General features: G+C 31.9%; 3 protein-coding genes and 2 long non-coding RNA genes across 5 annotated transcripts; 2 read left to right on the top strand and 3 right to left on the bottom strand.

Annotated features, from left to right (window-relative positions):
• Positions 1–5,833: 5,833 nt before the first annotated feature.
• Positions 5,834–11,265, bottom strand: LOC105346339 (uncharacterized). The gene is made up of 5 exons (XM_066083330.1): positions 10,729–11,265; positions 10,348–10,540; positions 9,572–9,891; positions 7,899–8,156; positions 5,834–7,779 (listed from the first exon to the last, which is right to left on the bottom strand). The coding sequence occupies exons 1-5, from the start codon at positions 10,913–10,915 to the stop codon at positions 5,834–5,836; spliced, it is 2,904 nt and encodes a 967-aa protein (XP_065939402.1). The 5' UTR covers positions 10,916–11,265.
• Positions 11,266–14,251: 2,986 nt separating this feature from the next.
• LOC136274272 (uncharacterized) lies at positions 14,252–18,921 on the bottom strand. Its single transcript, XR_010712544.1, has 3 exons — positions 17,292–18,921; positions 15,657–15,887; positions 14,252–14,927 (listed from the first exon to the last, which is right to left on the bottom strand). It is a non-coding gene; the product is annotated as an uncharacterized lncRNA (long non-coding RNA).
• A 3,617-nt stretch (positions 18,922–22,538) lies between these two features.
• On the bottom strand, positions 22,539–29,318 carry LOC136274721 (uncharacterized). The gene is made up of 6 exons (XM_066082258.1): positions 28,814–29,318; positions 28,433–28,625; positions 27,617–27,936; positions 25,826–26,083; positions 23,803–25,728; positions 22,539–22,660 (listed from the first exon to the last, which is right to left on the bottom strand). The coding sequence occupies exons 1-6, from the start codon at positions 29,244–29,246 to the stop codon at positions 22,617–22,619; spliced, it is 3,174 nt and encodes a 1,057-aa protein (XP_065938330.1). The 5' UTR covers positions 29,247–29,318; the 3' UTR covers positions 22,539–22,616.
• A 13,722-nt stretch (positions 29,319–43,040) lies between these two features.
• Positions 43,041–49,190, top strand: LOC105346342 (retinoid-inducible serine carboxypeptidase). Its single transcript, XM_034449969.2, has 12 exons — positions 43,041–43,196; positions 43,317–43,456; positions 43,569–43,658; positions 43,864–44,025; positions 44,786–44,860; positions 45,758–45,868; positions 46,357–46,570; positions 46,798–46,899; positions 47,054–47,116; positions 47,795–47,872; positions 48,273–48,430; positions 48,932–49,190. The coding sequence occupies exons 1-12, from the start codon at positions 43,136–43,138 to the stop codon at positions 49,004–49,006; spliced, it is 1,329 nt and encodes a 442-aa protein (XP_034305860.2). The 5' UTR covers positions 43,041–43,135; the 3' UTR covers positions 49,007–49,190.
• Positions 49,191–51,470: 2,280 nt separating this feature from the next.
• On the top strand, positions 51,471–53,847 carry LOC105328382 (uncharacterized). The gene is made up of 2 exons (XR_010713151.1): positions 51,471–51,848; positions 52,900–53,847. It is a non-coding gene; the product is annotated as an uncharacterized lncRNA (long non-coding RNA).
• Positions 53,848–54,160: the final 313 nt, after the last annotated feature.

The raw sequence follows: 54,160 nt of genomic DNA, 5'->3' as shown, positions 1-54,160 counted from the left end.
ACTGTTGAAAACATGCTCAAATTCAATAATTTAAAGCAATCATTTTCAAACTTGAGAAATCAGAAGGTATGGATAGCTGTACAAAAAAAAAAAAAAAAAAAAAAAAGGCAGACCGAAGGTGCATAACAGATATTCGACGTGCGTTAGTTCTGTATGAATTAATGATAACTCTGTAAAATTGGAGAGAATAAATGCAAAGATGAAGAGATTTAATACAAGACTATTTCTTTTCAACCAGGTTTATGAAATTAATAATGCATGAAAGGAAACAATATTTTATAGTAGACCGATGTGCTAAAGCGATAAAGAAGCGAGATGGCCGTGGTTCCATTACTTTAGTAAATCTGCAGATAGAAGAACTGTATAACCTTAATCAATACTAAATAATGATGAAGAAATAATTCTTTTAAAAATATTAACAGAATACTTTATTCTGCGATGATGACATCTAAGTTTTAGGAAAGTACATATCATAATTAATTTATAGCCTTAAGATACAGTACAGGTGACTGGTTCAGCAATCTAGCCTTCTTTAATTACAGAAAAAAATATGGGTATAACATAAAATAGATAAAGAAGTTGTTAGATTATGAACGTTCGACCATATCAGAGTTAAAGAAAACTGTCAAGTACACGTTACCAGTTCTAGTCATGATATACTAGTAATCCAACATACAAAGAAAGAATAAGTAATTAGAATAAAGGGACCCATAGTACACATGCGGTTTTTTACGTTGGCGTTCTGCATAGGGTACTTTCGTGAAGCTAAGCTGTCAAGTAGAGGATGTTTTATACTATTATAAGGTTTGGTAACGGTTAATTTATATCGTTAAGCGTTATGAACGAGTTCAAACCTTGCCTTGGACATTGCTACGTCTCAGAAACGTTTCGTTCATAGATGGGGAAACATCAAAACCCTATCATAGATATTTATTGTATTTACATTTTGAACTAAGCGTCATCGCAAATTGCATTTTGATATCATTACAGTGCTTTGTTGAGATATGATTAAAACTTTTACACGATTTCAAATCCAATAACTGTACTCTAAAGTTGTTCTTTCCTGAGACTTCCCGGGTCATAGGGTTTCCACCATCCATGTTATGCTATAATGAGCGCCAAAATATACAATAATATGATGCATTCTGGCAGATTGGCTCTAAATATTCAGTACTCATCTATTTGTGCATACTTTCAGCGAACATAATAGAAGCGCCAACAGCAGGGTTCCGAACTCTCGACCCTTAAATCATTACGATAATGTATTTAAAACGTAGATTCATAAAATTGACATCAAGCTAATAAAAATTATAATCTTTTTGAACGCCTCGTTATTGATGGGGATTTTAAAATTAACGTATCTAAAGTCTTTTGAACAAAAATGGATTAATTTTCTTTTTTATAAATTGTATATGAAAGTCAAGAAAACACTTTTTAATGACGCTTGATTAAAATGTACCATAAAAAATTCAATGAGATTTCGTCTGCTAAAAATTCAAAGTTTTTTCGGTAAGGTTAACCGTGTCTCGTTTCTTGGAAAGAACATAAACCTTTGTTGATTTTGTGTGATTGTACGACAACTTGTTAAAACAACAATCAATCAAATCAATTGATTAATTTGAAAGAGCAATTGCTTGCTTTTTCGATGATTACTTTTAGGGACCAGACAACACTTTAACGTCACAGCTCCTTACAGCAAGGCACATCAGTATACAACAGTCAGCATAACAATAACAATTCCTACAATGTAGTCAGAGTTTGATATATAGTGCACTCGGCCCTGGCTCGTTCACTATGTATCGGACCTGGACTACTATTAATAATTAAGGCATATAACATGCGCAACTCAACACAATTGTAATATCGAGCGCAGCGAGGCGGCGCGAAGATCCGCTCGCATAGCAAGCTCCATAGAGAACGTGTACGAACGGAGAAAATTTGAGTTGAAATCTGCACATTGTTCAAAGAAATTTTTATGAGGCCACGTGAAAAAAGTTCTACATATCCCAATACTTTGGAATCATTAGATTTCGTGGTGGCTCAATTTTCGTGGAATTCGTGAGTACCTCTTATCCACGAATTAACATCATCCACGAATTAATCAATTAATGAAATAAATTCATATTTCCTTTAGTAGGTATACGAGAATACACGAAATAACGTCCCCACGAACCTGTAAAATTTAAGCAATCCACGAAAATTGGCCCCCACGAATTTAAATGATTCCACAGTAATCCTTTGCATAGCAACATGGCGGAACAGGAAGCATTTCTGAGGAAAATTCTTATCTCTTAATCGTATACATCTATTTCATTTAGAACAACAAAAATCCTTTTAAAACACTTAGTAAACAACACATATGCTAACGTAAAAAAAAACTGTACCTATCTGAACGTTTGCTGACATATGACGTCATTTCCTTTCCCGAATTACCCGACAATTTAAGAGAACTGTCGAGCGCAAAAGAAAGTTAAGTATGACGTCACAGTGACTTCGCACAAGAGGCGGATCAAGCATATGTACTGGGTGTAACGTGTAGAAAGTACTTAGTATCAGTATTAATGGTTACTCTTCGGCTGATTAGTTTTGTTTTGATCATTATTTTTTGTTAAGTAAATACACATGCAAGTTCTATACTTAATTTACGGTCATATTGATCCAACTGTAATTTGCATGCGTGAGGTAGGTGACAAAAAATTATTTAAAAATGTCTACAACGCATATATAGCATACAAAAATTAACAAAATTATAAACGAAATGGTGATACCGAGGAAAATAACAACAAGGAACAAAATGGAAAATAACACACTCAGACAAGCAGTTCATTGTTTACTGATTTTAATGATCATTATTAAAAAGGAAAGGAATGATAAAACATGATTGTCTTTTTATAAAATAAAAATCAAATGGCTTTGATTCAACATACATGTATTTTAATAAGTCTGTTTTATATTTATGCTCAGTGGCAGTTTGTTCAAGTGTATTAGCCTAAAATGGACAATTGGAATAAATGTTTGAAAACTTTGGGTTCCTTTCGGTTATAAAAGTTTTCGAGACAAAGCCAGAGTTTTTAGCCTGGGGCAAGTCCACGGATTAACGTTGCATTTGACAATGATGAGAGATGTTTGGCTCCTTCTGCGCTCGCCCCAACGGTCACACCGCAAAACATATTACAAATTAGTAATGAAAAAGCAATTGCGTCTTACTGTCCCGTCCACATGAAAGTTAGACATGACTTTCAAGAAAACATTACCAGTTTGATCCGTGCATGTTTCTGTGACTTTCTCACAATACAAAAAAAGGCGGTGGCTCTTGTTTGACAGATGCACAATTATTTACGGTTACCTAAACTTTCCACTACATTCCATCCTCCACGCCCGGGATAATCAAAGAAGTCAAACTAGCTGATTAAAATATACTTACAATGAAATTATAAAAGATGGGAACGCAAGTTTTGTTGCATAAAATGGCAGTCCTTTAAGTTTTAAAGTTTTTAAAGGTAGCGAGCATTGCAGTTAAATGAATAAACTTCTGGTGTCAGTGGGTTACATTATACAGTATATTGTTTGCGCAAATGTTCTGCTTTTATATACATAATATAATCATAATAATTGCTTTTTTAATAACCCGTTCTAAACACACAAGAAAGCATTTTACTTTTCATATCAACATATTTATTTTTTCTTCACTCTTTCATCTTAAGTGAGAATAAGTACAAAATATTGTTTGATATTTACATAGAATCTAAATGTCAAGGAATTAGATAATAAACATGAATCTTGTTACAAAAATAAAGTTCAGTTTCATTAAAATAATGATTGTATTAAATTGTTTTTTCCTTGTTTAAATTATGCATTCAATTAGATCACTGAGTCGATATTAAAACAAATTTGATGTACATGTAATAACTATAACATGAGAGATACATCATAATGTGACGTACATGTCCTTTCGGTCGAAATCAAGAATGAACTGAAAATTTGAAAGGATCGAATACTAATCTATCACGATTAACAACTCACTGGGGCTTCAACATTTCTTTTTTCTTTTCTGAGAAAGTATTATAATACAGCATTATTGTAAATAATAGCATTTAAGTAATTTGTTATATGTTTTGTCCAAACGATATTTTAGGTATTGTGAATTTTTAGAAAATTTCAACCATACCGGGTTTTTAGCTTTAACTTTTGTTAGTTATATGTATCAACCAATCACAGAGCGGGCTAATATGTCACGTAATGGATATATTTAGCACCACTTCAAAAAACTTTTTGTAAACAGGGGATCGTTTATTTTAAATCTATCCACCCTCCTTCCCCTTCATCGCCTACAGCGTAGCAGGAATAATAGCTGCTAAATTTGTGTTTTAGATTTTTTTTGTTTTAACCAATATTTGGTTGTATGTAAATGTTGTATATAAATTTTATTACATACTTAGTTATAAATACAGGTTTTTGGCATATGTGATACAGATGACATCACACAACTCATATCGGCCTCCGGGGCTGATACAGGTTATCAGCCCTAGGGCTGATACGGATCCGTAACACACCCCTTGCGGAACACCTCTGCGTTTTTCCGTTTCGGCATTTGTGCATGTTTACAGACGAAAAGTGAAACATTTCTTGCAGTCAACATTTTTAAATGCAGTTAAAAACTTTACTTTTGAAGCATTTAATTTTAAAACACGAGGAAATTCCGGTTCTGTAGCGATATGTTGGAAAAACAATAAGATTTCCAATTTTAATTAATACATGTACAGACTACTTTCAAATAATATTTAAAATCAATTTGTTCAAGTTGATGCCTTTTTACATAATTTATTACTAAGTATGTAATACATATAATAATAAATACCCTTTTCCCAGATCACAGCCTGTATCAGCCCTCGACCAATATCATCCCTCGGGCCTTCGGTCCTCTGGCTGATATTTGAGTCTTGGGCTGAAACAGGCTGTGATATGGAAGGGTATGTATTATTCTCTTTATACATTTTAGTTGTGTGCAGCGGAGGTCACATTACGTACTTTATTTGATCTCACATCAAATGTCGGATAATCTACCACCCCTCTAGTCTCTTTTTCTTAATTGTCAAATAAATTGACAATGTTCACTCAAACATTGTAATATTCTTAATAGTCCCAGCTAGATCACCAATATTACATAAATGTTTTAATGGTCGACACATTTTAAGGTTTGAAAATTCTGTAACCCTTACGATGAATATATTTTGATGTATTTCACATTAATATCTAAAGTTTTCCATAATACACCTTAATGTTGTTATATTTTTTAAACAGGTAAAAATTCACAAGCGTTAATACATTATCGTTTTGATTAGAAAGGCTCACGGCTATGTACATTGACATAAGAAACACATTTTAAAAATGCTATTGTGCGCAAACTATGAAGAGGCTATCTTTAAATGCAGTCGAATGCAACAATGCAGGTCTATTGATATATACACAGTGAACCCCGTCATCTTGCTGCGTTCCTAAGTTCAAAGCTACGTCTCCATGTTGATAATCGTTATATCTGTAAAAGAAAATCATGCTCTTAAAGTTCACCAATATTTTAAAATTTCTTTAACGACCGCGGTGTTCAATTTACATACATATTAGTATGCTATGTTAATTTTTATCCAACAATTTAATTTTTTTTAATTAATGATAAATGTGATATTTATTAGGTTAATTATAATTCTTGTTATCTGGTACAGAAAGCCAATCAGACATTGAAATTTTTATGGTTACCATATGGACTATAACTATTCTATATAGACAAAAAATAGATTTTTGCATACTTATTTCATGCACAAATGAACAGGAGAAGTTAGTACACGTAATTGTGCTTGCCTGTTCCATACAGATGATAAAACTTTTGAGAATACTCCTGAAGTTTTGCTTCTTGTCCCAAAAGCAAAAACATGGAACAGACCGCCCCAGTCATTGCCGGAAATTCTCTGCAAAGTTTTTCAATTTCGTCCATGTGCTCGATTAAGGGATGCTTTAAATGATCCAACGCTGAAATTCGATACACATGCATGTAAAACGAGATAAGTTTTCTCTTTAACATTTGTTTTCGTGCTTTAACATCTGTTCCCAAACCAATAGTTTTAGTCTTTTCCCCTTCAACAATATCTTCTTTCAGTACGTCTTGGATACACTTGATTGCCGTTGTGACGGAAAGCTCGGCAAGCACGGAATTTTGTCTCCCATATTCCCTTTTACTAAACTCATATAGGAAAGTTGCTATTGTTGAAAGGTCTGAGTTGCTTTCATTTGAAACTTCGATCCAACTTATTCTATTGTCGATTATCCATGGCAAGTAGGTTTGAAGCGATCCCCTTTCTTTTTCCAAAACCATTTCTGATAAATTTGATCCCATCTTCATATCAAATGTTTGTGCTAAAATGACTCGAGATGCCTTTTGTTTCATTTCCATCAGGGCCGATATAAAAAGATCGAAGAAGCTTAGAGATGTTTGTCTCAACCCTGTCTGTGGAATCAACAGACTTTGCTCAAACAGTTCCTCTAGAATATCAAACGAAATGTCGTAAAGACCCATTTTGGCCATTATCTTTGCAGTAGCAATTGTGAGAGGTCCAAACATTTCATTAAATGCTCTTTGCATATGTCTGTCGGTGAAATAGTGTATCTTTGACAAAACATTTTTGATCAGATTTGGTCCAAATGTGTATCCATGTTTCTCGGCTACAAATTGAATGACACTAGCGGGGAAAAGACGAATGTATTCAACAACAACACATAGTGTGTTAATGTCTTCATCTCTGTGGCAGTCAATAAGATTGTTTTCTGGTATAAAATAGTTTGGCAGAAAGTTAGCCTTTAAGCAAGAAAGCAATGAGTCCAGCACATAAAGTACACATCCGCTGATGTTTGTCTCCCATGCTCCTGAAGGCAGTTTTTCACATGCCATAAGAAACACTGACTTCAAATGCTTAGTTTTGAACGGCACATGGTGTACCATATTGTCTAATAATACCTTTAGAACAAAAAATCCGTGCTTTTGGGCAACTGTAAGACTCTTAAATAATAAGTGTTCTCCCATTGAGAAATTGAATTGCCATTCAATATCCTGACATATGCTCTTTGGATGGGCTTTAGGAATCAATGTGCAGCCTTCTCTAACTATCAAGGTTATAACTTCCCTCGAAGGGAAATGATCTTTCTTACTTTCTTCCCAACGTTGAGAAAATGGAAATGTGTAACAAAGCACTCCAATACATTCAACTTTTCCTATGTGTACCGCTTCTATTTGTGTGCGTATTCTGTCAGAAATTCTAAAAGCCTTGAGATATCTGTTTCCACCAGTTTGAGAAACGTTAACCTCAGTATCACCTGAAAACGATGGCGGTAACCTAAGTTTGCAGTATCCAGGGTGGGAATCGGTTGAATCAATAATAACATGGGCATTGTCTGGACATTCTCTGATTGAATCATTGCCATATATCGCCCTTGTGTCTCGTTTAATCACAACAACCCTGTTCCTGATTTTAGATCTCTTCCTAATTAATTGTAATTTAAACATCTTTTTAGTTCGACTTATGTCTCGCAGAGTGAAAGAATTTTGGTCCGCACAAGAACCAAGACAGTGAAAAATTACTTCTCCACTTTCTATCAGGTGGTGTCTCCAATATTGGCCTTCAAAATGCTTGAATGGAAAAATAAGTTTTATGACAAAACTCAAGTACGGTAAGGGTATCCCTGACAAGGGGTCAAACTGTGAATGATTGCTAACCAATCTATTTCGAATTTCTGTAATATAAGAACAATGGTTTAAAAAACAATTAAAGCGCTGTAGCGCTTTAATTGTTTTTTAAACCATAAAGAATAATAAAATCAGCTCAATTTCATTAGGCTGTCAGAATACTTACCGATTGATTCATTAAGCTCCAAATCACTTCCACTGTATGACTTGAATATCAATTCAAAATGAAATTTCTCAAAAGGCTGCCCTTGTTTCCTTTTATCTTCAAGAGAAATACAATGCAAGACAAACTGAACATGCTCTGCTAATTGGGATTCAGGAATATGTCCTTGAGATAATAGCGCCAACTTTCTGTCTACAATGTTTCTTCTTTCATCGAGATTTCTGTCCGTACATGTCACCAACAATCGAAAGATTTGAGCTTCTGAAAGAAAAAAAAATAGTTTTGTACAAATTAATTTATATAGATTTTAACTTTTTGCAAATTTTTGCGTCCTTCTTTATTTCAAGTCTGATTAATTAAATTCAGTTTCCCATTTCCTATAAAGTCGACTGGATTCTGAAAAGCACCAACTACGGATTACTCTTTAATTGGCTGTTCATTTATAAAATATCGACTAATCAGCAATAAATCTGCCGATTCTTGAAAGTTTTTAAAAGTAGACAAAACAGTCTTCTAGTAAACAGTGCACTAGTAAATCGCCGATACAAATGCGATTCAAAATAATATCCTTAATTGACACGGAATTTATAGAAACATGGTCTGTTAGTAACGTTGAAAAAATAAGCCTTTGTTTAAAAAGGGGAGACTTTGATTTACATGTGAAAATCGTTTTTATTCATATTGTGATTTTTTCGAGTTTTTAATCGTAGGGAGGGAGATAATTTTAGCAGCCAATGAAAGAGAGAGAAAGGGACTGGGAGAGTTGATCATAATGTTTATACCACACTTATCATTGAATTGTTTTTTTTGCCCACCAAACACCCCTGACATATATTCCACCTCTGCATAAATTTTATATTTTTGTGTTTTGTATGTAATTTATAGATCTATTTATCTATAAATAAATTTAGATAAATATCTATAGATAAGATATATAGATAGATCTATATTGTGAATAATAATTTATTTTTTCAATGATAAAAAAGTTCATATTCTGGCTGCTTTTGTCCGCCACCATTTTGGCACATTGTTATCATATTGATACTGAGTTGTTTAATTTGAAAATTAAAGTAATTTGATGCACTGGGGAGATCAATGTATTATGGCTTTCTCGATGATGTTTTGTGTAAATGTGATCGCCGCCTCTTTACTGATTTGAATTTTATTTTTATTAATTCCTGTCGCCATTTGTAATAAATGACAATTTTATCCATCTATCCTGGTGTTTGTTTGATTTTTTGATAAAGGAAAGAAGATTAGGAAATAGATTAACCCCAAATTGTGCAACAAACTACGGTCGGTAAACTTCCCAATTTCATTGGAGAACATAGATATATACATTTTTAAATTCCTAACGTTTCTCTTGACGTAAATGTGAACTAAAACTGTATTTGCACCCCCTATTCAAAAGGGTTGAGATGTGAAATCATGATTTAAACAAAGGACAATCCAGACTACGTGATATAATACTCCCTTAAAATATAAATCTTAAATTCACATTTTATATCCCGATCAATTTATTTCAACTGATAAATAAGAATACATGGACTTAAAAGTATCTATCTTTCTATCAGATTAAGTCTATTTCTTTATAAACAAGAGACAACGGACATATCTTAATGAGAAAAGATGTTCGATTTTCTATTAACGAAAAATAAACAAGAAAACACATTTACTGTAAGGCAATTCTGCCATCCACTGCAAAGGACGCAAGCTAAACGTATGGAAGTCCCCAACGTGTCCAAGGAAAATATGGAATAGTTTTGGTACAACTTTCTCAGTTGACTTTACAGTAATGTTGGAAGGTGTAATATTGCTGTGAACAAAGTTGAAAATACTGATCTGCAGAAGGAAAACATCCGCCAGTGCCTGTAAAATCGTATTAACGCCCCATTGTTTGGTTCGATCCATTTTTTGGATATATTCCTCCCATGACTTTCCATATAAAAAAGGTGAGTCATTTAATCCATATTTTGAAGGATCTAATCTCATGCGGCTGAAAAAGATATAAATATTTAAAGTGATGGACATATTGCATGTATTAGGCATATCGCTAACTTAAATCATAACTTAGGCGAAGTCAATATTTTGTATAAAAAATTGTATCAAGGTCAATGTGATTTAATGATTCAAAAGAAAAGACACAATGAAAAACAAATTCGGGGGAGGGGGGGTCAAAGACATCATTATTGCTTTTTACACAGATTCCACGGAGCAGCCCTTATTAACTCATCTTCATTACTGGCCCAGGGTCTTCTTTGTTTATTTTCATTAGGAAATTAACGAATCGTATTTTTGACGCGCAAAAATGTAATTAACTTAGAACTAGGCTAACCAGATGTAAACAAATTTAATATTTTGTAATATAAAATCTAAAACTAACAGAAACTCAAAATTCAAGAAATTTAAGCGCGAACTCCTGACCCTTTTTGCCTGTTTTTAACTGACTTACTCGATAGCTGTATCGCGTAACGACACCTCTGTGTGTCCGGGACATCCATTGATCATGAACTGGTCTGCCACTGCACGAAAAAGACAGTTTTCATCCCCATACACGTCGTGAATTTCAAAATTGTTTTCCTTCGCAAACTTTTGAACAGGTGGTGTAAATGCTGGAGACCTATCAAACGCTTCCTGGTTATGACCTAAACATAAAAAAATGATTGTCCAAAGTACACATTTTCTACAATTTAAATCATTTTTTTTATATTGTTTAGATAATCAGTACAGAAAAACTTTAAAAATAATTACTATTGTGTTGTAATATTATGCTAGAGAATTTTTGAAAAGCAACAAATATAATGTTATGACAATCCAATGGAATAAGACTTACATGAATTAAAGACGAAATCCTTGACGCTGTGTGGTAGATGATAGAAGCGACAACGTGGACATAAGTCTTCTTTAATGTCTTTGTTTCTGAAACTATCCCAGTATTCGTCCTCGCTGTCAAAATAATCTGTCGCGTCCGAATCGTCACGAGAGATGTTCTCACTGACAATATTGTCCAGGTCTTTCATCAAATTATCATCATGTTTGAATGCTTTATCTAATTTAGTACTCTCGTTCCACTTATCGCTGACTTGGTCACTAGAAGAGATACTTAATACATTTTCAGTTAAACAATTGTCAAAAACAAGAGAATCGTCGAACTTGTCCTTATTTGTTTTTCACGTGCACACCTCCAGAAGTCCTGTGGAGCGACTGTTTGCCTCTCTTTTTCAATCATCTGTGTGACTTTAATAAACGCAATCTTTAACAAATCGCTTGTGCGAATGGTTTTGATCAGTATTATATGATGTTTATTCCTGAGTATTTAAAACTAAACAGGCATAACTGAACACAATTCCGGTTCAATCAGACAAATAATGTGATGCCTTGTAAAAAAGGGAGAAAAGTTTCTATTTTTGAAAATGAACATAATTCCGGTTCAAAGAGACAAATATAATGATGCTATGTAATAAAGGAAGGAAAAGTCATATCAATTTTTATTAAAATAAGTTATTATTATTTTTTTTCATGGAAAAGCTAAAAATTTCAAATAATCCGTGTCTATTGTCTAATGAAGTATTTCGTTTAATGCTAATATACATGATCAAGCAAATATCAAAGTTTCCTTTGTTATTATGGACTTTTATGTATTAATTTGGAACGCCAAAGCAAAGGAATATCTCGAGAAAGTTAAAATTTCTTCATTTGATAAGTGAATATAATTGTTGTTTTAATATTTAATAATAAATGCAAAATCAATACTACATAACTGTGAGGGTGATTCAAAAATCGCGAATCCAAAGACTGTAACAAAACACATATTTCCTACATATAAACGCATTACATTCTATTAACTGAGCATTCTACATGTATTTTCGCTTTTTGTGGGGGGGGGGCACTAATTCAAATATAATTTTAATAAAACATCATGCATATCTATGTATTTACTCTGTGCGTTCAGGAAAACGTTCATTCAAATCCAAGCTAACTTGTTAAAATGTCAATTTCCGCAAAGTATCAATGTACACTATAAACATAAAACGTTAATGGTACCTATCAGTCCGATACACAAACTCTCAACATACGGACGTTAACGTTTCTACTGCATGCCAATGGCTGACTTGGAGAATTTGAGTTTAACTTTAAGGCATTCATTTTAAAATTGACGAGATCAGACTGATGCATGTAAAGTTGAAATTATCTGAAATGCTTTTAACGTTTTAACGTTATGTATCAGTGATCGAAATATTCCAACTAATATATGGGTCCAAGCAATAATGAAATCTACTCTCGTTCAACGAGATGCTCGACTCTCTCCGTTAATATCCGACTCCCTGGCAATGTGTACACCAGGTCACGTTATAGCTTGATGACGCGACCTCTAAATATAGAATGTCCAAACACTGTTTTAGTTTCGGTTTGCCAGAGTAACTGCATAGGAGAGTTGATTAAATTGATTAAAATCAACTCCCAAAAACCAGCTCAAAATGTTTTGATAAATAGTAAATCTTACGAGCGATATATGTTGGTTGTTTTTAATTTTCCCTTTAAGAAATATTTATAAGTTCATTTTGTTAAAACTGCATTATATACCCACATGTATGAATATATTTCACGGCTTTGCAACCCCGTTTTTTATGCATCAGTTGATTTGGTCACCTAGCAATCACTATAGAATTCCTTATTTTTTTTTTTTTTTGGGGGGGGGGGATATCTCGTTTACTTTTCATAGCGGTAAAGTTTTCTTATTAAAACAAACGTATTTCTGGTGTATCTTTTTTAAGGACAACTTTGATCGCATTATAATTATGAATCTTATTTGCCGATAAAGAGTACATGCAAAATAAATACAAGGTAAATAATAATAATGTCTTTTATTTAAAGATTGAGGTCGTTAACTGACAGTATTCATTTACTTTCGGAACTAAACAGACAAGTAGCATCGGGGGGGGGGGGGCACCTTTTTTGGGAGCATGTAAAAAATTGATATGAAAATAAGAAATAATGATTGAATTTGAAGTTATATACTACGCCCCCCCCCCCTTTGTGTCAAATTTTAGCTTCAAATATTTCCATAAATACATGACATGACACAGACAGGAATTAAGCATTTTTGAAACAATGACCTTGAACATCCTTAATTGACCTTGGGTCAAGGTCATGACACACCCTCAGGTTATAAGCAATCTTTATGTGAATTAAGAACTTCAATATTTGTCCATAAGAAAGATATGGACCGGACACGAATTTGCATTTTTTCTACCAGTGACTTTGACCTTGCCCGAATGACCTTGTGTCAAGGTGATGTCACACCCTTAGGTCATAAGCAAATTTTGTATGAAGTAAGAACTTCCAGTGTTTCTCCATAAGAAAGATATGGACCGGACACGATTGCGCAGACAGAGAGATGGACGAACGGACAAGGTGATTCCTATATACCCCCCAAACTTCGTTTGCAGGGGGTATAATGAATCAAAGAATTCGTTCGATAATAAAGACTTAACAATAACAGGGAAAAAGAAACGAACAACAAATTTGATAAAGGAAATATAAAATCACACAATTATAAAATTAATGTTCTATTTATCTCATACTATAAAGCTTTTGAGACAGTCCCATATATGATCCGAATTAATTTTAAAACGATGATGCAACGTTGTGTTATGCGGTTATTGTGACCTTGCACGAAAAAATTTCGTAGGTCATCTCGGATATAAATCAAACGGTTTTAATGTTTCACTGAAATAAACCTTGATATAATTTTTTTAGCTCTAAATATTTTATTTTACTTTATCACCTGATTAAATGGAAATACTGATCAGAAGACTTGAATAATTTAGTTTGTTGACAAACACAAAGTGGCGAATGCTCTCTATTTTTAATAGATATAGTTATGTTAAAAGTACGTGCAAATCTTCGAAAATATGTCACTAAAGCGTTGAAGCGAGAGATTGTGTCAAAAATAGTTCGGACAGAAAGTATTTGATGAAGCATCACTCGTTTGATAAAGCAAAGGTTTAACACACGGGTAGTATACACCACACGTATGAGATAAAAGTAAACATTTTTACGCCTTATTAATTTTTCACAGTGAAATATTCTATTCTAATGGTTATTTTTCCTTGCTTTTTATAATTAATTTATTGTACCAATTTACGTTTGTAATGTTCCAGATGAATAGCAAAATAGTGTGCATTTGGATATCTTAGGATGGTCCCTTTTAAGTATCAGTTTTTTATCGTACTTTTTAGCAAACCACCAAGTCGGTCTTCTAAGCTTACACATGTATAAAGAATTTAAAAAACACTTGTTTATTGAACTTTTAGAGAGTTATATAGAGTTTTATTAAAACCAACAGATACAAATTTAAAATATTCAGTTCTTTTCATGGTAACAATATTTGAGTAATAATTTATTGATCAACAAATGTCTTTCAAATTATTTTATTTGAAAAAATAAAATAAATAGCTGATATCTTGCAGTAAAATGCATGTGTTGGGCGGCTTACACCTGTAATGTTGATATAAAAAAATTAAGTTTTGTAAAAACATGTGGTAAAAGATTTTTTCATGATTGCGGTTGTATACCTAATCTTGGTATAAAAAATAAAGTTTTGTAAAACTATCTGGTAAAAGATTTTCTCATGATTGCGATTGTATATGAGGGTTAACCAACTCCATATGTGATTTCTCCCTCCTCGGCAAGGCTCTGAACTAGAGAACACATAAGTCTGTGGGTAAAAAATCATATACCACAAATCATCAACAGTTAACAATACATGTTAATATTAAAGAGTGATGAATTTAATTTACATTTCTAAGCAGAAGCAATTCAATCAAGTTGTATATATTTCGAGTTCTGGAATATTTAGACTGTTTCCAGATCCTTCCGTTATTCTTAGTCGGACGTAGCGAGCAATGGCGGGGTAGTCACAAAGGATGTCCACCATTTCACCCGTGACCGCGGGTCCTTTGTAGAAGCCACGTTGAGCGTAATCGCTGTTATTTGTCACTTCAACAGCAACGTCATGAAATCTTTGCCCTGTTAAGAAAAACGTTTCTTTGATAATCATTTTGTTGTGTTTAAATCTTTGCAAATTTTTTTCAAAATGCCATTTTAAATTTTTTTCAGTTTAAGAGATTTAGCTGTAATTTGTTATCTTTTAATGGTACATATTTCTGTAAATTTGGAATTTTTTTAGAAGTTATATATACATTAAATATTTACGAGGATGTGGACAGTCGAGTATACATAACTTTGCGAATCCTTTTATTTTCATGTAGGAGCCAAATTTTAACTTTCCTTTATATTGTGTTTTTAAACAAAATTAACATTGTATGTAACGTGTATGAGTTTAAAAAAAATTGAGGAATTGTGTTTTGACCTTCATAGATGAAATGGCAAAACGGCCCCTTACGCGTCATTGCTTCCCAGTATTGTAAGCTATTGTATAAAGTCGAAAAATAAAAATATGACTTCCTATTTTATTCGAGGCGGTGATGGGGTTTTTAGATTTAAAAAATTAACAAAACATTTGACATAAAGGTGTTAATTCGTCAAAATAAAATTTCACCTAATATATTCCGCATTAGGATAAACAATAATTTTCGAAACGATCTCCTAAGAAAATGGGGTGATAAAAAAACATCACTTTCCTCTAAAAATATAAATGTAAAACTAATTGCTTGAAATTTCAACAACTATCTATGGTAGAAATAATTAGACTCGGTCTCGTTAATCATCAGAACCAGCAATACATTGATATCATACCTCCGCCATCTCTTCTGTTATAAATTCGAATAAAGGATATTGATAAAGTTTCTAACAAATCAATCCTGATCCACGGATATTGTTCGAAAGCCGTGTGAAAGATTTGTGTACCGCCATTTTGGACAAAACCGTCTGTTGCAAAGTGAGGATCCCAAGTACTATAAAGTCCTTGGTATACAGATGATCCGATAGTTGGTTTTCTCAAAGCAGAGTTTTTTTTCCATTTCACTTCTGGCAAATGAAAGATGTTTATTATGAAGTACAAGTTGATACATGTATCATGAAGATATAAGCAATTAAATTAAAAGTTAATAAACATGAAACTGAAAAAACCCCATTTAATCATTATGGGTTCTATTTCTACATTCTGTCTATATGGTGTTTGTAATCAAAAGCAAAACAATTAATCTAATATATCAAAACCAAAAAATCAAAACAAAAAACATTAAAAACCATATACACTCTCCCTCCCTCGCCGTAGATATAAAAATGGATGCAAGTTCTTTTATACCGGATGTGAATTTAATATCTCTTTACCTTGGTTGTTTAAAGCTTTCTATAGATCTTCATTTTTAGGCGAGAAATGCATAATACTGCATTTTGTCTTTTGAGGTACTGTGCTGTTAATTAATTATCAATATCTATTCCTAAAGCACGAGTAAGCGAACGGTCACTGTTTCCTTTCCACAAGATATTCAATAACGTAATGCTACTTGAAAAACTTTAAACCTAAGACATGACAGAGTTTTTTCGTCATACATGTATATGTATTATAGAAACACATTGTTCAAAATTTATAGAACAACTTTAAAATTAAGAAATCCTACTATAAATCAAAGTACTGAAGAACTGAGGGGAGTTGATTTTGTCGATGTTTATTTATCTTAAAATCAATGATATGTTATTTTGCATGACAAGTACATGTAGTTTCTAATTTAAACTACGCACATTTTTATAATATGAATTCTTGGACTTTTTCGAAAAGAATGTCGAGAAACCTCCATATGAATCATGTTAAATAATATTTAAAGATAATTCAATCAAACTATGTATCAGTAATAGAAATATGTTTCGAAAATTGTATGGATCCAAGCAATATTGAACTCTAGTCTCGTTCAACCAAACGCTCGGCTGACACCGTAAATCTCCGACAAGGATTTACGGAGACAGCCGAGCGTCGAGTTGAACGACTATATTGAACTCTGGCGTAGGAATACATGCGACTACAAAAATATTTAAATTGTTCGTACCATTTAAAATCTGACTATTTTTAAGGTATTTATAAATAGGTTTCCTTGAAAAACAATGCTTTAGCATACATTACATCGAATTTGTCAATTATTTTCAAGAACTTAGTCTTGTCAGCAGCAATGATTTGTGCTGAGGTCCAAACACTGTTTCACTTTTAGTTTGTCTGAGTAACTGCATAGGAGAGTTGAATAAAACAACTCCCCAAAAGGATGCAAATCAATACAATGATATTATAAATGCTTAGAAATATTCTGCGTAATTTTCAATTTAATAAAAAAAAACCAAATCCACTAAAACCAATGTTTTAATTAAAACTAATCAAACAATAAATCATCAAAACTTATTAAATACCTTATGTAAACAAAAGAAATAATTAATACAAACCATATGCACTCCACGGCGAAATGCAAAGCTTGCTACTAGTGCCATTCGAGAGAAAAACACAGCTCCAATAGCAGAGACGTTCATTTTTGTTGAAAAACAACCTGACAGATTTCGATCCGCTAGCTATAGAGGCACATTCTGTCAGAGTGACTACACTACCAGATGAACATGACATCGGAACACTCGGTATGTTGTGGACGATTTTTGAATAGTCAAGCATGCGTGGATCACCAACAAGACATTGAGAAAGCAACCACATCAATATCAGGTTCAAAATGATAGCAGACATCGTACAAATTTGAAATTGGCTAATTCCGATACAGCACTTGTATATCTTTGCATGCGGCTTAAATTTTTTTGTGATTGCCTAACTACAAGACGGGATGAATTACTCTGAGGATCAAATCCCTTTTTGTCTTTTAAAGAAGTATTTAATCTTTTTTATCATAGCATCAAACGTATTTCAAAGAAACATCTAAAATATATTATGTCTTGAACATGAGTAATGAAAAAGAATAAGTAATAGTCTTTAACACAATGCGCCATTATAGTATGATTAAAGGTTTAGCAATCAAAGAAAAAAGTAATAGTTCAATTTGATGAAAGTTTATGAAAAAAGAGTTCAAAAGGATTTAAAAATTAATGATTAGAATATCTAGAGAATATGTTCTAGCATCGGTTAATTAAGTACTTTTTATATACATTGATGACAGAAAGTTATTCAATGCATTATAGTGGTTGTTCCAGATTTCAAATGTAATGTCGAGAAATGTTGGGTTTTTTTTTTATATATAATTCCTTTATAGTGCTAATGTCGGGGAAAAAGATATATCAAATGATCAAATTATGACTTCATAATAGGTCTAATACCAAAAATACACTCTGAAGTCATTTACTTTAGATATTAGCTGTAAGGAGGCTGACTTTAGTTTTCATTGCGTATTTTTTGCACATTCTTATAAAATACCGTGTGGTTATACCTTTTATGATTTTTTTTCAATATCATTTATCAATTGGAACACAATAAACAAAATAAACATAACATATACAGATTTTTAAAAGAGAACTGAATTTTTGAGACAATTTTTCTTGGTTCGGTAGGTAAGCGTTGTACTTTTATGACATGATGATAACTATATCTTTGTAGGAATACATTTGTTTACAAGAAATGAAATGAAGGAAGAGTAAAATAATCTTAGGCCTTTGAAATTTGATACACAGAATAATGCTATCCCCTATCCTCGGGGTAATTCTTCTTAATTTTTAAGAGAATCCAATAAATTTACACTAATCCAAATATATAGCAATGTTTTTATATTTTGAGATGAATCCGACTTGTAAAGATTTCACAGTAGAATTTAGTATTTTTTAAATATAAGATAGAAAGGGATGTTACTAAACACTGTAGTTGATTTTCTGCAAACTTTGGAAATAAATTAATTCTGATGTAATATTCACATGGGTAAAAAATAAAGAGTGTTGCTTTAAAATTTTAGTTTTTATGCAAGAGAAATCTAAAGTGGCCTCTTAGAACTTTTGATATACTGGTGTCCACCAGTAGAAGAAAAAAAATAAAGAAAACAGAAACTTGTAGAAACATGCTTACCCTAGCATTTTATGCTAAATTCAATAAAGCAATCATTTTCCATCTTGAGAAGGTATGGATAGATGAACCAAAAAAAACCCGGAAGACCGAAGGTGCATAATACATGTAGATAGTCAGTTCTGTTGTGTATGAATTTATTGATAACTCTGTAAAATTGGAGAGAATAAATGCACTAGATGAAGAGATTTAACACAAGACTATTTCTTTTTAACCACGTTTATAAAATTTATAATGCAAAAAAGAAGACAATATTTACAAGTAGACCGATATGCGAAAAACGATAAAGGAGCAAGATGGCCGTGGTTCCATTACTTGTCAAATAGAAGAATTGTAAAACCTTAAACAATACTAAATAATTATGAAGTAATAATTCTTCTAAAAATTAACAGAATGGGAATGAATTTACTTTGCGATGATGCCATCAAAGTTTTAGGAAAGTACATATTATAGTTAGTTTATAGCATTAAGATACAGGTGACTGGTTTAACTATCAGAAATCTAGCCTTCTTTAATTACAGAAAAGGATACGGAAATAACAAAAAATAATTTAAAAAGTCGTTAGATTATGAACGCTTAACCATATCAGAGGAAAAGAAAGCTGTCAAGTACACGTTACCAGTTCTAGTCATGATATTATCCAAAATGTAAATAGAGAATAAGTAATTAGAAGGAAGGGGCGCATAGTACACATGCGTTTCCTACAGTGGCGTTTTGCATGGGATACTTTATTAAAGTTTATATGTAAAGTAGAGGGTGCATTATACATTGAAAGGGTTTGGTAAAGGTTAATGCATACCGTTGAGCGTTATTGACGAGTTCAAACCTTGTCGTGGATATCACCACGTCTCAGAGATGTTTTGTTGATAGATGACAAGACTTCTTAACCAGTCATAGATACTTATGGTATTTTAATTTTGGACTAAGTGCCATCGCGATCTGCATTTTGATATCATCGCTGTGCTTTGTTGAGATGTTATTAAAACTTTTGCACGATTTCAAATCCAATCACAGTACACTAGAGTCAATCTTTCTTGAGACTTCCCGGGTCACAAGGATTCCACCATCCATGTTATGCTATAATAAGCGCCTCAATATACAATAATATGATGCATTCTGTCAGATTAGCTCTAAATATTTGCAGCGAACATTTTACAAACGCCGACAGCGGGGTTTCCAACTCCAAAAATCATTACGATAATGTATTTAAAACGTAGATACATGATATTGAAATCAAGCTACTAAACATAAGATTATAATCTTTCTAAAACGCCACGTTTTTGACGGGGATTTTAAAGTTAACGTATCTAATAAACTTTTGAACGGAAATGGATTAATTTTTTAATATAAATTGTATGTGAAGGTCACGAAGACACCTTTTTAACGACGCTTGATTAAAATGTACAGGAAAAAAATTCAATGAGTTTTCGTTTTTTTTGGGAAGGTTAACTGTGTTTCATTTCTTGGAAAAAACATAAACCTCTGTTGTTTTTGTGTGATTGTAAGGCATCTTGTTAATACAACAATCAATCAAATCAATTGATTAATTTGAAAGAGCAAACACTAGTTTTTTGATAGGCCTATTCGATTTGCACCTCCTAGAAGAGTAAAATGGCATCTTTCAACGTCCGGTTTATCTTGCTAAATCGAAAAGTGTTCTTCTGATTCAATATGGCGTCGAAACGATCTTTAGTTAGCGCTACAATAATTATAATGACTGAGGATGAAGACTTTGACTTGCCAGATGAAGATTTTTCATTTGTTACTCTATTTGCAGCTTGAGTGATATGAAAGGGACTTTGTAATGAGCTTTCTTTAACTTTATATGCTATTTATTCACACATTATAGCAATTGCTATTGCTTTCTTGTGTAGTCTACATTCAAATAATACAAGGAATAAGATAACATACACAATATTATTAATCAGCCTTAACTTTATCTGGTTTGAATTATAAATAATTCAGGCACTTTGTATCGTTTTTGAAAGTTGGGGGGGGGGGGGGCATAGTCATCCAAAATTCTTAAAATCCTAATCGGTAGGGGGGGGGGGGGAAGCTACCTATAACTTAAATTTCACTGATTTCTCTTGATGCTACATGCCTGTAATTCTATATTGTAACTTTATTAAGGCCTGTCATCATAGCACCTAATGTTAAATTACATTTCTGCTATTTCCTACAAAAAGTATTTGAAGCTATTCAACAACCTATCAATACGCAAGAATTTATTAAAATTTAATTGTCTTAATAACTTTGTTTAAGACAGGAGCAAAGAAAACGATAAAAAGTGGAACGCTTTGTGCAAGATTATTTCAAGATATTCTTTAGACACATTCAAGACATTCTTTCGTGTTTAAAAAACTACATTTGACACTATACTGGAAAATATTCAGCATATTCCAGAACTACTACTAAGAGACTAGCTGCTGGACGACCTCAAATTTCACATGAAAAAGATTTACTGATGATGCCGTGCTATATAGGATCACAAGAAACAATTCGGTCAATTGCATTGCAGATCAATTTATATATCTGAATCGACATTCCATTCCCACAACAGAAGGATGTTAAATGTTTTCCAAAAATACTTTCTTCAAAAATTTGTGACTTGGCCAAATGATGTGTAGACTGTAAACAATGAATTTGAGATAAAAAAGAGCAATCGACTCTACACATATAAGCATACAATCTGCATATTGAAAGGCAGATTTCAGCGACTCCAATTTGTTGAAATGAATGGCATTTCTTATGTTGTCAAGGCTGTTATAACAACTTGCATCCTTCATAACATTTGTATTCTGAACCAAGATCAACGTGATGAGCATTTTGACATTGACCCTCTGACAGCAGGTTCCTTTAATTATTCCAATGTTTGGATTTGATGCAGAAGGACAGTTAAAGACACAATTACTTACACGACAATTGGATAACACCTAAAATCTGCATGTACTTAAAAATGAACCATATGTCAAAGAAATCAGTTTGGCAATGAAAATTTGGTATAGAAATGTTGTGTTAGAAATTTGGTATAAAAATGTTGTGTTAGAAATTGTTTCTGCATCATTTTCACACATTGGATTAATTAATGGAACAAACTGAAGTGTCATCTTCTTTTAAAATGAAGCAATGTATTATCTTAATCATGTAAAAAACTGTTTTATTATATGGAAAACATTATAAATGTATTATTCAAAACAAACATCTCCTTGATGCTTATAAACATAAATATATTTTTTAAAACCCACCTGAGATCAATATTATGGAAAAACAAATCTTATACTGGCTTTATTAGCATTTAAAAAATGAAGAATATTGCTTGAATCTCGCATATATATTCACATACAGCGACTGAAACAGACCACTAAAGGGCATGTTAAATCACACTTCACCTCAATTGTTAAAGCTACAAATAATGAACATGTCAAGGCCATCATTGAGTACCTGGAAAATTTGGGTAAAGATATTTCGTTACACTGGTAAGTACTCGCAATTACAAGTAAGACAGACAGGTAAATTCTTTATACATTTTAAAAACAGAGTTTTAAAAATGAATAATGTTATCTTATTTCTTAAAAGTTTCACATTCATGAATATGTTGAATATGTACATATATATATATATATATATATATATATATATATATATATATATATATATATATATATATATATATATATATATATAAACTTCAATCTAAACACTGCATCATATGTCCTCTGGTTTCATTCCTTTGTGTCAAAGCTCTCAGGAGAGATAATCCTCAATTCTATTAAAGAAAATTTAAATTACACAGTAATCGTCCAAAAATATCTTAAAAAGATTATATATGATATTAGTCAAATTTGGCCCCCACAAATCGCTATTTTTAAAGTGATTCAGGTACATTAATTTGTTGTGTTATTTTATAACAGAGCTAACATTAAATATTTTTTTCACCTATTTATTTGATTTATATGCACTCACTAACAGAACGTGACATTAGAAGTGACGCTATTTTTACAATTCAATCAAAATCAGTCAAAAATTTACATTTTTCTTATCTTTTTTTCGAATGGAAAATATAGAGCGACTCTTTGAACAAAAACGAACTTTTGTCACTTATACATGTAAGTACTGGAGAGATACATCTTTGGTGAAAATATTTTGTTTGTTCAAGCAGTCGCTAAATGTTTCCTTAAAGAAAAACTGCTCCAAAACATGCCGTTTTATGCTAAAAATGCGAAAATGGCGGGAAAAGGTAAATTTTATGATGTCATATTTTTAAATTGTGGGCCCTAAAATCAAAATGAAAATTATGAAAAAAAATTCAAATGTATATTTTTACAAATAAAACAAAAAATTACAGTTAAATGACAATGTTCATTTCTGGGGGCCATTTTAGGCCCAATCCATATACATGTATAGTCCTTTCTTCTTAAGATTTTTTGACCGGTTTCCAAAATTTAAAATATTATTATATATACTCTGTAAATTTACATTTTTAACAATGTAAGTTTTCTCAGTTAATGATTAAAATGGTATTTATGTGAAGGTAATATATATATAAACCAGTTCATTCGCGTGCTGGAAATTATCGAAAGATTTGCGAAAGCCTCGTCGTTACTAATATTGTTACCGAGAACCAGTCATTGGAATCTGAATATAATAACGAAATGATTGTCGATAAGGCTTGGTCGCGAAAATAAGTCACTGATAACTATGCAATTCATCTCAGGTAAATTGCAAGATAAAGACGTTGCAAATAAAGTTGGTTTACAATATTTGTAACAAAAGCCTATTACACATTAAAGTTAAAATGGTTTTCATAATATCCACTCTGATTTAGCAACGCTCGAAAATAGCTATTTTTATACTTATTTCATATATATATATACATATACTTATGTATAACACGTAAACTGTACTTACCGTGTCCATACATATGATAATACTTTTGAACATACTCCTGGTATTTTGACTGTTGTCCCGTAAACGAGAACATAAAACAGACCGTCCCCGTCATTTCCGGAAATTCAAGGCAGAGTTCTTCAATTTCGTCCATGTGATCAATTAATGGATACACAAAATTAGTTAACGCCGAAATTCTATACACATGCATATAGAACGAAATAAGTTTTCTTTTTAACGTTCGTTTCCGGACATTAACATCTGTTTTGGAACCGATATTTTTAACGTTGTCCCCTTCAATATCACCTTGTTTCAATGCTTCTTGGATACACTGGATTGCTGTTGTAATAGAAAGCTCGGCAAGCAATGCATTTTGCCTCCAATATTCCCTTTTACTAAAATCATACAGGAAACTTGCTATTTTTGTAAGGTCGCCACTACTTTCATTTGAGACTTCGATCCAACCTATTCTATTGTCGGCTATCCATGGCAAATAAGTTTGAAGCGACCCCCTTCTTTCTTTTTCTAAAACCATTTCTGATACATTTGATCCCATTTTTATATCAAATGTGCGTGCTAAAATGACTCGGGAAGATTTTTGTCTCATTTCTATCAGGGCCGATGTAAAAAGATCGAAAAAGCTTACAGATGTTTGTCTCAACCCTTGCTGTGGAATCAACAGACTTTGCTCAAATAGTTCCTGTAGCATATCAAAAGAAATATCGTAAAGACCCATTTTGGCCATTATCTTTGATGTAGCAATTGAAAGAGGTCTGAACATTTCATTAAATGCTTTTTGCATCTGTCCATCGGTGAAATATCGTATCTTTGACAAAACAATTTTGATCAGATTTGGTCCAAATGTATATCCATGTTTCTCTGCTACAATTTGAATAACACTGGCAGGGAATAGACGAATGTATTCAACAATAACACATAGCGTGTTAATGTCTTCATCTCTATGACAGTCAATAAGATTGTTTTCTGGTATAAAAAAGTTTGGCAGAAATTTCGCCTTCAAGCAAGAGAGCAGTGAGTCCAGCATATAGAGTACACATCCGCTGATGTTTGTCTCCCATGCTCCTGAAGGTACTTTCTCACATGCCATAAGAAACACTGACTTCAAATGCTTTGTTTTGAACGGCACATGGTGTACCATGTTGTCTAGTAATACCTTGAGAACAAAAAATCCGTGCTTTTGGGCAACTGTAAGACTCTTAAATAATAAATGTTCTCCCATTGAGAAATTGAATTGCCATTCAATATCCTGACATATGCTTTTTGGATGGGCTTTAGGAATCAATGTGCAGCCTTCTTTAACTATCGAAGTAATAACTTCCCTCGAAGGGAAATGATCTACTTTACTTTCTTCCCAACGTTGAAAAAATGGAAATGTGTAACAAGGCACTCCAATACATTCAACTTTTCCTAAGTGTACTGCTTCTATTTGTGTGCGTAATCCGTCAGTAATTCTAAAAGCCTTGAGATATCTGTGTGCACCAGTCTGAGAAACGTTAACCTCAGTATCACTTGAAAACGATGGCGGAAGCCTAAGTTTGCAGTATCCAGGGTGGGAATCGGTTGAATCAATAATAACATGGGCATGATCGGGACATTCTCTGATTGAGTCTTTGCCATAAATCGCCCTTTTGTCTCGTTTAATTACAACAACCCTGTTCCTGGGTTTAGATCTCTTCCTTCTTAATTGCAATTTAAACATCTTTTTTGTTCGACTGATGTCGTGCAGATTGAAAGAACTTTGGTCCGCACAAGAACCAAGAAAGTGAAAATATACTTCTCCACTTTTCAACAGGTGGTATCTGTAATATTGACCTTCAAAATCCTTGAATGGAAAAATAAGTTTAATGACAAAACTCAAGTACGGTAAGGGTATTCCTGACAAAGGGTCAAACTGTGAATGATTGCTAACCAATCTATTTCGAATCTCTGTAATATAAGAAAAATTGTTTTAAAAAACCATGACAGCGCTACAACAAAGAAACAAAAAATCCGCTAAATTTCATTAGACTGTCTAAATACTTACCGATTGATTCTTCTAGCTCCAAATCACTTCCACTGTATGACTTGAATATCAATTCAAAATGAGATTTCTCAAAAGGCTGCCCTTGTTTCCTTCTAGCTTCAAGAGAAATACAATGCAAGACAAACTGAACATGTTTCGCTAATCGAGATTCAGGAATATGTCCTTGGGATAATAGCGCCAACTTTCTGTCTACAATGTTTCTTCTTTCATCCAGATTTTTGTCCGTACATGTCACTAACAGTCGAAAGATTTGAGCTTCTGGAAGAAAACAAATAGTGTTGTACAAATCAAATTAGATAAATTTTAACTTTTTGCAAATTTTTGCGTTCTTTTTTCATTTCAAGTATGATTAAAATCAGTTCCTCTTTTCCTTTTAAGTCGACTGGATTCTGAAAAGCACAAAGTGTGGGTTACACATGTACCTTTAACTGGCTGTATATTTATTAAATATTAACTAATCAGCAATAAATCTACAGATTCTTAAAAGTTTAAAGAAGACAAAACAGTCACTTATTTTGCACTAGTAAATTGCTGAGACAAACGCGATTTAAAATGATATTCTAAATGGACATGAAATTTTTAGAAATATGGTCTGTAAGTTATGTTTAAAACAAAACATATCCTTTTTATCAAAGTAGGGAACAAAAATAATACATTTGGTTAATAATTCCAACACATTTGTGGAATTTTAGTAAAACTTTACCGACAAAGTACAGCGAGAGGAATGCATTTAATTATATATTTGACTATGCAATCAGTAGCGTTTGACTCGATGTTTTGCTTCAAAGTATATTTATAAAAAATAACATTTAAACAAATAAGCAAAGCTGCAAAGGTCAATTAAAAACCACCTCAAGCATTCGAGGACTGTTCGACCCTGTTGACGTAAGAGAAATCAATCTAAATGTCTTTTGGTTCAAAAGAAGAGACTTATAATTTACACGTAAAAAGAGAGAGTTGATCATTCTATCTTACTTATAGTTTGGATTGGGAGGCTTTTTTTTAATTTAAAACCAAAATCAAACTTGACCTACATGTACATATTATCTTGATAAACCTGAATATGTGCATCCTCTGAGACAAAAATAAACGAACACTGCAAAAATTAGAATTTTTTTTACGTCCAAGGGACATACCTCTGTCAAAATTACTCGATCGTACCCAATATTAAACTTGACCTAGATATTATTAGGATGTAAACCTGTATACTAAATTTCATTTCAATATATTCATCATCTGTGAAGAAAATGAGCGGAAACTGCAAATAATTGGATTTTTTTTATGTCCAAGGGGCATACATGTAACTGTCGAAAATAGCTCGATCGTACAAAATATCGGAATTGACCTAGATTTTATCATGATAAACCTGTATAGCAAAATTCATTTCAATATTTTTATCCTCTGCGAAAAAAATTAACGGAATCTGTTGGTGGACCGACAGAAGCAAAGCAATATGCCCTCCCTTTTTCGAAATAGGGGAAGGGTATAAAAATATAATTCCTAACGTTTCATAGACGTGAATGTGAACCTAAACTGTATTTGCAGCCCCTAATAGGGTAGGGATGTGAAATCATGAATCAAACAAAGAACAATCCAGACTACGTTATAAAATACTCCCTTAAAATATAGATTTTAATTTCACATGTTATAAACCGATCAATTTATTTTACTAACTTTCTATCAGATTCTGTCCATTTATCTATATTCAAGAGACAACGGACATATTTTCATCTGAAAAGCTGTTTTCTATTAACAAAAAGTAAGGTGAAAATAAAGAAGAAAAACATTTACTGTAAGGCAATTCTGACATCCATTGCATAGGACGCAAGCTAAACGTATGAAAGTCCCCAACGAGTCCAAGGAAAATATGGAAAGGCTTTGGAACAACCTTCTCAGTTGATTTTATAGTAATGTTGGAAGGTCTGATATCACTGTGAACGAAATTGAAAATACTGATCTGCAGAAGGAAAACGTCCGCCAGTGCCTGTAAAATCGTATTAACGCCCCATTGTTTGGTTCGATCCATTTTTTTTATATATTCCTCCCATGGCTCTCCTGGCAGAAATGTTGATTCAATGATTCCATATTTTGAAGGATCTAATCTGACGCGGCTGAAAAAGATACAATATATAGAGTGATGGACATGTTACATGTATTGTTCATATCGCGAACTTAAAGCATAACTTAGGCGTAGTCAATTTTTTGTATAAAATCACAGCTTTTCACCCATATATTGATATCTTGCCTACAAAAAAATTGTATCAAGGTCAATGTTATTTAATCATTCAAAAGAAAAGACACAATGAAAAAGTAATTGGGGGGGGGGGGTGTCAAAGACATCATTATTGCTTTCTACACAGATTCCTCGGAGCAGCCCTTATTAACTCATCTTCATTACTAGCCAAGGTCTTCTTCATTTATTTTCATTAGAAAATTAACGAATCGTGATTTTGACGCGCGAAAATGTAATTAACTTAGAACTAGGCTAACCAGATGTAAACAAATTTAATATTTTGTAATATAAAATCTAAAACTATCAGAAACTCAAAATTCAAGAAATTTAAGCGCGAAATCCTGACCCTTTTTGCCTGTTTTTAACTTTCTTACTCAATAGCTGTATCGCGTAACGACACCTCTGTGTGCCCGGGACAGCCATTGATCATGAACTGGTCTGCCATTGCACGAAAAAGACAGTTTTCATCCCCATACACGTCGTGAATTTCAAAATTGTTTTCCTTCGCAAACTTTTGAACAGGTGGTGTAAATGCTGGAGACCTATCAAACGCTTCCTGGTTATGACCTAAACATAAAAAAAATGCTTGTCCAAAGTACACATTTTCTACAATTTAAATCATTTTTTTATATTGTTAAGATAATCAGTACAGAAAAACTTTAAAAATAATTACTATTGTGTTGTAATATTATGCTAGAGAATTTTTGAAAAGCAACAAATATAATGTTATGACAATCCAATGGAATAAGACTTACATGAATTAAAGACGAAATCCTTGACGCTGTGCGGTAGATGATAGAAGCGACAACGTGGACATAAGTCTTCTTTAATGTCTTTGTTTCTGAGACTATCCCAGTATTCGTCCTCGCTGTCAAAATAATCTGTCGCGTCCGAATCGTCACGAGAGATGTTCTCACTGGCAACATTCTCTGAGTCTTCTTCCAGGTCTTTCATCGAATTATCATCATGTTTGAATATTTTATCTACATCAGTACCCTCGTTCCACTTATTGCTGACTTGGTCATTAGAAGAGATACTTAATACATTTTCAGTTAAACAATTGTCAAAAACAAGAGAATCGTCGCACTTGTCCTTAATTTGTTTTTCACGTGCACATCTCCAGAAGTCCCGTGGAGCGACTGTTTGCCTTTCTTTTTCAATCATCTGTGTGACATTTGTAAATGCCATCCTAAACAAATTGCTTATGTTCGAATGGTTTTGATCAGTATTATATGATGTTTATTTCTGATTTAAAACTTAACAAGCAGTTCAGTTATAACTGAGCATATAATTCCGGTTCAATCAGACAAATAATTTGATGCCTTGAAAGAAAGGAAGAACAGTTTCTATTTTTGAAATGAACATAATTCCGCTTCAAAGAGACAAATATAATGATTCTATGCAACAAAGGAAGGAAATGTGATATTGATTTTTAATATTTGTTAATTAAAATTAGTTTTTATTATTTTTTCATGGAACAAGCTAAAATTATCAAATAATCCCTACGATGCAGAAATATCTAATGAACTATATTTGTTGTTGTTATGGACTATTAATTTAGAATGCAAAAGCAAAGGAATATCCCGAGATAGTTAAAATTTCTTCATTGAATAATATAAATGTTGGTTTAATATTGAATAATAAATGCAAAATCAATACTACATAATCGTGCGGGTGATTCAAAATTCGCGAAACCAAAGACTGAAACAAAACACATATTACCTTCTGTAAACGCATTACATTCTATTAACTGAGTATTCTATTTTCCTTTTTTTTTGGGGGGGGGGGGGGTAATTCAAATATAAATTTAAAACATAAACCCTAATCATACGGAAGTTAACGTTTCCACTGAATGCCAAAGGTTGACTTGGAGAATTTAGTTTAACTTTAAGGCATTTATGTTAAAATTGATGAGATCAGACTGTTGCATGCAAAGTTGAAATTATCTTAGTTGCTTTTATATGCAAAATAATTTTTGCAGCTCCATACTTGTACATGTAGTAAGTAACGTTACCGTCTAGTTTTGAAGACTCACTTATGTAGGAGTTTTATTTCATTGTAAGAGAGGGATAAAAGAACATATATCATCTAATTAGAACAACCTAGTCATCTTTTAGAATCAAGTAAACGTATTGTGTGTAAGTTTGGGGGTTTGAGATATCTTGGTTTCGAAACACACCAAATAAAATTGAAACTCTCAACACACTCTGACTTACCCATGTTTTTTTTCTATAGAAAAATAAGGACAAGTTTTATAGATAAGCCACTTTTTATTAATCCGTCCTTTTTTGCATCCGTCCTTTTACGATGCGAGGAAAGTAACATTATATTCAATACATATTACATATATATGTATAAATCACAGAGGAAATAAATAATTCCGTGAATAAAAAGTTGCTTGATCTCAATGCATTTTTATATGTATTTTTCGAAATTAATAGACATCTGCATATATAGCCAATAATAGCAGTCATCAATTGTTGTTTTTTTTATTTCTTTATTAGACTAAAACACATATACATGTATTTACGTGTTTTAAAATGTTTGGTGGTAAGAAAGTTGGATTAGTAGACATACTCCTGCGAAACTTAAAAATCAGCTTAAAATGTTTAGATAAATAGTAAATCTTAAGAGCGATATCTGTTGGTTGTTCTTAATTTTCACTTTAAAATTTTTTTTATAAGTTTCTTTTTGTTAATACTGCATTATATACGCACATGTATGAATATATTTCACGGCTTTGCAACCCCGTTTTTTAATATGCATCAGTTGATTTGGTCACCTAGCAATCACTATAAAATTCCTTATTAATGACGGTGTTTGATGTGTCCTTTACAGTTCATAGCATAAACGTTTTCTTATTAAAACAAACGTATTTCTGATGTATCTTTTTTTAAAGACAACTTTGATCGCATTATGATTATAAATCTAATTTGCCGATGAAGAATACATGCAAAATAAATACAAGGTAAATATATATAAAGACTGAGGTTGTTAACTGACAGTATTCATTTACTTTTGTAACTAAAAGACACATCAAGAAAAATGACGATACTATGGACCTTACCGATGAAATGATTTCGTTCTTAGAAAACGGACGGACGACGTGAGAAAAAAAAATATATTTAGAAATACTTAAATTATTTTCATTTGATTTTTTTACATGTAAATGACTGCATGGCGTATAATAACTTCGACATTTATCAAACATTTACACCTGTACATTACAATTAAGTTCCATTTCATTCATGAATATATATCAGACATTCTTTACATAAGAATATCAGAAATAACAAACGGAATGTTCTACGAACCCCCCCCCCCCCTCCAAAAAAAACACCAGGGAAAATACTATTATATAGCCAGTTTTCAGAAAGGAATAACTTCTTTAGATCAACAATTCATTAACCCTATTAAGAAGTAATTTTTTAATGGTTTATCACTCAACTATTTTTTGAAAATCACAAATGAAAATCGATTCCTTTTCAAACATTCATTAACCTCTTATCAACCTCTAATCAACAATTTCCAGGCCTTTAGATGGTTGTTACTTGTTAGACGATATAGTTTTATAAAAAAAAAGAAATAGATACATGTATGTGAATGTTTAAATAATATCAAAATATTGCTGTCTTGTAGTCATCGCTCTAAGAACACAGAAATCAATAAGCGAGCATTTAAAGATCTCTAAGTGCAGCCAAGTAATTGATACCACGTATGCAATTTTAAAATTTTAAAAAAAAAAATGGCGACTGCTGAAGAAATGGAACCTATGCTAGAATTGCAGGAAAAGCCAATGGAATGCAAGGGACTCGATTATTTTGCTTATGACAAAGAGACAACTGATGTCGTTTTCTGCGTTGAAGACAAACGATTTCATCTGTCTCGAGGGGTTTTAATGCAGGCTTCTCCAGTTTTCAGAAAAATGCTGACCTCTAACGGGAAAGAAAACCAGAATGAAGTTACTCTTCCTGATAAATCTTACAGGGATATTGTTCTTTTCCTTCGATGTGTCTGTCCTATGGAATATGTTAAATTGGATGGTAAGAAAGGACATTTAGCTTTTTAATCGTGCTTTTGTAGAAAGTACAAGACAGGAAAAATAGTTCAATTACTAGTATATATGTATTGCAAAGACAGACGATCAATCATTAAACGAATCTGATAATTCTATATCCCAATTTTTCAAGTATATGTTCGTTGATTAAAATCTCGTATAAGAGCGTCTTTTATAGTTTTTCATCAATTTCAATACAGAAGAAATAGCTAAATTCTACATTTCTCTGATATGGCAACTGTTCAACGTTTATCCACAACAGCCGATTCAAGACAGGTTCAATCATGAAAATATCGAATTTTTAAAACAAACGTTCTATTTACTTTTAAAAGATAAGTAAACTTTTCTATGAAGCACCCTTTCATTAAGAATAATAGTTGCATGTTATAAGCGCCTGTAAATCACTCAATAAGGTTTTATTTTAGTTTTCAAAGTAGTAGAAAAATTGAAGTATCATCCATATTCTTCAATAATGTCTATTAATGCCCTATATTCATATGCAATATTTGGGTACTGTGCCAATATACAAAATGCGATGCAGTGAAGTGATTGATATTAACTACTTGAGAAATAAATGGAACAATTGAGCAGTATTTGTTTCATGTAGTAAAATTACCTTAGATATGGAACCTTTTAACCTAAATCAATTTTTGAAATTTGTTTGCTGGCCTTAGGTGTGTTTACCCAATTTTTATGTCTAAATATATTTGAAGTTAAATCTACTCGGTTCAATTAATTTTTTTAATTTTTTTTATATGTTATAACTCACTAAATCAAGGTTGCATACATATTTATTCATCTACTTTTTCTTTATCAGTTGTAACATTAGTAAATGGCAAGTACGATGAATAACATTGTTTTTGGGAGTTGATGTTAATCAACTCTCCTATGCAGTTACTCAGACAAACCGAAAGTGAAACAGTGTTTAGACCTCAGCACAAATTATTACTGCTGAAAAGAAAAGTTCTTGAAAATAATTGATAAATTCGATGACAAGTATGCTAAAGCATTGTTTTTCAGGGAAACTTTTTATAATAGTCAGATTTTAAATGGTACAAACAATTTAAATATTTTTTGTTGTCTTCTGTATTCCTACGCCAGAGTTCAATATAGTTTCGTTCAACTCGACGCTCGGCTGTGTCCGTAAATCCTTGTGGGAGATTTAATGTGTCAGCCGAGCGTTTGGTTGAACGAGACTAGAGTTCAATATTGCTTGGATCCATACAATTTTCGAGGAATATTTCTATTACTGATACATAGTTTGATTAAATTAATTTTTTCTTTAATATAATTTAACATGAGTCATATGGGTTTTTTTGACATTCTTGTCGAAAAAGTCCAAAAATTCATATTATAAAAATGTGCGTAATTCAAATTAGAAACTACATGTACTTGCAAAATAACATATCATTGATTTTAAAATAAACATTCATCGACAAAATCAACTCCCGTCAGTTCTTCAGTACTTTGATATATATATATATATATATATATATATATATATATATATATATATATATATATATATATATATATATATATATATATATATATATATATATATATGTGAAAAACCAAGTTTATTTTCCGGTAATATTGATGGGATAATTCAAATTAATAACACCGCTCAGAGCATTTCAATAAGTTCAATGCTACTTATTTTGATTCTGAATCAATTAGTTTGAATCACTTTCAATTATCATAATGGACGTATTTTATAGCATACTGTGTAATGTTTGGATGTAGGTACATGTGCCATTTTTCAAGTTTTCGAGCGGCAATAGAACGATTTAAGAAATTATAACAGGACATCACAAAAATTCTATATATTAGAATGGTTATGTTTTCTTTTATAGAAGGGATAATTGATGTGGTTTTGCCATTGGCTAAAGAATATCAAGTCAACTCACTACTACAGAAATGTGAGGACTGGCTATTGACTGAAATCGAGTTCATTGTTGGTGAAGTTATTGGGCATGTGAAGGAGACGCAAACTAAAGTAGAATTTTTTGCAAAATGTCTGCTTTATGCGACAAAAAATGAATTGGATATTCTGTATCATCGGGCTTTTGAATTACTTGTACCATACAATCTGATTAGATACCAAAATACAAAATTCTACAAGTTCTTGCCTGATAACGTTAAATGGCAGCTTTTAGAGGCTCGATTGGTAAAAATCGAAAGAACCCAGTTCATTGGTGATGGATCCTTCCCAAAAGAGAAAACAGATGATGCTACTAAAGATGATAATCAAAAGAAAAAGGAAAGTAGGGATATAAAAATACCGGTAATACATGAAGCGCAAATTCATACCCCTCCGCAGGAACAAACGCGTTATTCAAAACCTCATAGAACCAAACTGGACTACCGTGAAGTGATCGACAAAAACTTTTGAAATAATTGTTTAAATGTTACACAGTTTAGAGATAATTGTGTAAATATTTGGGATAATACGAGTCAGTCATTTTGATTTTTTAAAGGGGCATGATCACAATTTTGGCCAAATTCTAATTTTCTGATTTTAATATTTACAATGCTTTAAAAATGCATTCTTAATGATCAAATCAAATTTGAATGTCATGCATTGAGTTATAAGAAAGATACAGAGCTCACAATTCTTTGTCATGTAAACAAGGCCCGTGCCCTGTATTTGTTTACATAGGTTCAATATACCAGTTAAAACTATTTTTTAAGCTGATTTGTTTATCTTTTTATTTTTTATTTTTTATCATAGATAAACAGTTCCTAACGTTTAAAACATTCATTTTTGGTCTAAAATGGAATTTTCACTTCAACATTCAAAATGTAAACAAACGCTTTTTTTACATAGCAAAGAATTTTAAGCTCTGAAACTCGCTTATATCTCAACGAATGACACTCAAATTTTGATTGACTATTATATTAGAAATGCCTTACTTAAGCATGGTTAACATTAAAATCAGAAGAAAAAAAACTTTGGCAAAAATCGTGACTATGCCCCTTTAAGAGAAACACACCCTAGAACCCGGTGTATATAAAATCAGGATTTGCCTTAGTCTGGCAATTGACGTGGAATCTTCTTTAAGGTTCAATTCAGATCACTTCCCCGGGTAGACAGGTGGGCCCCACTCTCCATTTCCCGTACCGTTCATTGCCTCACTAAGTGTTACGTCCCGTAAATTTTCATAGTGCCTTACGTTTATCTAAGATTCTTTTGTGCTATATTCAACGCGGTATGGGACATCTGTCAATATACATGTGGAATAAAGTACAATATAATTAACATACATTCACATATTTAGGTGTTTTGAATTTAACAATATTTAATAAATAAATACGTTTAAAAAACATTTGCAAGGTAAAAAAAATTAAAATCCCCAGAGGGAATCGAATTCATGACTCAGAGATTCGAAGTGAATCTTCTAACCTTCTGCGTTATGCTGTTAGGTGACAAGAAACTATTTATAAAATTACACTTGAAGGCATTGTTTGTATAGATTAATAGTCCATCACAACATTGAGGTGTTCTATACCACATTAACAAAAGGAACATACAAGGCGTTTAGTGAGTTTGCCATAGGTTTGTGTTATTTGGATTTATATTAACATTAAAACGAGCTTACATTAATATTTTCGTTAGCATGGTAAAGATTGTGATAGTGGGAAGTTTGTATAACTGTATGTTTTGTATATATCATTATGCTCATTAATAAATACCTAGATCGATTGATAACAAGTGTTTTCATTTAGCTCGAATTTGAAATAAAGTTGATCTGACTCTGAAATACTCGAAAACAAAACTTGTAAAATGTGAATATTTGTTAAATATTGAGAAATTATAAATATCTAGAGTTTTCTTTCATTATTACTGAGAATGGGCGTATATAGAGAAACTGTTTGAGACTGACTTTACAAGACTACTTTAGTTTCTAGAATCGTATGAAAATTACTATACGATTAATTGGTGACTATCGAAAACTATCAGTGTAAATAAAAGCAATAACCACTATACACATACAAGGTGTCATGACGTTACAATAACCAGTATACAATTATAATAGAGGTACATGTACATGTATAATATCTAACGGTTTTTAAATAAAAACCTTCTCAGAACTACAATGCTACAATTTGGTCAGTTACTATGGAATCCTCCTTAAATAGCTTTTTTCGACTTGAGTTGCGCCCCTTGCATATATATACATTTTAATCGAAATATACAACGGGTTATATACACATCATGGCATTAACAATGAAAACATGTTGACTACCAAATATCGGAACATAATTAACGATGCTATTAAATACGAATTAAGTTACATGTATAACCTAGGGAAAGCACGGGATGTTTTATTCATAGTGTTTTGTAAGGACCTGTACCGGGAGTAAAACGTCGCCGATTTATATGAAAACTTTCATGCCATAAATCCAGGTATCGTTGTCGTAAATATTGCGGACAAAAGAAAATTAAATGAAACACAGCTCATTGAACCTTTAAAAGCGATAACCATATGCAGGAACGTATATACTAACGGGTTAGGCAACTTCTACATTCCCCATGTTTTCTTCCCATGCTATCACGCGAGCCTTGACAAGTTTGTAGAACTATGTTCAATCCCAGTAAAATAATTAGGTTTTTAAAGCAATCTGGTTAGACCATCGTTGGGGAGGCAGTGTACTGGAGAACTTGTGTCTCAACTTGTTAAAAGCAAAGTGGACCCTTGGCTAGCGAAGATGCTTAGATTCTAAATTGTTAAAATCGAGAAACCACCCCACCCCCAGGCCAATTCTAGTGCCCCGAGAGGGGTTTAAAGCCTAAGGTTCAAATTGCTTATTTTGAATATTAATGTAATTTAATACTCTTGAGAGATCAATGTTTTATGGTTATATAATGATGTATTGTGTAAGAGTGATCTCCCCTTTACTGATTTGAGTACAGGTACCTTTTTTATAATTTCCTGTCGTAATTTTTAATAAATGACAATTTCAACCATATCTTTGTGTTTTTGGATAAAGGAAGTTATCTAGTAAAGGCAATATTACCAAGTTTGCGTGCAAAAAACTTTAGCGTCAGTGAACTTGTAAAATGATGAAATTATTATGCAAGCTTCCTAAAAATAGTGTATACGTACATTCTGAATTATTAAAACTGTGACTCTCAGACCAAAATAGGTCCCCAAGATGGGTTCAAAGTTCAACATAGAAGTATATTGAGAAAATGTTTATTATAGCTGCTTGGTCCGATTTTTTTGTAATTACAGTATCAATTTTTTTTTTCATACGATCCAATTATCTTAGAAAGTTATGGACTTTCTCCTATTTACACCAGCAGAATCAGTCTCCTTTCAAAGTTAGAAATATTCAAAGTAAATAGAAATAATTTCTCTTTGGGCAAACGTAAAAACAAACCAAAATGCTTCACGGGAATGTTTAGAAAAGGAAACCGCTTGGTTTCGTCCCCCGAATGATTAGGGTTATTCAACCCGCATGCTATGCATCGATTGTAAAGAAAGCAGACTTTGGAAATATTAGCGAACAAAACGTACACATGTTTATTTGTAATTGTCTGATCATTTTGACCTTTATTTAAAGCGATGTCAGATTCGTAATACAACCATACCCGTCTCGTCGTCAGTGGTGAAATTTAACATGAGGCGAAATAACGCGGTACCTTTTAATGTCGTTTGTTGTTAGCAATTTTGTACGTATTTTTCTTCATTGAAAATAATTGACGGGTAAAACTACTGCAATGTCTATTATTATACATATACTAAGCATAGCCATCGTTTAAAAGCGTGCATAAAATTTGATATAAAATCGGACCAAGCAGCTTTAAACTTTTTCTCAAAAAATACTATGTTTTCGTTTAGTTATTTTACTTTGTAAGCATGCTCATATATCTTCATATCGGAATCCTCATATCAAGGTCATATTAAGGTCACTGTACATGTGACCTCCTTTTACTTTTTATGATTATTTAAAGGTCATTTTACATTTTGTTTATATTTAACACATTAAAGGGGCATGGTCACGCTTTCGTCAAATTCTATTTTTCTGTTTTTATTATTTACAATGCTTTAGGAATGCATTCCTAGTGGTCAAATGAAATTTGAGAGTAAATTTAAATGACAATAACATTCGCAGGGGTGTATAAAGAAAGAATAATCTTACCGTGACTAGGCTACGCTCAGGTCACAGTAAGAATTCGTCCCATATACTTGCAATGTAGTAGTCGCGAAGCGGATCAGGTTATCTGCAGGGGAAACGCACATTTTTAATCAGAACAAACCTTTTTGAACATGCATATGTAGTTTAGTCCGGAAAGTATCCTTTTTACGGGGCGTACCAAGGCATTTTGTCAGAAATCGCACTCGGAATGCCTCGCATTTTATCATTAACATGGTGACCGTAAAAAGCAAATTTTCAACTGTGATGTTAAAAGGGGCATTGCTTTCGTTGCAAACACAGTTATTCGGGGTAAAATATGATTTTTAAAAATCAACATTGTAGGTATTTTAGACAAATCATATGAAAATCTAGGCGAAACAGCGCGATATATTTTTTTATTTGCTACGAAGCGAGTGTATGGGACGAAATCAATCGTTCAACAGGGTCCGTAGGACATCAGTCATTTTAACGATAGTAACATTCTATATAGTCTTTATAATGTCCGATGAAAACCATTATGCTCTTTAATCTAATTCCACGATAGAATTTCCTCTGAAAATCCCTAAGTAGACTCTACCTCAGCTTTCAATCGCTTTGTTCTCACATTTTCAACCGCTCTGTGACTTCAACGAATGTGGTATACTATTCTGCCAAGCTTCAATCATTTTTGCTTCAATTCTACATTTGAATTTTCTTTACTTTATCACTTAATTAAAATAAAAGTCTCTTGTCAAAAGTAGTGTCATATTTATTCATTATGATCATCAAATACGTGAACCATTTTAGAAGTAATTTTTGTTACGTCATGTTAATCGAGGCGGCTTTCTAGATCATCACAAAAAAGAAGGTATAGAGCAATATTGACTTTTTTTGCAACAAATTAAATATACGAAATAAGGTATTAATTTTGGATGGATATCGGGATATAATTACGGGTTGGCACTTGATCAAACATTCCATAAAGCCCTTTTAAGCATATGTAGTTTGATCACGTGACCCGTATTTATATCCCGATATTCATCCAAAATTGATACCTTATTTCCTACAGTTCATCACGGATAAAACAAATTCATGAATTATATTGGGGTTGTGATAAATATTTGTGATGCATGTTTTATAATGTTAGCCTTCTATCAATGCAAATATCAAAGACTGAATTATCTCTTAAGATATTGTAATTGAATTTGATATGCTTGTAAAGTAAATTTTAATAACTGTTCAGAATTACAGATCATTAAATATGATATATCAAATTTTATGATTAGAATAGTGATTGCAGCACTTCACCGAACATCACAATGCGACACTGATTATACAACAAAATTCATTGTAAGAAGAAGATGATGATAAAAAAAAAATCATAATTTGGAATAATAATACATGTATATGGTATGTGTTTTTATTGTTGATAACAACTTGCAATTCTACATGCAATTACATGCATCTTTAGTTAAGTAAACGTACAGATAATAACCCTCCCGTTGCGAATTCCAGTAGTTTGTTGACGACGAAAGATAATCCAGCCCGTATACTATTTAGAATTAAATTACCGCCACTATAATCATCACGGAAAGCTCTTTGTTCTGAAAACCGATAATGAAACACGTTTTGATAAGGCACTTTATCAAGACAGCACAGCAATGTTTTATAATTTTTACCTTTACAGTAAAATATATTATAATTATTTTAAGAATTGAACATATATTAAGACAAATTGAAATGCTGCATCCTAAGGAAATATACGTTTTATATGACTGATTCTTACCTGCTCTCAAATTCTTCATTTCCTTGTCCATGTTTGTGACATAACCATTTCGGAAAGCTCTTTGTTCTGAAAAACGATAATTAAACACGTTTAGATAAGGCATCTCATCCAGACGACTCAGCAATGTTTTGCTGTTTTTACCTTTACAGTAAATGGCATTATATTTCAAGTATTGAACATATGTTAAGAAAAATTGACATGTGGCATCCTAAGGAAATATACTGTTACATGATTGTGTCTATATCACTTATTCTCACCTCTACTTAAAGTATTTATCCCTGTTCTCATGCCTGACTAACTTTTGCATTTCTTCCACCGTGTTTTGTAACGCATCATGCAAAGAACTTGCGTTGTCATCGAGGTCTTTCAAAACGTCATCCCGTGTCTTTACATCAGTTTCTATTTTTTCCATTTTAATCTTTGTGACTTCCTGTTTGTTTTGCAAGCGGTTTATTTCCTTTTGTAAATCTTCAGTTTTCTTTTTTTCTTCATTTAGCGTAGAAATCAAATCCCTAGCTGAATCCTTCATTTGCAAATCCAAACGAAGCAATTCCTTTTGAAGATCCTCAGATTTACTTTTCTCTCGATCCATATGACTTTTAGATTCCGTTCTTAAATCTTCTATTTGCTTTTCCAGTTTGTTCCAAAAATGTTCATTTTTCTTTTCGTCAGCACTAACTTGACTTTTGAGTTTGCTTAGATTATGATCACACCACTTTAGTTTGTCATTGAAAGCATGCAACTCAAAAACAACATATCCTGCAGGTATAACCAGAAGGGCCAAATTTAGCCATGCGTTTTCCATATTGTTATAATCATCGACAAAAACTATAAATTACACTACAAAGCTGCACGATTGTGGCAATTCACGTTTCCATTATCTGAAGATAATCGCTGGGCATATTGCACTATCTTGGGTTAGCAAGGTCAACAGAAAGACAGTGTTATTGCAATAAAATTGTATAGAATAACAACAATTACTGTGGTTGAAGTATGCTGTCAAATGAAATATCATAATGGCAGACTGATATCGACGGCTTTGTTGTTAAAGATCACTCTGGTTACACCTGCATGACTGATAATGATAACGATTTGTTCAAAATTGTGTTGCCTTGTTATCTCAAAGACCCTCATGCGGTACATCGGTCTACCCACAAAGATTAAAAAGGAACACCAAAAGATTCAAAACTGTTAGATTTTATTAACAAAGGATAGCTTAATTTCATTTATTTACGTTTGTAGAAGTGCATTATTTCACATGTAAATAGAATATATTGAAAAACTGAATATTTGTTTTCATTTCATATTGCATTATTCGTGTTAATATGTATTTCATTGTCATAGATCGTAATTTTGAAAATATCACAAAGAATTATCTTTGATTTTGGTTTTATTTACTTGGTTATGATTTTTTTTCTTATCGGTTAATTAAGTTTAAATTAATAAGAAATCAAACATCTCACAATCTATCTGTTAGTTCCCGCATAAAAATGAAGATTTTGTGTGAGCGCGAAGCGCGCGAAATGAAATATAAATTATATGATAATATTGTAGTGAGATATAATAATGCATTGACCTTCAATTCAACAATAAAAATGCAGTTCTTCAAAGCGTGACTAATGTTCTTTGAAGTGACGTCACATTATTGCGCCTAGAGTAGAATAAAATTGCAGCGTAAAAATGGGGTAGGAAAGGGAGAAGAATTAAAAAATGAAATGCAACAAAGCAATATTTGTAAACAAAGGTGAAGTGAAGATTTACAATGAGTGATTGAAAGGTGAGGATGATTATTTTGAAGAGTTTGATTGTGTAAAATAAGGCCACTTTTACATGCAGGGATTTGCGTAGATCATCGCTTTTTTAAGGTAACTCCTTACTCGTAAAACTCTCTGATGAAAGTTGAAAAACAGAACTGATTTCAGTTTAATAGACTTAAATTTCATCAATTATAAGAAAAAATATACATGTCATCACACTTTTTGAGATGTCAGGTAAACATGAACTAAAGCATAATTTAGCACCAGAAAACCGTACTTTTTTGTAAAAAGTGAAATATTTTAGACAGAAACTTGTTTATCTTGTTTAATTTCATTGTCAACTGTGTCAGGAAAACTACATAAACATTTTAATAAAATTAATTGTTGGGATAAGAACATTTATAGCATTTAGACATACAACTGATAGAACAGTCAGAAAGAGTTATTTCCCCTTAACATAGATAAAATCTATTTAAAAAATTGAAAATTTAGGATAAAATTAAGCTGCAAAAATATCTTGAACTTAACAGTATTTCTAATTACATCCATGAGATTATGTTCACATTAAATAAATAGAACTATCTTGCACAAATTTTAAAGAATTCAAAGTTTTACAATAAAGTATGACGTCAAAGAACACTGGATCTACTGTAAATGAATGTCTCACTTAATTGATAGTCTTCTGGGGAAAAAAAGTGTTAAGTAAGAGTATGAAATAAAATATTAGTTGTGATGTATATTAATATATTTAGTCTAGATCTTGTTAAACGTAGCTTATCAGTCATTTTATGCATAGATTATACTTCAATAGATTACTTCCGACACAATACAATTTGTCAATATTCCCATGCATTGGTTTTGTCCTTGTTTTTGTTTTTGTTTTTTTTTTTTTTGGGGGGGGGGATATATGGGAATAAATTATGTGAAAATGTTTGGATTTTCTTGTTTACTCTCCTCATAAATTGTTCATTGTATTAGACAAGGAACAAATAATCATAGATCATTATGAAAAGAGCAACTGTTACATTAAACGAAAGCATTGTTTCATGAAAGGAAGATATCATCCGGAACATCTGCCATACAACTGATAAACCATCGTAACAATAATGTATGTGCTTTAAAATAAGATCATATTCATAATGCATGTCAATGACCCCCTGGATAAACTTTTTGGTAAAATAACTATGTTATTCTTCGCTTCTATCAATAGTATATTCAGTGATTTACATTGTATTCTAACCACAAAATAGACAGAAGCAGGAGTACGGACGTAACGTGTGCAGTCTTTTCTCTTTTAAATACAGAATAAATCTTCAATTTGCCGTGATTTAAACAAATCACACGAACAAATATGTCGAGTTTCGGAATCTGGTTTCATGTATATTTAACATGTTGTTTACCTTTGTATACTGGTAAAATATTTATCAATAGTTTATTATTGTAGTTCATATTTCAATTTACGTTTAGCTATGATTTTTTAATAATTTTCTCAATCGGAATGTAAAAAAAACCTGAAATTTCATTGTTATCAGTATGTACAACGACAGCCGAAGATTGGAAAGAACAATGGGATTACGTAACAGTCCGCCCGGGAGCCCGGATGTTTTACTGGTTGTACCAGACCACGTCCCCTGGAGGATTTAACAATGCCCCTCTTGTCATGTGGCTTCAGGTAAGAGAGTGAATAATAAGGCATTAAAATAACAGGGTTTTTAACGAAACAGAAACTTAGAGAGCACTTTCCAATAAGCATTATATATGAAATGCCATTGATAATTTTGTAGGGCGGACCAGGACAATCATCAACTGGTGTGGGGAATTTTGAGGAGATAGGACCGTTAGATATTTCTCTGAAGCAGAGGAATACAACTTGGGTATTTCTGATCTGATCTGATTTAAAAAATGATAAATGAAATGCAATATTATAAATAATTATTCGTATGCTCATTGTATTTAGCTTGTTTTTATTTAATTTTACTTTAATTATAACTTTATATTACTTAAATTTAAAAACAAAATACTAAATAAAGATTTCGATGATGATGATGATAATGATGATAATGATGATGATGTAAACAGCTTTCAGAGGCGAGCCTACTGTTTGTTGACAGTCCCGTTGGTTCTGGTTATAGCTATGTTGAGTCAAAAGACCTTTTCTGTAACAGTACAGAGATGATAGCGGAGGATATGATAACATTTTTGAAAATTTTCTTCAGCAGTGTCATTGGGAAAAAGTTTCAGGTAAATTCAGTTGTCAGAATGTTATAGCAATGTTTCGGCAAATATAGACATTTGATCAGTTTTAAAAATTATTTTACTAGAAAAGTTTCTTTCATTTCTGATAAGTATATTTTTGACGACTTGCTTTTTTTAATCTATTTTTACCATTTGACTTTGTTTGCAAATTAAAATTCGTTTTCCTACAGGTGGCATGTAAAATGCACAAATAGACATGTAATTTCTTGATAAAATTATTATAATTACATGAGTGAAAATTCAAAATATAAACTCCTATTCAATTTGTATGAATTCAGAATCACTCTATTTGGTTCCACTTCTTGACGTCGCAAGGGTTTTGTTCTAAAGTTTTAAATCAAGATTGTAACAAATCCATTATTACTAAAACAAAATGAGTCTTTTTCATATCATCAAGAGTTTATGCCTCGTTAATTTTTTTTAAGGTTTGCTAATTAATATTAGTTCTTTAATAAGAATAATTTAATTATGTACTTAAAAAATCCTAATTTGTTATCTATAAGAAAGTGTAACAAGGTATCTTTATGTAAAAACATTATATTGGCTGTTATTTTTTTAAAAAAAAAAAACCTTATTATCTATTGTGTAATATATCATTTTTAATTCTGGAGGATATATTTACTGTTTTGGAAAAAGCCACCTTTATCCAGGTGTGAAAGCTGAGTTAAGTTCTCCCCCTGAAAAAAAGATAGGATCTTTGAAATTTTTTTCTTTATGTGTGTGGTTTTGTTTATATTAATTACAGCAAGTTCCTTTCTATATCATGACCGAGTCTTATGGAGGCAAAATGACTGCTGTGATCGCAGATCAGCTAATTCAAGTGAGTTATAATTTAGAATATCAGTACATATGCACCAAAACATGCTAAACTGTACAATTATGTCTATCTAAAAAATGTTAACGTACATGTAACACTAGTTCAATGGTAATATCCATGCAGAGAAATGCGTACGTTTCAAAGGTAAAAAAAGAAGAAAAATGGGTTTCCTACACACAATTCATAATGTGTTCAAGCGTCACTTTTCTTTGGTTTCTGAGTCTGCCTCATTTCGTTATTCCAATTCTTTTTATTTTTACATTTGACATCCTCAAAATAACCACTAGGTCAAATAGTATTTGTTAGCATGGTAAATTTAATTCTAGGCAAAAAAACTAACAATATTGTTTAAACACTGCTAAAAGAATTTGAGCTAAAAGTTATTCGATGTCAGTGGTAAGAAATATTCATTCATTGAGAGAGTTAGTCTTATAAATATATAGTTCTTGAAGAAATCAGGCTTCGATGAGATGTCACTGGCCCAAAATACATGTCACCCACTGCGCTTGCGTTGATATGAAACAGAAGGGAAGCTCAATGTGTTTCTGTTGGTCCAACGTTTAAACCTATTTTTCTCTTTTTAATTGCTTAACTTACTTTTTAAACACCGAATTTTCATAGGTTTATCTTTTCATGTGATTTATAAAACATGTTGAAATCGTGTAAAAATGTGATATTTGCTAAGTCTTCGGTTTCTGTGTCACCATGTCTCTTTCTGAATAAGAAACTTTCTATGATTTTAGGTGGGTATTTTGTCTGTTTGGTTTTTTTTGTTTTGTTTTTTTTTTCGGGGGGGGGGGGGTTGTTTGTTTTTTGTTTTGTTTTGGTGGTTTTTTGGGGGTTTTTTTATGCATTGATTGTATATCACTTATATATTAACAAACATTACATCATTTTTAGGCAATATCAGAAAAGAAGTTGGAGTGCTTATTTGTAGGAGTGACTTTAGGTGCACCATTTATACACCCAGAAGTGACGCTTCAAAGTTGGATCGAATATGCTGTGTCTAATGTAAATACCTATCAGAAATGTTTCCCTGATTGGTACATTTGATTAATTTCTGCTTCATTTGTAATGCTTAATTCAATCTACTGAGTAATTTCTCCTCTATTTAATAAGAAAACCGATTGCTGAAATCTATACAGTCCAATTCTCACATATTAAACGTAGAAAGAGAAATACATGTATTAATGAAAACAATAAGATAATAATATACATAATTTCATGCGGGCTTTGAAAGTAACGATAATTGCCAGAAAAAGTAACACAACTCGCTAACCCGAGTTATTATATATTTTTTCTGCAATGTCGCTACCTTGATATTCCGCGTGAATTACTTAAGAAAGCATGTTATATTTTTTTATAGCCCAAAATATGATTTTAAAAAAACTCATTGATATTCGAAACGCATGTTTTTTTTAAAAATAGCAAGAAAATATTATTCTTAATGTATTTAATACATCTTTCTACTAACCGTATGGTACTAATTTTTATATGAGGCTCTAATTGACAACACTGAGGCTTATACTCTGACGCAACAGTTCTGGAAAATCAAAGGCTTCATTTTAACAAATCAGTGGGAGCAGGCATATTATTCAATGTTAGCATTTGGAGGTCTGTTCCAAAAGTATACAAATTATGTTGATATGTACAATATGTTGCTTTGGGGTACTCCGAATGGGAGAGCAGTGGTATCCGAGGTGGTAAATAAAGGTATTTATTTAATAAAATATACAATTTTTAAAATCCGCTGTTTGATTTGATTTTAGTCAAAGCAAGTAATTTTGCATATGATATTTTCTTAAATATTAAGAAATAAAATTTAATTAGAGTTCTTTTTGTAATTTTATTAATTTCTATTCCTCATTATTAATCTATTAATTTTTTTTTCTCAAAAGAACATGGTTTAATTCCTCAGAAAATGAATAATATTTTTGTAGGCTTGTTAATTTCTTCTTCAAATGAGAGAGCTTTATGGACCTTGATGAATGGAAAAATAAGAAAGAAACTAAAGATAATCCCTAAAAACATTGTTTGGGGAGGTATTTGTCAATCGAACACCAATTAATGTGTTTTTTAAAACTTTTTTTTAAAGTTTAATGATTTTCCCTGATATTTTTTTCTCCCATAAAATGAGTTTGGAAAAAAATATTTTGAATAAAAGCATTAATTTGTGTTTTGTTTTTTTTCATTAAGGACAAAACGAATCAGTGTATGTAAGTCTTAATGGTGACTTTATGAAGCCCACAGTAAAAACAGGTAAAATATAACGACTGTTTGTTTACGGCATTGGTATCTAATAGTTCTGTAAAGAGGGATGATTTCAAACATTAAAAGTAAATAAGTACAAACGTGGGTGTCATGTATAGTCCATGAAAACATTTTTCTTTGGCGGTAATGAACAAATCAGCAATGAAGTGATCAAAATCCCGTGACGTTTTAAGGAAAATTATATGAACGTTTTTTCGTATTGTTCTTTCCTTCAACCGGTTCATTAGATTTGATTTTACAAATCATCAAGACACCCTTGAATTGGGTTGATGAAATCGTGCAAGTATTGGAACCTGTTGGTTAATGTTGTCTAACACATTCTCAAAAAAGTTAAAAGAATATCCTTTTTGAGGTTATGGACTATCTAGTAAACCTTAACTTGAAAAAGACCTAACGAAAACTAACTTTTCTCCAGACAAAAACTACTGCTTAAAATATCAACAACAGTGATTAATCCATGAGTTAACCCATGGCATGTGCACTTCATCAAAATAACCCATACTTTTCCCATTATTGTTAATCTTATCTACATGTACCATTGAAAAACAAATTAAGGACGAAATTATTTAGAAAATTTTATTTTTTTCAAGTTCTTGATTACAATATAATCATGGTCAAAAATAAACTGATTTCTAAAACTTCAACTTTTTATGCATTTTTTTTCAGTCAACAAGCTAGTTTCACAAACAAGTTTGCAGGTAGCGGTTTACACAGGCCAACTTGATATCATTGTCAACACTCTTGGTAAGTACAATACTGGTATATATCGTAACGCATTAAAAAAAGTTATATTCACTTAGTATTTTTTCCTTTATTTTATTTATAAAACCTGACGAGACAGACGAGGCTAAAATCTGCACAACAAAACTTGTTCTAAATGAGTTATTTTAACGCTTAAAATTACTTTCAAATGCAATGGACTACAAAAATTGAAACCATTGCATTGAAAATATACCTAACTGTCAAATGCAGGTGATGCATTTTTCTTCAATGTTAGCTTACTTTATACCCCAAAAAAACACCTTAGAAAACAACAGAAAGTTCGTTAAGTTTTTAATCCAAAAAGTAAATAAATCTTTCATGTTCTTATTGAATAATTTTTTTTATATTGAATCAATCTTTTTAAGTTACAAATATATTGAAGGTACATTGAAATGGGTGAGCACACTGGACATTTACGGGAAATACACCGAAGCCGACAGGCAACCGTTCCCATGTCCTCAACAGATGAAAAACACCTGCGGATTTGTGAAAACCTACAAGAACTTCTCCATGTTCTGGATTATGAACGCAGGTCATATGGTAAGTTACAATATTATTACATTGCTAATACAAAACACCCATATGATTAATCTTTGTGATTATTAACAAGTATGTAATCATTATCCAAGCAGCATATTAAAGGTAAAAAACAAAAGCAAGAGGCATGGAATTAATGTTTGTTTTATTCAAGATAAATTATTGAAAACGTTTTAAATATGTATGCCTTTATGAATAAGATAGTACTAAGTCTTTCATTCTGATAAATAAACAAAAATGATTAAAATGGTTTCTATTGTATCACATTTTGATATAGATTTGTTTTATTCTTATGATAGAATATATATCTCTAATGAAAAGAAAAAATCATGTCATTGTAAATACATGTAATTATATAATTTTTAAGCTTTTTTCAGTTATCATGTGTTTGTCGCTATAATCAATATGCATTACATTTGCATTGTTTGTTAAAAACATTATTAAAGTACCATATATTAGCGGGGTTTTTTTTGCAGTTTTGATATTATTTTCATAATGTTTTAGGTACCTAAAGATAATGGTGCCGCTGGACTGGAAATGGTCAAACGGATTTTGAGAACGAATAAAAAACAAAAATAGTCAAATTCTTATACGCAAGATCTTATTTGACATTTTAGACATAATTTATTGTCAATTTAATATGCAGGAGCTTATTTTTATATATTGCATTTTTTGTTCACAAGACAAGCTTTAAGTATTAGTAAACACAGTGCATACTTTGTCAAGTTGTTGGTATTTTATACTAATAAACAAGTGTACTTTGCGTGTGTTTTGTTGTTATTGAAGAATAAAAAGGGTTTTTTTTATCACAATCTTAGTCGAAAACCTATGTCCAAATGTCAGGAATAATTTACGACCAGATTAAGTCTTAGCATAATTAATAATGCAGTATATGTATTAATCCAGATTACCCCCGGGACATACCAGGGATGATTATATTGTCGTGGTGGGGTGTGGGTCCGAGGCCTGTTTTCGGTAACTTTACCATTTGAATTTAAGAAACAAGATTGATACATTTACAATGATTTGTCTACGAGAAATATTCTTTTCATGGAGAAGGCTTGCATACATTTGTAGATTGCCTGCTGCCATATCCATTTATGTAAATATATATTTGCATAATAAAATATCTCCAAATTCAAATTCTGAAATATTCTTTTGAATCAATTAGTTTTAAAATATACAGTTTCTTATCTGACAGTTTTTACCTGAAATATCTCTTTAATTTCAATCGTGTGCATCAAGTTGGTAAAATATACATGTATCGCAATAGTTTATTCAGAATCGCCCATAAAATGGTGTCTGTGACTAAAGAGTTTGATTAAAGACCCATTTCACGACCGTACGGTTATCTGGAAAAGTAGGCGGGGACTAATTAAAACAGGTGTTATTTACCCGGGGTGACCAGGGATCGTCGAGGTGCTATTTCCTTTACACAATGACATGTACAGGACGCAAAAATATTGAAAATATACTAGTTGTGTATAAAGCGATCGGTAAAAATCTCGAATACAAATATATTAAATTCATTTTATCTCAACAAATCTCTTGATTTGACCTATAATTCATTTGAGAAAAAAAGTCTTTTGAACTGTCATCACTGTGTTAAACTGTATAATTAATAAAACAGATTCTCGATTAGAATTTTTTTCTTTTCTCATAGGCTTACGTACGGGTTGTTTGACAATTTACTCGGGAAATTTGAGTTACCTAAATATGATATAAACTGCATCGCTTAGCAACTGCATTTTCATTTTTTTTGTGTATGCAGCAAATCTATTTCTTATCTGGTACATTGGGCAAAGCCAGACACGAAAATGATTAAATTTATTTTTTGATAATGGGGATAATGCATAACATATTTCAACTGGCTTCAATTGCATGTGCTTTACTAGCAGTTTGACATGATGTGAAAAAACATTGATGTGAAAAAATGTTAATTATGCTTATAAAAGTCAATCTGATCTTTAAGAGGATCAGTGTGAGAGAAAAAAACTTTTTTTTTAAGTTTATAATAATGTTAATGTACATGTTTTTTTTATAATGAAGTTATTTATTTGATTAGAATTTGAAAAGAGGATTCATGTTGAAACACTTAAAGATTCTTAAATATACCATTGGAGAAATTATTGTTTGACCAGCTCGTTTTTTTCAATATCACTGTACCTAATTTACAACAAAGCGTATTTCTTTTTCCGATCTTAAACATTTACTCCAAGTTGCTGAATATTATTTTCCTGTAATAAATTAAATGATGTACTAAAATTGACCTTTATATTTGATTAATCCCCACTCTCACCCCATCCCCGTTCTTAACGACAAAAAATTAGATTCATTATTGTTAACGAATCATCATCCTATCAACAAATAAGAAATTCAATTCCAGGATTTGTGACTTATGATTGTTTTTTCAAAGTGCCTCGATACTAAAAATGTTGATGTAGAACCTTCACAACGCACTTTAAAAAATGTTTTCATTGTGGGTTGACTTGGTCCCAAAAACAGTCTTTTAAAAAATGTTCAAAGTGCGTAATTTTTCAAAGTGCTTAGTAACATAGCACTATAAATATCAAACGGTGCAATGTAACAAAAAAATTTGTTTTGATAAAGTAAATTAGTTGGGTCGATTATGTAAAGTATTTCGGAATAATATTTACGCGGTAACTCCAAAATCGTTGTACAATTGGATTTGTTAGTTTTAATTAATTTCTGTAACAGTTCGCATTTAGAATGCATGACCTTTCTTTTAATTGTAACACGTAAAAAATCATAACTGAACACATTATATGAAATATCAATTTATTTTTACACTGTCTGGTAAATTTTGTTTCATGAATTTGGACGCAAGTTCAATTTTCTTTATCGTTGAATATACCTGTATTGTTGACTTTTCAACAAATCTTACGGCATTATTAAATTATTTCTATACCGGTCTTCTCATTAACTCTGAGCAAACATGAACTGCCAGGTAAATGCAATACTTATTTTTATATATCAATACTTGTTATGAACTCAATCACTCTTCTAGTGATTTTAAGGTTCGATTTAAAAAACCAAATACGAGCCATTTAAAAATGCATTCAAAAACAACTTGATTTGGTGCAACGCTGTCCGACCCTCAAAATGGCGACTGCTACTGAAAGCGAGCCTATGCTAAATATGGAGACACTTTCTATCCAGTCCGGTAGTATGGAACTGTTTGCTTTTGACGAAGAAACAACAGATGTTGTTCTCTGCGTTGACGACAAAAAATTACATCTTTCTAGAGGGGTTCTAATGCAAGCTTCTCCGGTATTCCGAAAAATGCTGGCCTCAAATGGAAAGGAAAAACAGAATGAAATAACTCTTCCAGATAAATCTTATGAGGAATTTGTTCTTTTCCTTCGATGTGTCTGTCCTCTGGAATATGTAAAACTAAATGGTAAGAAGTTGGTATTCTCTCAATTTAGATCGATTAGGAAATAATCAATGCAAAATGCAAACCAAACTACGGACACTGCAAATATATGAACGATGTGAACATTATTTAAGGCTGTATTAGCTTTAACAATGCATTTGAACGCAAATTTTAAGATTTTAAGGAATTCATATATTCATATCAACACAGGTTGATTTATAACCTGTTAGAACAGGACCATATAGATTTTTAAACTACAAAATCTTTTTCTTTCTGTTTATACGTGTAAAAACAACATGATCTAACATGGATATATATCGTCATATCGAACAACTTCTCTCAAATGTTGACATTAATTAATACAGTTACTTTGGGTTACCCTACCTGGGTTTTTTCCTTTCTACATTAATCAAACGGATGCATTGAATACCGGTTTAAAACCATTTAGTTTGATGGTTCTGATTTCAAATGTAAAGAATTCAAAGGGGACATTTAAGCATTGAATCATTATTTTTTGAAAGATGTAGTCTCATAACTACAGCGGTGTGTGCATACAAATTGAGTAACGCGCGCTAGCGCGTTATGATAAATTATATGCACACACCGCTGTAGTTATGAGACTATATCTTTCAAACAATATCGATTTAATGCTTATATTTACATTTTTTTAACTTCTTGCCTTGTCTGCAAATGTGATTTATACGTCAAATTTTCTGTTTAATCATAAGGGTAAGTTCAAATTAATGGAAGAGCCACTTTAACAGCCACAAGCGTGAACTTTGATTCTCGCTTGTGACGTTGCATTTTAAAGCGTTCAAAGTTTGTGACGTCATAATAAAACTAGTCAATCTAACCTTTGAATACCCTGTGTGTGTTACGGTCTTATAACTGCAGTGTCGTTTTACACACTTTACATGCAACAAATATTTGGAATGTTAATATTGTTAGTTTGGTCAACCTAGATAATTTCTGTGTAAAGAAATAAATTGCCGAGGATCAAAAAATAAGTTGCCAATGATGTTTAACACGTTATAAATTTTAAATTTCGTTCTAATGCTTATCTCTCCATTTACAGAAGACATCATTGAAATGGTTTTGCCATTGGCCAAAGAATACCAAGTCAACTCACTACTGCATAAATGTGAGGACTGGCTATTGACTGAAATCGAGTTCATTGTTGGTGAAGTTATTGGGCATGTGAAGGAAACACAAACAAAAGTAGAATTTTTTGCAAAATGTTTGCTTTATGGAGCTAAAAACGAGTTGAATACTCTGTACAATCGAGCGTTTGAATTGCTCCTACCTTATAATCTGATTAGATACCAACACACATCATTCTACAAACTTTTGCCTGACAAAAATAAATGGCAGCTTCTAGAGGCTAGAATGATGAAAATTGAGAAAACCCAGCACATTGCAGATGGATCATTTCCAACCGAGATAGAAATTGAGGAAGATAGTAATCAGATAGATAGCACTTCTCCACTCGGATTTGAATATTAAAATACAATAGATAGAAGAAAAAACCGAAATATAATGAAACAAGAAAATACTTGGATAATAAAATAATATCATAAAGAATTTAACAGTAAATATGTACAAATTTAATTAATTTCATATTTGTATAGAGTCGTTGTATTGTGAATTTACCTGACTTTTTGGGCTAAAGCTGAAGTCTTATGATATGTATTCACAATTAAATACCAAGTTTATGTTAATACATGTATGTATAGCTAAAACATGTAGAATAATTTTCCATATCTTAATTTAAACAATATAATCGAATGCTTTCTTTGATGATTCATTTAAGCATTTAATGCTTATATTTACATTATTTTTAACTTCTTGCCTTGTCTGCAAATGTGATTTATACGTCAAAATTTCTGTTTTATCTTAAGGGTAAATTCAAATTAATGGAAGAGCCACTGTAACAGCCACAAGTGTGAACTTTGATTCTCGCTTGTGACGTTGCATTTTACAGCGTTCAACGTTTGTGACGTCATAATAAAACTAGTCATTCTAACCTTTGAATACCCTGTGTGTGTTACGGTCTTATAACTGCAGTGTCGTTTTACACACTTTACATGCAACAAATATTTGGAATGTAAATATTCGACATTGAAAAAATGCGTTAGCGGGTTATGTAAATTTTTCCTCAATGATCGCTACCTTCATAACCCGCATAAATCATCAAAGAGAGCATTTTATTGTTGATATTAACATCTTTTTTTAAATAATTGATAAATTGATTATAAAAAGTAAGTAAAATCCACTAAATTACTGTTACTGTACATAAGTACGGAAGCTAAAAAACAGCCAAATCGCCTCCTGTGACA

The sequence above is a fragment of the Magallana gigas genome, chromosome 4, assembly GCF_963853765.1.
Source record: "Magallana gigas chromosome 4, xbMagGiga1.1, whole genome shotgun sequence".
In the NCBI taxonomy this organism is placed as follows: domain Eukaryota; kingdom Metazoa; phylum Mollusca; class Bivalvia; order Ostreida; family Ostreidae; genus Magallana; species Magallana gigas.
This window is presented reverse-complemented; position numbering and strand designations above follow the sequence as displayed.

What these genes read in the sequence shown, in the direction of transcription:
- LOC105346339 (XM_066083330.1), bottom strand. Translation starts at nt 10,915, where the DNA reads ATGAAAGACCTGGACAATATTGTCAGTGAGAACATCTCTCGTGACGAT. An exon ending in TTACGCGATACAGCTATCGA is followed by an intron (nt 9,892 to 10,347) that starts GTAAGTCAGTTA and finishes TATCTTTTTCAG; the next exon opens with CCGCATGAGATTAGATCCTT. An exon ending in GGAGCTTAATGAATCAATCG is followed by an intron (nt 7,780 to 7,898) that starts GTAAGTATTCTG and finishes CTTATATTACAG; the next exon opens with AAATTCGAAATAGATTGGTT.
- LOC136274721 (XM_066082258.1), bottom strand. Translation starts at nt 29,246, where the DNA reads ATGGCATTTACAAATGTCACACAGATGATTGAAAAAGAAAGGCAAACA. An exon ending in TTACGCGATACAGCTATTGA is followed by an intron (nt 27,937 to 28,432) that starts GTAAGAAAGTTA and finishes TATCTTTTTCAG; the next exon opens with CCGCGTCAGATTAGATCCTT. An exon ending in TTATCATATGTATGGACACG is followed by an intron (nt 22,661 to 23,802) that starts GTAAGTACAGTT and finishes TTTCTTTAATAG; the next exon opens with AATTGAGGATTATCTCTCCT.
- LOC105346342 (XM_034449969.2), top strand. Translation starts at nt 43,136, where the DNA reads ATGTCGAGTTTCGGAATCTGGTTTCATGTATATTTAACATGTTGTTTA. An exon ending in CTCTTGTCATGTGGCTTCAG is followed by an intron (nt 43,457 to 43,568) that starts GTAAGAGAGTGA and finishes ATAATTTTGTAG; the next exon opens with GGCGGACCAGGACAATCATC. An exon ending in TCGCAGATCAGCTAATTCAA is followed by an intron (nt 44,861 to 45,757) that starts GTGAGTTATAAT and finishes CATCATTTTTAG; the next exon opens with GCAATATCAGAAAAGAAGTT.